The following is a 66,351-nucleotide window of genomic DNA, read 5'->3' as shown; positions in this document are numbered from 1 at the left end:
TTTAATAATCATGTATTTGGGGAAAATGTCATCTATTAGCAACACATACTCTTTGGTGAATGCGTTTGAATGAAAGTTACTTTCTAATGCTCATATTGCCTTGCATCAGTCTGTATAGCTTTTGACACTCTTGTGTGAGCAAGACGAATCATTTTAATAACAATTAATTGCACAATTGACGAACAGAAGATTTTCAAACATCTTTTTTTTCATCATTTTGACTTTTTGTCTCTTTACATCAAATGAACAATTTCAATATAAACAATAATGTCTGAAGTCATTTTTCACCCTAACAATGTAAACAACAAGACATCATAGAAATCAGCACGCACTACTCCTACTTGAATGCGTTTTACGAAAAGCCACTTTCTAAAGCTCCCAGAGGCTTGAAACTCTCTATATAGCGTTTTTAGCGTCTAAAACACACACTTGTGTTTCAGCATGGGGATTTGTAGAAAATGTAGTGTGTTACAACATATTTTATGAATCCAAGATATCACTTTGATCTTATGACTCTAATCATGTTTCATGTTTAATAATCATGTATTTGGGGAAAATGTCATCTATTAGCAACACACACTCTTTGGTGACTGCGTTTGAATGAAAGTTACTTTCTAATGCTCATATTGCCATATTGTCTGTATAGCTTTTGACACTCTTGTGTGAGCAAGACGAATCATTTTAATAACAATTAATTGCACAATTGACGAACAGAAGATTTTCAAAAATCTTTTATTTCATCATTTTGACTTTTTGTCTCTTTACATCAAATGAACAATTTCAATATAAACAATAATGTCTGAAGTCATTTTTCACCCTAACAATGTAAACAACAAGACATCAATGAAATCAGCACGCACTACTCCTACTTGAATGCGTTTTACAAAAAGCCACTTTCTAAAGCTCCCAGAGGCTTGAAACTCTCTATATAGCGTTTTTAGCGTCTAAAACACACACTTGTGTTTCAGCATGGGGATTTGTTGAAAATGTAGTGTGTTTCAACATATTTTATGAATCCAAGATATCACTTTGATCTTATGACTCTAATCATTTTCATGTCTAATAACCATTTGTTTGGGGAATATGTCATCTATTAGCAACACATACTCTTTGTTGAAAGCGTTTGAATGAAAGTTACTTTCTAATGCTCATATTGCCTTGCATCAGTCTGTATAGCTTTTGACACTCTTGTGTGAGCAAGACGAATTGGTTTAATAACAATTAATTGCACAATTGACGAACAGAAGATTTTCAAACATCTTTTTTTTCATCATTTTGACTTTTTGTCTCTTTACATCAATTGAAGGATTTCAATATAAACAATAATGTCTGAAGTCATTTTTCACCCTAACAATGTAAACAAGACATCATAGAAATCAGCACGCACTCCTACTTGAATGCGTTTTACAAAAAGCCACTTTCTAAAGCTCCCAGAGGCTTGAAACTCTCTATATAGCGTTTTTAGCGTCTAAATCACACACTTGTGTTTCAGCATGGGGATTTGTTGAAAATGTAGTGTGTTTCAACATATTTTATGAATCCAAGATATCACTTTGATCTTATGACTCTAATCATTTTCATGTCTAATAACCATTTGTTTGGGGAATATGTCATCTATTAGCAACACATACTCTTTGGTGAAAGCGTTTGAATGAAAGTTACTTTCTAATGCTCATATTGCCTTGCATCAGTCTGTATAGCGTTTCCAGCGCTTAAAGCACACACACTTGTGTGCAAGGCGATTTGTTTAAATAACAATTTGTTGCAGCCCATTTGACGAAAAGAAGATTTTCAAACATCTTTTTTTTTCATCATTTTGACATTTTGTCTCTTTTTATCAAATGAAGAATTTCAATATAAACAATAATGTCTGAAGTTATTTTTCACCCTAACAATGTAAACAACAAGGCAATCATAGAAATCAGCACGCACTCCTACTTGAATGCGTTTTACGAAAAGCCACTTTCTAAAGCTCCCAGAGGCTTGAAACTCTCTATATAGCGTTTTTAGCGTCTAAATCACACACTTGTGTTTCAGCATGGGGATTTGTTGAAAATGTTGTGTGTTTCAACATATTTTATGAATCCAAGATATCACTTTGATCTTATGACTCTAATCATGTTTCATGTCTAATAACCATTTGTTTGGGGAATATGTCATCTATTAGCAACACACACTCTTTGGTGAATGCGTTTGAATGAAAGTTACTTTCTAATGCTCATATTGCCTTGCATCAGTCTGTATAGCTTTTGACACTCTTGTGTTAGCAAGACGAATTGTTTTAATAACAATTAATTGCACAATTGACGAACAGAAGATTTTCAAACATCTTTTTTTTCATCATTTTGACTTTTTGTCTCTTTACATCAAATGAAGAATTTCAATATAAACAATAATGTCTGAAGTCATTTTTCACCCTAACAATGTAAACAACAAGACATCATAGAAATCAGCACGCACTACTCCTACTTGAATGCGTTTTACGAAAAGCCACTTTCTAAAGCTCCCAGAGGCTTGAAACTCTCTATATAGCGTTTTTAGCGTCTAAAACACACACTTGTGTTTCAGCATGGGGATTTGTTGAAAATGTAGTGTGTTACAACATATTTTATGAATCCAAGATATCACTTTGATCTTATGACTCTAATCATGTTTCATGTTTAATAATCATGTATTTGGGGAAAATGTCATCTATTAGCAACACACTCTTTGGTGAATGCGTTTGAATGAAAGTTACTTTCTAATGCTCATATTGCCTTGCATCAGTCTGTATAGCTTTTGACACTCTTGTGTGAGCAAGATGAATCATTTTAATAACAATTAATTGCACAATTGACGAACAGAAGATTTTCAAACATCTTGTTTTTCATCATTTTGACTTTTTGTCTCTTTACATCAAATGAAGGATTTCAATATAAACAATAATGTCTGAAGTCATTTTTCACCCTAACAATGTAAACAACAAGACATCATAGAAATCAGCACGCACTCCTACTTGAATGCGTTTTACAAAAAGCCACTTTCTAAAGCTCCCAGAGGCTTGAAACTCTCTATATAGCGTTTTTAGCGTCTAAATCACACACTTGTGTTTCAGCATGGGGATTTGTTGAAAATGCAGTGTGTTACAACATATTTTATGAATCCAAGATATCACTTTGATCTTATGACTCTAATCATGTTTCATGTCTAATAGCCATTTGTTTGGGGAATATGTCATCATTAGCAACACATACTCTTTGGTGAAAGCGTTTGAATGAAAGTTACTTTCTAATGCTCATATTGCCTTGCATCAGTCTGTATAGCGTTTCCAGCGCTTAAAGCACACACACTTGTGTGCAAGGCGATTTGTTTAAATTACAATTTGTTGCAGCCCATTTGACGAAAAGAAGATTTTCAAACATCTTTTTTTTTCATCATTTTGACATTTTGTCTCTTTTTATCAAATGAAGAATTTCAATATAAACAATAATGTCTGAAGTTATTTTTCACCCTAACAACAAGGCAATCATAGAAATCAGCACGCACTCCTACTTGAATGCGTTTTACGAAAAGCCACTTTCTAAAGCTCCCAGAGGCTTGAAACTCTCTATATAGCGTTTTTAGCGTCTAAATCACACACTTGTAAACAAGTTGTTGAAAATGTAGTGTGTTTCAACATATTTTATGAATCCAAGATATCACTTTGATCTTATGACTCTAATCATGTTTCATGTCTAATAACCATTTGTTTGTGGAATATGTCATCTATTAGCAACACACACTCTTTGTTGAAAGCGTTTGAATGAAAGTTACTTTCTAATGCTCATATTGCCTTGCATCAGTCTGTATAGCTTTTGACACTCTTGTGTGAGCAAGACGAATTGTTTTAATAACAATTAATTGCACAATTGACGAACAGAAGATTTTCAAACATCTTTTTTTTCATCATTTTGACTTTTGTCTCTTTACATCAAATGAACAATTTCAATATAAACAATAATGTCTGAAGTCATTTTTCACCCTAACAATGTAAACAACAAGACATCATAGAAATCAGCACGCACTACTCCTATTTGAATGCGTTTTACGAAAAGCCACTTTCTAAAGCTCCCAGAGGCTTGAAACTCTCTATATAGCGTTTTTAGCGTCTAAAACACACACTTGTGTTTCAGCATGGGGATTTGTTGAAAATGTAGTGTGTTACAAAATATTTTATGAATCCAAGATATCACTTTGATCTTATGACTCTAATCATGTTTCATGTTTAATAATCATGTATTTGGGGAAAATGTCATCTATTAGCAACACATACTCTTTGGTGAATGCGTTTGAATGAAAGTTACTTTCTAATGCTCATATTGCCTTGCATCAGTCTGTATAGCTTTTGACACTCTTGTGTGAGCAAGACGAATTGTTTTAATAACAATTTTAATAGCACAATTGACGAACAGAAGATTTTCAAACATCTTTTTTTTTTCATCATTTTGACTTTTTGTCTCTTTACATCAAATGAACAATTTCAATATAAACAATAATGTCTGAAGTCATTTTTCACCCTAACAATGTAAACAACAAGACATCATAGAAATCAGCACGCACTACTCCTATTTGAATGCGTTTTACGAAAAGCCACTTTCTAAAGCTCCCAGAGGCTTGAAACTCTCTATATAGCGTTTTTAGCGTCTAAAACACACACTTGTGTTTCAGCATGGGGATTTGTAGAAAATGTAGTGTGTTACAACATATTTTATGAATCTAAGATATCACTTTGATCTTATGACTCTAATCATGTTTCATGTTTAATAATCATGTATTTGGGGAAAATGTCATCTATTAGCAACACATACTCTTTGGTGAATGCGTTTGAATGAAAGTTACTTTCTAATGCTCATATTGCCTTGCATCAGTCTGTATAGCTTTTGACACTCTTGTGTGAGCAAGACGAATCATTTTAATAACAATTAATTGCACAATTGACGAACAGAAGATTTTCAAACATCTTTTTTTTCATCATTTTGACTTTTTGTCTCTTTACATCAAATGAACAATTTCAATATAAACAATAATGTCTGAAGTCATTTTTCACCCTAACAATGTAAACAACAAGACATCATAGAAATCAGCACGCACTACTCCTACTTGAATGCGTTTTACGAAAAGCCACTTTCTAAAGCTCCCAGAGGCTTGAAACTCTCTATATAGCGTTTTTAGCGTCTAAAACACACACTTGTGTTTCAGCATGGGGATTTGTAGAAAATGTAGTGTGTTACAACATATTTTATGAATCCAAGATATCACTTTGATCTTATGACTCTAATCATGTTTCATGTTTAATAATCATGTATTTGGGGAAAATGTCATCTATTAGCAACACACACTCTTTGGTGACTGCGTTTGAATGAAAGTTACTTTCTAATGCTCATATTGCCATATTGTCTGTATAGCTTTTGACACTCTTGTGTGAGCAAGACGAATCATTTTAATAACAATTAATTGCACAATTGACGAACAGAAGATTTTCAAAAATCTTTTATTTCATCATTTTGACTTTTTGTCTCTTTACATCAAATGAACAATTTCAATATAAACAATAATGTCTGAAGTCATTTTTCACCCTAACAATGTAAACAACAAGACATCAATGAAATCAGCACGCACTACTCCTACTTGAATGCGTTTTACAAAAAGCCACTTTCTAAAGCTCCCAGAGGCTTGAAACTCTCTATATAGCGTTTTTAGCGTCTAAATCACACACTTGTGTTTCAGCATGGGGATTTGTTGAAAATGTAGTGTGTTTCAACATATTTTATGAATCCAAGATATCACTTTGATCTTATGACTCTAATCATTTTCATGTCTAATAACCATTTGTTTGGGGAATATGTCATCTATTAGCAACACATACTCTTTGTTGAAAGCGTTTGAATGAAAGTTACTTTCTAATGCTCATATTGCCTTGCATCAGTCTGTATAGCTTTTGACACTCTTGTGTGAGCAAGACGAATTGGTTTAATAACAATTAATTGCACAATTGACGAACAGAAGATTTTCAAACATCTTTTTTTTCATCATTTTGACTTTTTGTCTCTTTACATCAATTGAAGGATTTCAATATAAACAATAATGTCTGAAGTCATTTTTCACCCTAACAATGTAAACAAGACATCATAGAAATCAGCACGCACTCCTACTTGAATGCGTTTTACAAAAAGCCACTTTCTAAAGCTCCCAGAGGCTTGAAACTCTCTATATAGCGTTTTTAGCGTCTAAATCACACACTTGTGTTTCAGCATGGGGATTTGTTGAAAATGTAGTGTGTTTCAACATATTTTATGAATCCAAGATATCACTTTGATCTTATGACTCTAATCATTTTCATGTCTAATAACCATTTGTTTGGGGAATATGTCATCTATTAGCAACACATACTCTTTGGTGAAAGCGTTTGAATGAAAGTTACTTTCTAATGCTCATATTGCCTTGCATCAGTCTGTATAGCGTTTCCAGCGCTTAAAGCACACACACTTGTGTGCAAGGCGATTTGTTTAAATAACAATTTGTTGCAGCCCATTTGACGAAAAGAAGATTTTCAAACATCTTTTTTTTTCATCATTTTGACATTTTGTCTCTTTTTATCAAATGAAGAATTTCAATATAAACAATAATGTCTGAAGTTATTTTTCACCCTAACAATGTAAACAACAAGGCAATCATAGAAATCAGCACGCACTCCTACTTGAATGCGTTTTACGAAAAGCCACTTTCTAAAGCTCCCAGAGGCTTGAAACTCTCTATATAGCGTTTTTAGCGTCTAAATCACACACTTGTGTTTCAGCATGGGGATTTGTTGAAAATGTTGTGTGTTTCAACATATTTTATGAATCCAAGATATCACTTTGATCTTATGACTCTAATCATGTTTCATGTCTAATAACCATTTGTTTGGGGAATATGTCATCTATTAGCAACACACACTCTTTGGTGAATGCGTTTGAATGAAAGTTACTTTCTAATGCTCATATTGCCTTGCATCAGTCTGTATAGCTTTTGACACTCTTGTGTTAGCAAGACGAATTGTTTTAATAACAATTAATTGCACAATTGACGAACAGAAGATTTTCAAACATCTTTTTTTTCATCATTTTGACTTTTTGTCTCTTTACATCAAATGAAGAATTTCAATATAAACAATAATGTCTGAAGTCATTTTTCACCCTAACAATGTAAACAACAAGACATCATAGAAATCAGCACGCACTACTCCTACTTGAATGCGTTTTACGAAAAGCCACTTTCTAAAGCTCCCAGAGGCTTGAAACTCTCTATATAGCGTTTTTAGCGTCTAAAACACACACTTGTGTTTCAGCATGGGGATTTGTTGAAAATGTAGTGTGTTACAACATATTTTATGAATCCAAGATATCACTTTGATCTTATGACTCTAATCATGTTTCATGTTTAATAATCATGTATTTGGGGAAAATGTCATCTATTAGCAACACACTCTTTGGTGAATGCGTTTGAATGAAAGTTACTTTCTAATGCTCATATTGCCTTGCATCAGTCTGTATAGCTTTTGACACTCTTGTGTGAGCAAGATGAATCATTTTAATAACAATTAATTGCACAATTGACGAACAGAAGATTTTCAAACATCTTGTTTTTCATCATTTTGACTTTTTGTCTCTTTACATCAAATGAAGGATTTCAATATAAACAATAATGTCTGAAGTCATTTTTCACCCTAACAATGTAAACAACAAGACATCATAGAAATCAGCACGCACTCCTACTTGAATGCGTTTTACAAAAAGCCACTTTCTAAAGCTCCCAGAGGCTTGAAACTCTCTATATAGCGTTTTTAGCGTCTAAATCACACACTTGTGTTTCAGCATGGGGATTTGTTGAAAATGCAGTGTGTTACAACATATTTTATGAATCCAAGATATCACTTTGATCTTATGACTCTAATCATGTTTCATGTCTAATAGCCATTTGTTTGGGGAATATGTCATCATTAGCAACACATACTCTTTGGTGAAAGCGTTTGAATGAAAGTTACTTTCTAATGCTCATATTGCCTTGCATCAGTCTGTATAGCGTTTCCAGCGCTTAAAGCACACACACTTGTGTGCAAGGCGATTTGTTTAAATTACAATTTGTTGCAGCCCATTTGACGAAAAGAAGATTTTCAAACATCTTTTTTTTTCATCATTTTGACATTTTGTCTCTTTTTATCAAATGAAGAATTTCAATATAAACAATAATGTCTGAAGTTATTTTTCACCCTAACAATGTAAACAACAAGGCAATCATAGAAATCAGCACGCACTCCTACTTGAATGCGTTTTACGAAAAGCCACTTTCTAAAGCTCCCAGAGGCTTGAAACTCTCTATATAGCGTTTTTAGCGTCTAAATCACACACTTGTGTTTCAGCATGGGGATTTGTTGAAAATGTAGTGTGTTTCAACATATTTTATGAATCCAAGATATCACTTTGATCTTATGACTCTAATCATGTTTCATGTCTAATAACCATTTGTTTGGGGAATATGTCATCTATTAGCAACACACACTCTTTGTTGAAAGCGTTTGAATGAAAGTTACTTTCTAATGCTCATATTGCCTTGCATCAGTCTGTATAGCTTTTGACACACTTGTGTGAGCAAGACGAATTGTTTTAATAACAATTAATTGCACAATTGACGAACAGAAGATTTTCAAACATCTTTTTTTTCATCATTTTGACTTTTGTCTCTTTACATCAAATGAACAATTTCAATATAAACAATAATGTCTGAAGTCATTTTTCACCCTAACAATGTAAACAACAAGACATCATAGAAATCAGCACGCACTACTCCTATTTGAATGCGTTTTACGAAAAGCCACTTTCTAAAGCTCCCAGAGGCTTGAAACTCTCTATATAGCGTTTTTAGCGTCTAAAACACACACTTGTGTTTCAGCATGGGGATTTGTTGAAAATGTAGTGTGTTACAAAATATTTTATGAATCCAAGATATCACTTTGATCTTATGACTCTAATCATGTTTCATGTTTAATAATCATGTATTTGGGGAAAATGTCATCTATTAGCAACACATACTCTTTGGTGAATGCGTTTGAATGAAAGTTACTTTCTAATGCTCATATTGCCTTGCATCAGTCTGTATAGCTTTTGACACTCTTGTGTGAGCAAGACGAATTGTTTTAATAACAATTTTAATAGCACAATTGACGAACAGAAGATTTTCAAACATCTTTTTTTTTTCATCATTTTGACTTTTTGTCTCTTTACATCAAATGAACAATTTCAATATAAACAATAATGTCTGAAGTCATTTTTCACCCTAACAATGTAAACAACAAGACATCATAGAAATCAGCACGCACTACTCCTATTTGAATGCGTTTTACGAAAAGCCACTTTCTAAAGCTCCCAGAGGCTTGAAACTCTCTATATAGCGTTTTTAGCGTCTAAAACACACACTTGTGTTTCAGCATGGGGATTTGTAGAAAATGTAGTGTGTTACAACATATTTTATGAATCTAAGATATCACTTTGATCTTATGACTCTAATCATGTTTCATGTTTAATAATCATGTATTTGGGGAAAATGTCATCTATTAGCAACACATACTCTTTGGTGAATGCGTTTGAATGAAAGTTACTTTCTAATGCTCATATTGCCTTGCATCAGTCTGTATAGCTTTTGACACTCTTGTGTGAGCAAGACGAATCATTTTAATAACAATTAATTGCACAATTGACGAACAGAAGATTTTCAAACATCTTTTTTTTCATCATTTTGACTTTTTGTCTCTTTACATCAAATGAACAATTTCAATATAAACAATAATGTCTGAAGTCATTTTTCACCCTAACAATGTAAACAACAAGACATCATAGAAATCAGCATGCACTCCTACTTGAATGCGTTTTACAAAAAGCCACTTTCTAAAGCTCCCAGAGGCTTGAAACTCTCTATATAGCGTTTTTAGCGTCTAAATCACACACTTGTGTTTCAGCATGGGGATTTGTTGAAAATGCAGTGTGTTACAACATATTTTATGAATCCAAGATATCACTTTGATCTTATGACTCTAATCATGTTTCATGTCTAATAACCATGTGTTTGGGGAATATGTCATCTATTAGCAAACACATACTCTTTGGTGAAAGCGTTTGAATGAAAGTTACTTTCTAATGCTCATATTGCCTTGCATCAGTCTGTATAGCGTTTCCAGCGCTTAAAGCACACACACTTGTGTGCAAGGCGATTTGTTTAAATTACAATTTGTTGCAGCCCATTTGACGAAAAGAAGATTTTCAAACATCTTTTTTTTTCATCATTTTGACATTTTGTCTCTTTTTATCAAATGAAGAATTTCAATATAAACAATAATGTCTGAAGTTATTTTTCACCCTAACAACAAGGCAATCATAGAAATCAGCACGCACTCCTACTTGAATGCGTTTTACGAAAAGCCACTTTCTAAAGCTCCCAGAGGCTTGAAACTCTCTATATAGCGTTTTTAGCGTCTAAATCACACACTTGTAAACAAGTTGTTGAAAATGTAGTGTGTTTCAACATATTTTATGAATCCAAGATATCACTTTGATCTTATGACTCTAATCATGTTTCATGTCTAATAACCATTTGTTTGTGGAATATGTCATCTATTAGCAACACACACTCTTTGTTGAAAGCGTTTGAATGAAAGTTACTTTCTAATGCTCATATTGCCTTGCATCAGTCTGTATAGCTTTTGACACACTTGTGTGAGCAAGACGAATTGTTTTAATAACAATTAATTGCACAATTGACGAACAGAAGATTTTCAAACATCTTTTTTTTCATCATTTTGACTTTTTGTCTCTTTACATCAAATGAACAATTTCAATATAAACAATAATGTCTGAAGTCATTTTTCACCCTAACAATGTAAACAACAAAACATATATAATATATAATATATATTATATAGACTCACTATATATAGTCTCACTTCACTTTCTCACTTCACTTTCTATTTGTCCTAACCAGTAAACGTTTGCCTTTGATATAGTATAGAAGTATAAAAGTTCTTATTCCTCTTCCTCAGGAGAGCACCCGATTTGAAGTTCCATTTTACATAATGCATCTCTCCCTAATAAATTGACAGAACATTTGATAGAACATTTATTTATAATATTAGCTGTGTATTGTGCCATCTTGAATGTATCTTCTTTTTCATCCTCCTCCTCATTAGCAATTTCATTAATGCTTGAATGTCCAATGTCCAAATGCCTGGCCCCTTCTAGACTTTTTATTGAATGCTTTTGAATAAAAAGTATAGCCTTGCAACTTTTTCTTCATTCTCTTCTTCTGTTTTTCCTGCAGCCTGCCCTGGTGCTCACTTACTTGCTTAGAGATTTGCTCTTTTAATTTTTTATCTATCTTGGTTGAGATATTTGAGTCGCCATCCTCCTTCTCCTCTTCACTTCCTGTCTCCTCTGGATCTTTAGACTATCCCTGTTGTGCTGTCCTGTCACTGGTGCTGTCATCTGTTTATCCTCCCTAATAGCAACCCCCTCTGCTACCTTGCCCCTTTTTTGGTCTTTTGGTCTTAAAAAAAGAAGTTTTTTTTCTTTCTTCTGGACCCTGCTTGCTCTTCCTCCCCTAACTCCACTTCTCCCTTCACTTCTCCCTTCACTACCGGGAACTGATAGTGTTCTTTGACCTCAGTCTTTGTCTGAGGTAGTCTTTCTTTTTTTTTTCTTCTGTATTTTATCTTCCTCTCTCAGTACTTTTCTTGCCTGTTTCATGCTCTTCCACATGTATACACTTTGCTTGTTAGAAGTTTTTTTTAAACAGTGTTAGCACTGTTTCTCTCCTCTTTCTCTCTTTTTATTTCTCTTTTCTTGCTTTTGTCTGTGTTTTTGATTAGCGTCCTCACAACACCAGATGGCCCTTCAGCGTGTTCATGTTTTTGGTTCTCATGTTCATGTTTTTGGAAACTCATGAATCTCTAGAAGGTTGGCGTGGGAATGCCTAGAAGGGGCCATGTCCAAATGCCTCAACATTGCCGTTCAGAATAAAAGTCACCAAGTTTTTTCTGAGTGTCAGAAAAACACTGTAGAGGGTCTGACACTCAGAAAAACTTGGTGACTTTTATTCTGAACTGGCCCAACTGGCCCACTGTCTCCCTTTTCCCTGTCGTTCTTCCCAGTCTAAGTAAAGTAAAGTAAACTTGCTCCCACCCAGTTACTTAAATGCAGTATAATTTGGTGCGAGTCTGCTAGCTCTGCGAGTGTGTCCCCTAGAACTGATGCTTTCCAGTATTCTTTCCACTATTCCTTCCTACATCTATATTTGGCCATTCCTCACTCACTTCTTCTAGATTACTGAACAGTGAATTTTTCTTCTCCCTCAGTCAAGGTGCCCTAATACAGACTTTCCTTTCAAAAATGTGTTCTTATTCCTTTTGTTTAAAAGATATGCAAACTATTCCCTTCCTGAATTTCCATTCAATATGACTTTTTATTTACTTTACATAAATTTACATATATTCTCACTATTTGTCCAAATATAATAATATTTTATTATTATTATTATTATTATTATTATTATTATTATTATTATTATTATTATTATTATTTATTAACAAATAATATTACAAATATTGGGGATTTGTTGAAAAAATAACCTGTTACCCCAGGTAATATTATATGGTAATAATATTACCTGGGGACAGATATAACACGCTATTTTTTCAACAAATCCCCAAGCGCCCACAGACCCTGAAAACGCTATCATGAGATTTCAAGCGTTTCAAGAGTTTCAAGCCGCTCTGAGCTTTACAAAGTGACTTTTCACGCAAACGTATTCACACAGGAGTTTGGTTTGGTTATACATGGTATACATAATTTGATAAAAATTGAAAAAAGTCAAAATAATGAAAAAAAGTTCGAAAATCTAGTCTGCTCATGGGGATTTGTTAAAAAAATATATATATATATATATATATATATATATTTTAAATGATGGTTTAATCAACATTAAATATTAAACTTCATAATTTGATTTTTTTTTTTAAAAAAGCGACAAAATAAACAAATCACACGAGTGACAAAAACAAGAGCTTTAGAAACTTCATAATAAACTTCATAATTTGATGACAAAAAGAGACAAAACTTTGTATTGCTGTAACGCTTTTTTTCAACAAATCCCCACAAGAGGCACTAAAAATGCTGGCCCTAATAACCATGTAAAGAACGTCATGTAAAAGCAGCACGCATGCAAAAACATCATTTAAAAGCATGAATACGTTTGAAAGAAAAGTCTAAAGTCACTTTTTTTCTTTATGCTCATTTTCTTTATGGCTTTTTAGCACATGCGGATTTGCTTGAAAAATAGTGTGCTATTTTATTAATAAATATATTATATATATATTTTATGAATAAAAGCTTTCAAAACATTTTGACTTTGAAAATTTTTACTTTTTGTCTCTTTATTATCAAATTTTTGTCTCTTTATTATCAAATATTTGAAGTAATTGTAAATGTTTGAAGTAAATGTTTGAAGTAATTTTTCATCATAACTATGGGAAAAACATTTAAAAGCAAACTCTTGGGTAGCGTTTGAAAGAAAAGTCACTTTCTAAAGTTCCTATCCCCTTGCTCTGTTTAGCATTTTCAGCACCTAAAAGCTTGTGCGCACATTGGGATTTATGTGGGATTAAATAGCACTCTTTACAGCATACGTTTACGTTAAAGCAAGTAAAGTCACTTTTTCGTACGTTACAGCACATTTTATTAATTAGTGATTTCAGAACATCTTTTGTTGAAACTTTTTTTTGAGACTTTTTTTAAAGTTTAAAATAAACAATCATGTTTATTTATTTATTTATCGTAATTTATCAAGTCATTTTTCATCATAATCATGTGACATCTTTTAAAAGCAAAGCATGCCTTTGCATGAAAATTCACTTTCTAAAGTGAACTTGCAACTCTCTGTCTAACATCTTCAGATGTTAGATCACACTAACTCACTAAATCACACTATTTTTCAACAAATCCCCATGTGTGTTTGAAATTTTGTATTCTTGTTTGTATTCATACAAGATTTCAAAACATCTTTTTTCATTATTTTGAATTTTTGTCAATTTTTTTAAATCAGATTATGAAGTTCAAGATAAACAAGTATGTCTGAAGTCATTTTTCACCATAACCATGGGAGAAAACATCATTTAAACATCCTGCGTGAATGCGTTTCCATGAAAAGTCATCTCGTAGCGCCTTGAAAATCTCTGTATATCATTTTCCGCGGATAAAGTACATACTTCTCTGCACACATGCGGATTTGTTGGAAAAAAAAAAAAAATTAGTGTTACAGCAAATTTGATGATGAATACACTTCTACCACACCCTTCACTACCGGGAACTGCCTGAGGCAGTTTAGTGAAGATTTCTTTCTTTCTTTTTTTTTTCTCCTCACATAACTCCAGATGGCCCTTCAGCGTGTTCATGTTTTTGGAAACTCATCTGTAAGTTGAGTTTATAGATAACTCAGGTCCTTGTATTCTAGGCATTCCCACTGCCAACCTTCTAGGGGAAGGTCTTCCAAATGAAATGAAATTATTTTATAATTACTTGTGAACCAGTTTCCCCTATCTTCTGCTTCCCGTGCTTTAGCTTTAATCACTACTGTTTCACACGGTTGTGTCAACTCCTCACTCACTTCTAGATTCTTCCACAGTCCCCTTTTCCAATACAAGGGTTAAGGCCCACCGTCCCTTTATTTGGTGGAGAGACAACCAATGATACACTCCACCCTAGGGCTCATGTATCATTCACACCGTCCCTTTATTTGGTGGAGAGAACCATGTGCATCACTCCAACCTAGGGCTCATGTATCATTCACACTGTCCCTTTATTTGGTGGAGAGGTGTGTCACACACTCATTCACACACTCCTTTCCAGTACAGCTGTGTCTGTCCCCAGGGGAGGTGCAAGCCGAGTATCCACCAGATACAGAGTTTATTCTCATACACACTCACTCAAAATATACAGAGTTTATTTTCTCATATACAATCACTCACTCTCTCTCTCTCTCTCACACACACACAACTGCACGGCTCTCTCCCCCTCTCTCTCACACACACACACTCTTTCTGCATGCAAGTTTAAGTCACACACACACACACAAGATTTGCTTGTTCAACCTTCATTTTTTAATTACTTTCTGCATGTCACTGTTTATCAAAAACACACACCTGTGAAAGATAGTGATGTAGGGTCTCACCCCCACCCCACACTCAAAATGGGGTGTGGGGGTGTGCATTTGTTGAAAAAATAGTGTGTATTTTATGAATAAAAAATTTGAAAACATCATTTTGACTTTTGGTCTCTTTTTTGTCATCAAATTATAAATTTTAATATAAACATGTTCAAAGTCATTTTTCACCATAATCATGTAAAAAAAATCATGTAAAAGCAGCACACACTGCTAAAGATAGCTTTATCATGAAAAGTCACTTGGGTTGAATCCTGGGGTGAATTAAACAAGTACAAATCTTATTTTGAGGTGCATAGACTTCCTGGAGATTAAACCAGGAAGCGGGTCTGTGCCGCTTCCTGGTTTAATCTCAAATGTTTTGATGATGGTTGACTTAAACTTGCATGCAGAAAGTAATTAAAAAATGAAGGTTGAAGTTTTAGTGGAATTAGTCTTGTTGCATAGGCCCTTGTGCACACAAAGAGGCTTTTTATCTTGTGTAAAATCTTGTCCTTTTTCATCCCCTCACCACTGAGCCGGACATGAGAGAGAGAGCGAGGAGATGTCCCTCGAGGGTTTTATTCCCAGAGGGTCTCAGGTGGGGTCACTCCCCTGTTATTCATTCTCACTAACTCCTGGGCCTAATAATGGCGATTATTGTGGCATATATATACATACATACATATAAGGTACTGTAAGTTATATGTGAAAATTATTACAGTTCGACTGCTTTGGAGTCAAAGGCTGCAGTACTGTCATTTTATTTAATCAAATTCGAATATTGACCTTATTTCACAAAAAGTGACCCCAAATACCCCAAATTGGTCAATATTCGAATTTGATTAAATAAAATGACAGTACTGCAGCCTTTGACTCCAAAGCAGTAAACAATAGAACAACACTTTTTGCGAAACAAGGTCAATTTTCGAATTTGAATAAATAAGTACTGCAGCCTTTGACTCCAAAGCAGTAAACAATAGAACAACACTCACAACTGAAGTGGCCATGAATTTTCTTTTCTTATTTATTTATTTTTTTTCGATGCTTCACAAATGTGCTTAAAAAGCCGGACATGAATTGGTAGACCTTTATTTTAAAAGACAGACACAACATGTGACAATGGTGACCAGTCTTGTGCAAAATGTGTAGAAAAAAAAAAAGTGTATCAATCAAAATGATTTGATTAAATTAAATGCAAAGCACAGAAACAGCATTATGCAACTGTTACAAGAATACTGTTCTTATTATGCTATAACATCAGAATCCTGATTGTTTAATGTATTAGGCACATTGTAAATTTTCTTCTATGATCAGTTTAACAAAAATTTTAAGAAATCAAAACAAAGTGCAAAAACATCAGCATATGCTACACAATTCCACATCTTTTAACTACTGCATTTCACTGTGAGGTGCACGGAAATGCAATTATAGATCATGTCAGATTATTGGCATTTAAACAGTATCTTTTAGCTCAGTGGTTAAGACGTTGGACTACTGATCATGAGTTCAATCCCCAGCACCACCAAGCTGCCACTGCTGGGCCCTTGTGCAAGGCCCTTAACCCTCAACTGCTCAGTTGTATAAAAAAATGAGATAAATGTAAGTTGCTCTGGATAAGGGCGTCTGCAGAACATTATCAGAGAGTGTGGTGGTTAAGAGAGCTCAAGATGCTGTGAATTGCACCCACAAAAAGGTAGCACAGGAGCTTGGAAACATCCCTCTTAAATACTTATGCAAAAACAAATGTCTATTTTTGGTTAATTGATCTTTGTGTCACAATAAAATAAAATGTATGTATTTTGTAACATTTCAAGGTACACAATTTATGTAAATCAAATGGTAAAAGCCAAGTTCAATTCAATTCAAGGTTGACAGTACAAAATGTGTACAAAATGTGTTTTCACAATACCTGGAATGTATTAAGGAAGAGTTTGTTGAATTTTGCAACAAGTGGTAAGGCAGTTCATTTGAAGAATCACATTTGACATTATCTTTGTAACAAAAGGCATGTTTAGAGACAGTCGGAGAGCATAAATCATTTTATGCTCTCTCGGAGTCGGTGAAATGAGAGAGAGCATAAATCATTTGTCATGTCACATGACATGATTTATGCTCTCTCTCAGTAGCAAGATCAGTGGCAAGTGAAGGCTTTCAAGTGAAGGCTTTCAAGAACTTGGCAAGTGAAGGCTTTCAAGTCAGTGAATCTCTTGACACTCTGTGTGATTGTGCACATAGCCTCACTTGGAAAGTTTGCTGATCACTCTGATTAAAGCCCCATTTTCATCCTTTAGGCGCTGGTTATCTGACTTCAGCTCTGTCAAAACCTAAGAAAAACCAGAAATAATTTAAATAGTAAAGTACCTGAAATAATATGGTCTTCACAAAATATGAATAAGATGAGGCCAAAAAGTAGGCCAACATTCAGAAACAGGTGGGAAAAAATAAGTACACCTTTCCTACACTGTAAACTCTGATTTTGTTTTAATTAAACTTTTGAGTGGTCATTAATTATTCTTTCATGTTTTGTAAAAAAGATTTTTACACCAATTCAGCTGAAATATTCAGTGCAGTGATCATGTTAAACAGAAATAACTTATTATATTATTAGTTATTAATAACACTATAACACTGAGTCCTGTGTGAAGAGTCTGCTCGTCCTGGCTGCTGCGCGCTAAAGCTGTTGGTTTTTGAAAACACAGTGCTTACAATTGATTACCCAAAAGACTGGTCTGGTGACAATTGGTGTTTCTGTTGGTTCACAGATTATAATGCTGTGCATGTGCTAGCAAATGCTAGCTTAAGTCTCTTTGATATGGTAAGGTACCGATTCAAAATGGTGTTTGTAAAGGTTGTACATGAGCATTTACAACAGTCTGGTGACAATTGGTGTTTCTGTTGGTTCACAGATTATAATGTTAGCAAGTGTTTGTGGCTAATGCTAGCTTAAGTCTCTCTGATATGGTAAGGTACCGATTCAAAACGGTGTTTGTAAAGGTTGTACATGAGCATTTACAACAGTAACAAACTTTTCAAAGGACAAGGTCATTAATCATGGTTAACTGGTTAACTTTTGCAGTTAGTTAATGCAACTGCAACTGAGTTGTTGAGCTAATTTTTCTTATGTTTTGTTTTTACAGGTTCTTGTGAAGATACTCAAACTAAAGACACTCACGACCAGCAGGTGCAAGAGGGATAACCCATTAATTAGGGTTACTGTAGCTAAACAGTATGGTGTGAACGGAGGACTGACTGGAGGACTGGAAGACAAAAAGTCTGGAGCACTTTCATGTTGTCTTTGGTTTGTAGCTAAACAGTATGGTGTGAACGGAGGACTGACTGGAGGACTGGAAGACAGAAAGTCTGGAGCACTTTCATGTTGTCTTTGGTTTGTTACCCCCCCAACAGGAGCATGACCTTTTGGAAGGCATTGTTCCTGTTATCGCTCTGCATTTCTAAGAAATTTCTTGATTTCTAAGAAATATTTCACTTTAGAAACACTGAACCATGCTATCAAAACATCTGCATATGCTTTTAATAACAATATGATCAGCCTCAGCCTATTGCCCATGACTCTCTACCAAAGGGACCATAGGTGGAAATGGCCCTGAGAACTGGGCTCTAATCAGACTGCTCCTACTTCTCATTGGCCATAATGTAACATAGCTTTGTTACACAACATGTCAAAATCAGAATTTCTGCTTAACTGACAATTTCATCATCAAATGAGTGTGACTGGCCCAGCAGGGCTGGTGAGGGCAGTATTGAGACACACGATGCACCTAGAGTGTAAAGCAAGCAAATTGAGCAAGCACCCGTCTCCAGGAACGAGGCTCAACCAGTCGCTGTAGTGGTTGGAAAAAAAAATTCTAAAATCTAAAATGGCTCATCAAGCATAGAAATCAGGATGCCTTGATGTTGCAGTAAATGCAGCTAAATGGTGACGACATTCACCAGCTAACAAGAGTATCAAGAAGGCAAAAAAAACAAACAAACTCATCTTTCCCATCTTTCAAGACAGATTTGATCAGGCAGGTCTCAAGCCTGCCCACAAAGACTTGGTTGATGAAATGCTGAAGAGAACACCAGATGTGAAACAGAAGACGGACCTGATGTTTGCATTAAGAAGAAAAGAGGTGGTGGGAACTGAACCTGGTGGGATATTGGTCAAGTGTAGTTGGTTGGGGATGGAACAAGGAGGCTAATTAATGGACTAAAGACAAAATCCAAAAAGGACATTCATGGGCGTTTTTCAGCACTACTTTGCAGATGGCTCAGCTGACATTATTTACAACAGTGCAAGATCATTATTTAGATCAGTGCAAGCTTTTTTTTATCCTGCAGTAAGTTTCTCAATACTAAGCAAAACAGCTAAATTGTTTTATTTACAAACACAATGGTATAGAAATTTCCCTTATCTGGCAATTACCATTTTTGTACAGGGAAAATCTGTTCAAGTCTGACATATTTAAATCTCTCTGGTGTCCAGTGAAAATAATCCCCTCAAAGGGATTATTTTCAGCATGCCATAAATAAATTGTATAAGCCAGATAGGCCTAAACGTATTTTTATGTTTGTTTGAGAATAGTTTTTATTCTGTTTTGTCTGAGAATATGTAGGCCTAAGAGGCAGATTACATTGAACACTATAATCAACCCTTGCTATTCAAGCTGCCGCGTTCACCACGATTTTGGATGGTCTCTTCCAACTTTAATGGTTTACAAATTTGCTAAACTTCTTGGAGTCCCTTACAGTGAAGTCCTTCAGTCATCTACATAGTTTGGACACAATATTCAGATGAAAGTGGCATCACGTTTCTAGGACATTGTGTCGCAGAGTTATTATTGTAAACATATGCCCAACGTTGCCCTACTGGTGGTGCTAGACCTTGAATGCATTCTATAGTTTTTGAGTGTATGAATCACAGATTTCAGTTTGATATTTCAGTTTGACGGTTTGATATTGTAGTCAAACCGTCAGACAGCAATGCTCCTCGCTTGAGCCGATAAAATGGGCTTGAAGTCAGGGCCTGTTTCCTTTCTCGCCCCTCAGGCGCAACTGTTGTAGTAGCTCTTCAGTCCGTAGTTACATGTGACAAGTCACCTAATTACTAAAGGAACTCACTTTGCAAGCACAATACTTTACCATAACCCAGAGTCTCATTGTTAATTTTTGTGAAGTCTTGCTCTTGCACAGGGTCTGTGAAAATTCCAGGCTTTTGATTTCTGTCTTGATTAGTGTTTTGACCATTGCCTGCTTCAGTTTTATGGTCTAGTTGTTTGTCTAGTTGCTTGTCTAGTTTGTTTTATCTGTCTGTTTTCCAATAGGGTTTTTTGCATAGAGTATTTCCTAGACATTTGTTTCCACTTTGGTTTTAATAAAACCCGTAAACCTACACTTTATGTCCACTTCATGACAATGTGCATGCTTTAGTGGTATAAATCTTACCTTAAGCTCTTCTTCCATCTCAGACACCCTCTTCTCCAATACCTGCTTTTCCTACACAAGAAAGAAAGAAAGCAAGAAAGAAATCAGCACGTCCATGTGAGGCTCCCAATTGAGAGCCACATCAACTGGCTTAAATACAAATTTTACCATATTTTCAAAATGTTATTGTCTTTATTATTTAATGAGACATCGTTTAAACATCAGTCAAGTGGCACAATAATTGTAAAGTTGGTTGCTTGACCATTTTAAATTTTTCAATTTTTTTTTGAGTGATTATCTCTATGTATTGGCATTCAAAGCCACCAGTTTGTTTTTTTTCCACTTGGTTTAACCATGGTGATCATCTTTGTGTCATGGCACATAACAAATTTTGGTTATATAGCTGTTTACGGAAACCTCAGTATTTCAGCTCAGGAAGGTCTTAGCTCCTTGGAACAAAAACTAGAACACATTACATGGTACATGTAATTACACTTCTATGACAAGAGATCTACTTTTTCATATTATAATTATGGTAAGATCCACCATGTAAAATATGCACGTACACTCTAAATTTGGAGTTTGAGAAATTATTTTGAGAGATTTGTTTTTATTCAAATAGTGTTATGCAATCAATTTTCATTCAAAGAAATTGCAAAAGTAATATACAGCAGTGGGGGGCCTGGTTGAGTGTCAGCGGTGGACGGAGAGGAGGCGGGTCAGACCAGCAGGTAACGCGTGATGATTCTCACCTGTGTCAGGCTGCCAGGCTACTTCTCACCTGTGTACTGCCAGGCTACTTATTTGTGTCTCTTTGTACATTCAGTAACTTGCGAGACACACACGAACGCATGCACACCCACACTCCGCGAAGCATGAACTTGAATTTGATGAAGTGAAAGCTGCGAGTCTGGAACGGCATGTTTCAGCTGAGCTGTTTTGGGTTTGTTGAGTATTTGAAAGTGCGCTGAAAAGCGCAGGCTGAATAAACGTGAGCCCGGAGCTCAGCAAAACAGGCAGGCAGTGGACCTCGAGGGCCAGATTTGAAGAACCCTGATGGTACAGGTGTACAGTTGGTAAGATTTTATCCAAATATGGAATTACAGTGTTCAGTTGGGTGTTTTACAAATGAAGAGTGTCAAAACAGCTATGTACTGAGTGGAATCTCAAACTCAAAATATCATTATAAATTGACCCTACTAGTGTAATCGGATTTTGTTCCAAGGAGCTAAGACCATCCTGAGCTGAGATATTGAAGTTTCCATAAACAGCTGTATAACCAAAATTTGTTGTGTGCCACAAATGATGGCCGTCATTTAACCAAGTGAAATAAAAAAAAAAACTAAAAAAAAAACTAAAAAAAAAAAAAAAACTGGTGGTTTGGCAATGCCAATACACAGAGGTTCTTCTTGTTTCAGCTGCTCTCATTAGGGGTCGCCACAGCGGATCACTGGTTTGCATATTTGATTTGGCACAGTGTTTTTTGGGACCGGCACTGGGATTGCGCTGTTGTGGTTCCCTGGCAGGGAATCGAACCCGGACTGCAGCGGTGAGAATGCCATGGCCTAACCACCAGTCCTCCACCCAATACATAGAGGTAATCACTCAAACAAAATTAGGAAAATTAAAAATGGTCAAGCAACGTGAGATGGAATGGCCCATACAGAAATATCATGTAAATTGTACAACATCAATTGCTTAGGCCAAACCACCACTTAAATACTGTTTGCTGAACATAAGTGAATAAATGATAAGTAAGCAAGACAGAATATAGCAATAGAACATATAATAAATTTATAATAAAAATATACTGACAGTTAATACTGAAATACCATTTTTTCTGAATCAAATACACTGGACCTCTCAGGTATTCTGTCTTGCTTCTGAAACACAAACAAACCAATGAAAATAAATAAATATGCAATAACTGCTGTTCCCAGAACACTACTGGAAAAAAGTGCCAAATACTAATAAAAAAACTCTGTTTTTTAGTAAAAACAGTAAAATAGTAAAAATATGTGGTTACTGGGTGATTTACAAGTAATCAGACATTGTGAAATGCAGAGAACAATGCAGGAAGGGATCATTAAGAATCATTCATTAATAGAACATTAAGGCTATCAAGAAGCTAGGGGACATCCTAACCTTTATAGCCTTTATAACCTTTATTAATCCACTGTCTTTGGATTAGTGTGGTCTTACCTTTGTGACTTTGTCCAGTTGCAAACGGAATTTAGCTAGATCCTGCTTGCTATCTTCCAGACAAGCCTTGAGCTTCTCATTTTCTGCCAGTGCCTCCTCATACAGCTAGCAAAATGAAACCACCAAGCATTGAGTCCAGTTTGTTTAGTTTATGTATCTTTAACAACAGAATGATTTGTTGTATTGTGCCTCATCAAAAATACAAACGTAATGACAGACATTTCTAAATGTCTAAATGAATTTAGAAAACAAAGTGGATGGAGGTTGTGAAGGCCAGCATGTGCTTCCTCCAAGACATATGAAGCCAGCCACTGCGTTCTTTCACTGCTGCTGAATAGTCAGAGGATAGAGCCCTTTAACTGCCCTCTGCCACAAATAGCTTTAACCATTTCACAACATCGTCCAGCTCCCCCCTTTATTTCTCATCTCCCTGTAACTATGGTAATTCTATGGTTCATCCTTCTCTCAGTGAATTAGTGGTTCACTTCAGTGATAATGGGATACATTACCATAACACCTGTGCCGAAAGCAAACTGTTCCATTGCCATCAAAGAGATTCATGACTTCTCCCCTGTACTCTCCATTGCCTCTTAGACATTGTGGTCTCATAGACCACATGACTGCAATTCATTTTTGAATCAGAGCATGATCATCATGATTGTTTGTTTAGTTGTTTGCCCTCCTTGCCCACGTATAAGCATCAACAACTCAATACCCTGGTTAAGGACATAGAACTTTTCAATGCACAGAAATGTGATAACGTTGCAGACTACACCAGGGAGATTTAACACTGCCTGTTTGACTGCCCCATGCTATGGAGCATGAAAAGGCCAAACTGATTTGGAAAACCACTTCCAGAACATGCTGTTATAGAAGCACAACCAGCTTCTGTGCATAACAATTTTAATCAGCTTTATGATGTGCTGTTGCAAGGATATTCTGCATTTTCTGATGAATCCAATTTAAGCACAATTGAAATGAACATCCATGTGACTTCTACCATCATTGAAGCATTCTTAATTCCAGGGTAGGAATGCACCAAGTCTTGAAGAAGACCAAATCACTATTTCTCTTTCATATTTCTGTTTCAACCCAATCTCCATCTATGCATAAGAACACATTATCCTGCTTACATGTCACACATCAATGCGTGACATCTGTATGGCCCAGATGGCATGGGAAACTGTTGTTCAACCTAGTGACAAAAAGGAACAGAGCACTCCAGCACCATGGTTCTCTTTCTTTAGAGTTGGATGCCTCAGCACTAACTGGCACTAACCAATCTGATGCATAGAGGGAACCGGGGGTGGAAAGACAAAAATCAGTCCTTGGGGGGTGAATGCTGGAAACTGCATGACTGTCAGTGGAACAGTAATGATCAATATTCAAAGAGTCAAAGACATTCAGGTTCACTATTTCATTATTTCATCAATAATTTTTCACCTTCCCTTTCTGCCACATTTTCTAGAGACTTCTGGAGGAATGCTTTTGCTTTTTCGTCTAAAGTCAGTAAGCGGAGACCATCCATGTCAGATCTGCCTACAATGATCACAACAAAGATCATTAAGTTATGTTCAAAATGGCAAACATTCAGCTTATTCAGTGCAGGATGTTTAGTCATTCTTTCTCTGTCTTTAGTTATAGCTTTATTTGTGATATTAATTAGCTATCTGACGGAGAAGATTGCAGCAATAGAGGAGCACATCAAGAACATTGTGTACATCGTGTACTAGAACTATACAATTCTTCAGATACTGAAGAACTACCAGAAGCAATTGAACCTATATTCCAAACAATCAATTCTTCACTGAGCACTGGCTATAAACCTAAATCCTTTAAACTAGCAGTTATCAAAACCCTGTTATCAAAACCTGACCACGACCCCATCAGACGTCCAACCATGAGCCAATATCAAACCTCCCCTTTATCTCCAAGATCCTAGAAAAGTTTGTATGCTCATGAGCAGTTATGGAATAACTAGGAATAACATCCATGAAATATATCAGTCAGGATTTAGGCCTCATCATAGCACTGAGACCAGACTGGTTAAAGTGGTAAATGACCTACTACTAGCATCTAATCAGAGTTGTGTCTCTTTGCTTGTGCTGCTTGGCCTTAGTTATGATGACACAGTTATATGTTTCAGCAAAGCCAGATGAGAGACACCAGCTTAATGTGTAAAGGACATTAGACACTGGATGCTCAGTACTTAATTCTCCTTTAAGTACTTTAATGCTCCTTGTACTTAATTCTGACAAGACAGAAGTACTTAGTTGTTCTAGGACCACAAGCAGCTAGATGCTTGTTTACATACTAAGCTGATTACATACTAACTCTGGAAGGCCTTTCAATTACATCATGTGGAGCAGTAAAATACCTTGGTGTGATTCTTGACTCCAGTCTCTCATTTGAAGCTCATATAGGTAATATTACAAGGATAGACTTCTTTTATCTCAGAAATATTATTAAGATAAGAAACATAATGTCACCACATGATGCAGAAAAACTACTTCATGCTTTTTTTTATCTTCTTGGGTTTAGAGAAGGTTTCCTGGTCCATGGATGACATCCTGACATCAGTCCATGGATGAGAAAAGTGAAGAGAGGAAAGTGTTGGTGACTAACTCCAGTGGGTGAGAGGAAAATGATTCAGGGTCTGGAAGGGATGATAGGGTGCAGGAAGCCATGGGGGAAGGAGCAATAGAGTGGAGGTTTTGGCAAGTGGGAGAGATATTTGCTTCCTACCAGGAAGGTCAGTCATATCAGGTGACAGGGAGGGGATCCACATCTGCTCCACGCAGACACTCCACTGTTGTCCCCACAAGGCTCAGTACTTGGTCCTCTTCTGGTCCTCTATACTCGAACTCTTGGTGAGGTCATATCCTCACATGGATTTTCATACCACTGCTATGCGGTGACAGTCAACTCTTCTCCTTCCCTCCCTCAGACCTCAGCATGTCTGGCAGACAGCTCATCAGCTGAAACTTTATACCAGCAAAACTGAACTGCTGTTCATCCCAAGTGATTCATCCCCATGTCAGGATCTTGCGATCTCTCTGGACAACTCTTTCATCTCACCTTTGGTCACTGCATGCAACCTTGGGGTAACCATGGACAATCAAATGTCCTTTTCCTCTCATATTGCTAATCTGATAGGCTCATGTCAATTTCTCCTTTACAACATCAGAAGGACTCATCCATTTCTATCCACACAGGCCACTCAGATAACTTGTTTAGTCCCTTGTCATTTCAAGACTGGACTACTGCAACTCGCTTCTGGCACGTGTGCCTCTTAGCGCCAATCGACCTCTGCAACTGTTCCAGAATGCAGCTGCACAACCTTTTTCAAGTTTTCCCACACCACCCCATTGCTATGCTCCCTCCACTGGCTTCCTGTAGCTACCCGCAACAGAAGGCACTGATGCTTGCATACAAAGCCAAAAATGGACCAGCACCCACTTACCTCAAAGCTTTTGTCTATCCCACACTGCACCACACTCCCCCTGATCCTCTACCACTGCTTGACTGTTCCCAACATATCTCAGGTTACAAGAAAGGCATGCCAAGACGTCAAGACTCTTCTCTGTTCTGGCATGTAGATGGTAGAATGAACTTCCCCTAGTCCGAAAAGCTCACTGGAAGTTTTCAAATGACGTCTAAAGACCTACCTCTTCCTGAAGTACTTAAATTAGCATTTTAAAAATGTTTTGTCTGTATGCTTCTCATATTACCTCCCTAACCTAGTATCAGGATGTATTTATTGATACAGAAGTACGTTGAAGTCTCTAAGTCACTCTGGATAAGGGCATCTGCCAAATGCCATATGTAAATGTATTAATAGTTGATGTTAGGCAGGACAGGGAGGGTGATGGTGAAGGAAATGAAGTGATGATTGGAGATGTTGAGTGGGGTAGCATTGAGGTCCAGGACAATTCCTCCCTTGTATGTGGGAAGGCAACTGTTGAACGTCAGGGAGAAGGAATGCAGAAGAGCAAGGACTGGAGCTTGTCGGAGGGGAGGTTGAAGTCTGAACTTTTCCTTAGTGAGTTGTTAACTGCAGCCACTGCTCAGTTCTCTGTGGACCTGTGTGCAGCAAATTCTATAAGCCATACATCACCTAAGAAAACATCACCTAAAAGTTGTACACCTAAGAAACAGGTACAACATATTTATGAGCTAGCTAAAATCAACAGACATTGCTTCAACAGCAAAAGTTACATGGTGTTGGCAAAACCATGTGGGGCATCATTCACATGTTTAACATTCATTTAGCATTGCACAATAACTTGACACACAAAATTAGTAAATTCTCCAAAGCAGTAGAGTTTGACCTCATAGAACTTAACAATAATTTCTCTGAAACTTCAGATAATTTTAAGCCATTAATAACAATTTTATATATTTATATAGTAATAATTAATAATAATTTTAATTATTGTTATTTATTTTACCCTTTATTTTATTTTACTAATAAAGCCCTAAATATAAAATGTGCATGTAATTTTATGGGACTTAATACTTGAAGACTTGAAGGATTTAAAGAAATATTATGTACCTACAGAAGCTGCCAAGAGGCCAAGGGAAACTCTCAACATCCTACCATCACTATGAGATGGTGTACTCAGTGAGGAACATTGTTGGGTTTCCACCACATGTCAATTCAATTTTGGTCTCAACAGACTGTAGCACCCAGTCTGTAGACTGTAGACTGCAGACTGTAGGTGTGTGAAGAAAGACCTGGAAGGCAGGCAGGTTTTTAAGAGAGCTTCAGCTTCCTTTTATTTTACACACGCTAAATGCATGGGTAAAAGTTGGCTCTGCCAACTCTGGCACTCTCTCTCTGGCTCATGGCAGTTACTGAAAGCACAAAAAGCACCCATAAGAAGGCTGGTGGTAATAAGACACAGTTGAGATTCATCACACGCTACCTCCCAGTTCAACTCGCCTCCTGTCTGTCCGCAGCCGATGCTCAACCACGCCCATGATTTTATCTGGCAAAAAGCCCGCCCGCCCCCATCCACTCGACCAGATCTGGTACTCTGTTTTTAGTGAGATCAGTCAATAGGCTGGTAAAGCCCAAAAATTTTTGGGGATGCACCTGCCCATGGCCAACCAAAAACAGACCAAGACCATGGGGCTGCTTCAGTTGCTATGGTACTCCATTATATCAGGCATAGCCTTGAGTTCCTCCCAAACTACATATTCCTTGTGTTCGGGTAGATGGTAGAGGCGGTTGCATACCACCACCCCTGGGGGAGTCTCTGGTCTCAGCTCCTCTCTCAGGAGCCATCATTGCCAGAGCCACAGGAACCACCAGTTTGAATTGGTGTTGACCCATTTTAAGTTCACTGTCTAGTGTTCAAGCTCCATGCATGCGTGTGTGTGTGTGTTTTAGGCTCAGCCAGCTCTGCCACTCTCGCTCTGGCTAACGGCAGTTACTGAAATCAACAATAAGTATCCATCAGTTCTTTCAGAGTTAACCGTGCCTTCTTGGTTGCTTATCCAGACACTGACTTTCCCTTGTCCAAAAAATTTTGGTAGCTCCTTGGTCTTCATGGTGTTGTTAGTTTAGATATATTCTCTAACAAGCTCTGGGGACTTCCAGGAACTGTTTTAATTTATATTGAGCTCACATGCTGTGTGGGCTCATCCATAGGGGCAGATGCGCCCGAGGCCAACCATTTTTACCTCTTTTGAGTGACAAACAATATAAAAATTTAGCTGTTTGGCAGATACATATAATCTGATGTTCCACTAATTTGCTTGCCTTTCTAGATGTTGTGCACTTGTGTACAGAGTTATTATTGCACCTAAAACAGTTGTCAAATATTAAACCTTAGCTACTTAGCTTACGTTTTACCTAGCACTCTTTTACCATTAAAACTGAAGTGTCGTGTGGCTTCTGTGAACAGTAAAGCCTGGCTTCTTTGATTTGAGTGGCCATCTCAAACATTTTGACATTGACGAGCACTGCTAGACCACCAAGGCAGACCACCCTAAAAATGTAACTTTTTTTGAAACCTCCATCCAGTAACACTAGTACTTACTACTGTAGAAATAATAATTATGGATCAATCGAATACATGCGTGGGATTTAAAAAAATATGCAAAAATGGTTGACCAGAGGCCCCCTATCACTGCGGGCCCCTAGGCTACAGCCTAGTTTAGCCTGTGGATTAATCTACCCCTGCCTGTATAGAACCCTAAACCCAATGCCACTGAACACCTTTGGGATGAATTGGAACACTGACTACACCCCTGGCTTTCAGGCCTGGCATCTGTACCTGACCTCATTAAAGCTCTTGTGGCTGTGTCCCCATAGCCATCCTCCAAAATCTAGTGGAAAGCTTTCCCAGAAGAGTGGTGGTTATTATAACAGCAAAGGGAGGACTAAATCTGGAAGGGGACGTTCAAAAAGCATGTATGAATGTTATGGTCAGGTCCACAAACTTTTGGACATATAGAACATATTGTAAAGCTTGGGTGAGAGAAAGGGATTATGGAGTGGATAATATCTGTACATCAGAAATGTGTGTGCACCATGTTTCCCAGGCAAAGGCTGAGAAAAAGAAAATGTGTTTTCCTTTTCCACTGCATGAATTTTTAGGCTAGTTTTAGGTCTTGTGTATGTTATTTGAGAGGCTGGAAATTTTGCTGAAACCTGGTAGCCCTTTTTAATAACAGCCCTTTTTAATATTAGTTTTTCTGTGTATGCCTCACTATTGATGAGAAACACACCTGCTGTATCAAACACATATGAAAAAAGGTATGTCTAAATCTTCTCAGACCTGTTAGATTGCTAAACTGTATGCTGGATTACTGCAAGTTGTTGACTCTCAACTGCCTACTAAAAAGTCTAGTTTCTAGAAGTAAGCTTTTTGATTATATAGTAACTCTGGATGGCCTTTCTGTTTCATCATGTGCAGCAGTAAAGGACCTTGCTGTGATTATTGACTCCAGTCTTTCATTTGAAGCTCACGTAGATAATATTACTAGAATAGCCTTCTTTCATTTCAGAAATATTGCTAAGAAAAGAAATACAATGCAGAAAAATTAGCTCATGCTTTTGTTACCTCTAGGACGGATTATTGTAATGCCTTACTGTCTGGATGTTCCAGTAGGTGCATAAACAAGCTCCAGTTAGTCCAGAATGGGATGTTTGGACGCTGACGCCCCTTTTCTTGACCGTGGAGTGGCTGGCCGCTTTATGTCCCAGGGCGCCTTCATGTCTGTGTTACCTTCTAGCTCTCCCTTTTAGTTATGCTGTCATCGCTAGTCTTGCCAGAGTCCCTACTTGCACTCTGCACTTAACCCGGCATTTAAGCATTTAACCCTGTTGCTGTGATCCTGACCCCTTCTGCTCTCTGGACCTGCCTGATCCATCCTGATGCCCTACTTCTGGTTGGAGTTCTCATCAGTTAGAGATCGCTCGCTGCTGCTGGGGGTGGACCACATGGATGGCCTGAAGCTCATTGGGATTGCGGGGGATGGTGCCGCTTGGGGACCATGGCTTTGGACTGCTGTTTATATGGGCAGTTTTACTGTGACGGCTTGGGACTGCGACTGCTGTGGTGGCTTTGGGGCTGTGATTGCTGCGAGCAGTTTTGCACATCAGTGGACATGGGATAGTGGATTCAACAAAACAGACTTCATGTGTATTCAACAAAACAGAATTCAGACAAACTGTAATTAATTTCCTGGTTACACAATTGCACTATTTGTCCATGTAGTACACAGTTATAGAAGGGATTTCTTTATAATTGCACTATCCGCACAGGTGGAATACATTCAACTAATTATATGACTTCTGACGGCACCAGAACTAATTTAGAGGTTTCACAGCAAGAGAGTTGCAAAACTATAAGAAGCAGGGTTGCTTATGTGATCACACCTTTTACATTTTTTTTATTTGTAAATAGTTTTGCAAACTAATTTTTTCCCCCATTTCAATACCAGGGGCTATTTTAGATTGATTTATGACATACACTATATGGCACAAAGAAAAGTTTGTGGACCCCTGACCATCACACCCATGCCATTCAAGATTTAGTTTATAAAAACTCTCACTCTTCTGGGAAGGCTTTCCTCTAGATTTTGGAGCGTGGCTGTGGGAATTTGCCCAATCAGCCACAAGATCATTAGTGAGTTCAGTCACTGATGTCAGCGAGGAAGCCTGGGGCAAAGTCAGCGTTCCAAATCATCCCAAAGGTGTTCAGTGGGGTTGAGTTCTTCCACTCCATCCATGGCAAACCATGTCTTCGTGGGCCTTGCTTTTCACACAGAGGCATTGTCATACTTGAACATTTTCGGGTCTCTTGTTCCGGTGAAGGGAAGTTGTAATGCTACAGCATACAAACACATCCTATACAATTGTGCGCGTCCAACTTTGTGGCAACAGTTTGGGTAAGGCCCAAATATGGCTGTGATGGTCAAATGTCCCCAAACTTTTGGCCACAATTAATCTTAATTAATCCCGTTTCAGGTCAAGGTTGTAACACTACAAATTGTGAAAAAAGTCCAAGGGAGGTGAATATTTTGCTGGATGTAAACAATATAAATGATAGGCTTATGAGCTTTTTCTATAATAGAGGCCTCATAAACTGAAGTATACAAACAAGTAATTACTACTTATTACTGTACTCAGTGACCTTCTTGAAGTCCTTGCTGGGAGAGTCAGTTGTCTTGTTTAGAGAATCCAGTTCTCTACGTGTGTAGTAGCTGGTATGACCTTGCGTTTCCGAAGCGCTTTCCACTTCACTGGCATCACCCCTGTCATAGTTAAGGGCAAATTTATTTTTAATAATGGTGTGTTTTTTTTGAGTAACAGCAAATTCATACAAAATAACTGCAAATATATACTTTAGTACATACCTAGATAATCTGTCATGCTGCAAAAGAAAGAAAGGTACATACACAAGTTAGTAAGACAGTTATAAGTTAGTTATTTCAACATGGTTTTACTTAAAACATAAATATGTAAATTTTAATTGAAAATAAGATTGCAAACTAAAATGAAATCATTATATTATTGTGAGAAAGAAACCAGCATTTTTTTAATCCAACACACATGCACAAAAATCACAAAAACTCTGTCATTGTCATTGTTACTTCCAGACCTGACTGTGTGTGTGTGTGTGTGTGTGTGTGTGTGTATGTGCGCGCATATATATACACACACACACAGTCAGGTCTGGAAGTATTTGGACAATGACAGAGTTTCGGTGATTTTGCCTTTATACACCACCACAATGGATTTGAAATAAAACAATCAAGATGTGATCGAAGTGTAGACTTTCAGCTTTATTTTAAGCTGTTCCACAAAAATATGGCATTTACCATTTAGGAATTACAGCCATTTTTAACAAAGTACCTCCATTTTCAGGGGCTCAACGGTATTTGGACAAAGTGACATAATTGTAAATATAACCACAATTTTAATACTTGTGGTTCATTAGTAGTGGTAGTCATTATCCTTTGCAGTTAATGACTGCCTGAAGTCTGGAGCCCTTGTTCTCAAAACTCAAATTCTGAGTTTCCTCCCTGGAGATGCTTTGCCAGGCCTTCACTGCAGCCACTTTTAGTTGCTGCTTGTTTGTGGGTCTTTCTGCCTTCAGTCTTGTCTTCAGTAAGTGAAAAGCATGCTCCATTGGGTTGAGATCAGACGACTGACTTGGCCATTGAAGAATATTCCATTTCTTTGCCTTCAAAAGGTCTTGAGTTGTTTTTGCAGTATGTTTAGGGTCATTATCCACCTTGTGAAGCCCCTGACCAATGACCATTTGGCTGAATGTGAGCAGAGAGTATAGCCAGAATTCATCTTGCTACTTCTCTCAGTCATACGTGCCCATGCCATAACACTTCCTCCACCATGTTTGACACTTGATGTGGTATACTTTGGATCATGAGCTGTTCCTTTCTTTCACCATACTTTTCTTTTCCCATCATTCTTGTTACAAGTTAATTTTGGTTTCATCAGTCCAAAGAATCTTATTCCAGAACATCTGGCTTTCCTGTTCTTGAATGTTACCAGTGGTTTGCACAGTGGTTTACATTCACGAAGGCGTCTCTTGATTGTAGATTTTGACAATGATACGTCTCCCTTCTCCAGAGTATTCTTGACTTCTGTTGATGTTGTGAAGGGGTTTTTCTTCACCAAGGAAAGGATTCTGCAATCATCCACTTTAGTTGTCTTTCATGGTCTTCCAGGCCTTTCGATGCTGTTGAGCTCACCAGTGCTTTCTTTCTTTTTTAAGAATGTACCCAACTGTTGATTTGGTCACACCTAAGGTTTTTGCTATCTCTCTCATAAATTTATGTTGTTTTTTCAGCCTAATGATGGCTTTGCGTTGAGATCTCTTTGGACTTTATATTGGTAGCTCCAGTCAAACAGCTGCCAAATGCCAAGTCAATACCTGATATCAACTCCAGACCTTTTATCTGCTTCATCTGTCTTGAAGTAACGAGGGAATGGACCGCACCTGGTCAATTAACTTCTTGTCAGTCAATTGTTCAAATACCTTTGAACCCCTGAAAATGGAAGAACTTAAAAATGACTGTAATTCCTAAATGGTAAATGCCATATTTATGGAACCTCTGTGGAACCTCCTAAAATAAAGCTGAAAGTCTACACTTTAATCACATCTTGATTGTTTTATTTCAAATCCATTGTGGTGGTATATAAAGGCAAAATCACAAAAACTCTGTCATTGTCCAAATACTTCCAGACCTGACACACACACACACACACACACACATATATACATACATGTGTGTGTGTGTGTGTGTGTGTGTGTGTGTGTATATTTATATATTCAGATAGACTTTAAGAATGCCTTTGACAAAAGAAGAATGAATTGAAATCATTCTCATGGCTAGATCAGGAAGCTGTCGCAAGGGTGCGATGGACTTTAACAGGAAACATGGAAAGCATATCGCACGCGACACTGTTGCCAAACTTATTAACAAATTCAAAAAGACTGGAAGTGTTGTGGACCAACCGAGAATTTGATGTCCACAAACATCCACTGATAATGGCACACTGACGTGGTGCTGGCATACATAGTCCCCTATATGTATGGAGACTTTTGCGACACCCTGTAGATTAAATCCGTACAATGTAACGGATCATTTTGGACCAAAGCGTGCACGTGTTTTCCTCTTCTATTCCCACAAGTACGGTGTTATTTTAGCTAGAAAGAATGCATACAAACTTTATGAATTACTGTCTAGAAAGCAATAAAACTATGAAACAGCAGTGAATTACTGAAGTTCTAGGCTACTCGAACATGTACATTCAAGAGATCCTAACTGACAGTAAGTGGTGCAAGAACAACGCTAGAATGAACAGACTATTCATTCTCTGTTAGGCTAAGTAAACTTTTCAGACTTCAGCCATTTTAGATTTGCCTTATACGCAGGATTTGCATTTCCAAAGAGAAAAATTGGCAGCAAAAAATATATCAGAATAGTAAAGGCCAATCAAAACTTCTTATTTTCTGCCAATCGATCCTGCAGTTATCGATTGTTTGCACGTGCATGCTCTATTTTCTGACAAACTATAAAGCTGTTAGACTATTCAATATGAATGGTTGAATGTAAGAAATATGTCACACGGCCATTCACTACTCTGACATGCTCTGTAATCCTGTGGTTATCAATGAAAACACATTTGCTTCAGCTCTCCAATGCAAAAAGTAAATGGATTTTCTGGCTTTGCGGATGAAACGTTTTTCAAAGATGAATGAATGAACAAAGCACAGTCCATACTAAAGCATAGCACTTTCATGATTTTCTGTTTGTGGTGTTCTTTAGTACTAGATCTGCATAGGGTCATAATATTTTAATTATGACATTTATCAGTAGGCAACAGCTGATTACTTGTTTGTGGAAATCTCTTCATTAGCATTGTTCTTGGTGTGGAGTCATGTTGGCCGATCAAAGCAGTCATTTCAGTTTTTCCATGTGTTATTTACCTGTAGCCTTAAAATGGTTAAAGTTTTATGTGATAGTTCCACTGTAATATCATACTCTCAAAGCCTGGTTTAATATCTGTAAATGAGAGGTCAAAGTATCCACCCTCTTGACCCCAATTCACAATAATCCAGAATTTTTACCAGGTATTATGGTTTTAAAACCTGGCATGCCCTAGGCATATACAGATTACGTGATTTGTTTGATGAAAGGACTTTGTTGTGTTTTGAGGAATTAGTTACATTAAAATTGACTAGTAAAATTTTTGGTCTACAACTTGAGTTGGACACCCTGCCGTTAACACTAGGCCTTCTCTGTAAGTGAAAGAAGAAAAATGACTAGGCAAGATTTCTTTCAATTTCTTTAAGTTAGGGACTATATTTATATATAAGTTTGACACTCCCCTCTAACATCTCGCTAACAGAAGTAGAAAAAGTGCTCTTGAACCAACCCCCAGAAAAGCAAATCACTTTCTTCCACAAAGTCCTATCTTCTTACAGTATAGGTAGTACACAGGATCTTAGACTGGTATGGGAGAGAGCTTTGGTTGGACATTACAGAAGATGAATGGGAAATGGTGTGGATTCAGGCCAAGATGCTCTCAGTATGCAACAGAGTAAGAGCTATCCAGCTTAAGATTTTGCACAGGCTGCATATCACAGCATATATTCGACACAAAATTAATCCAATAAACTCCTTGTATTGCCTTAAATGTAAGATAGAGGTGTGGGATTATATTCACTGTATATGGGACTGTCATATAGTTAAAGCTTACTGGTCAAAAGTAATGCATTTTATTGGTAAAATTTTTGGTCTACAACTTGAGTTGGACACCCTGCCGTTAATACTAGGCCTTCTCTGTAAGTGAATAATATATCTAATAAATATGCAACGGGATTGTTTGATATTTTGGCTTTTGCTGCCAGAAAAAAGCATTGTACTATCATGAATCAGTGACAAGGCACCATCTTAAAAATCTTGGCATAGAATTATAAAAGAAACTATCACTATTTGGCATGCATGGTACATTCATCAACAGATACTTTTTATCGTGTCTGGACACCATATCTTGAACATGTTAATGGTCTTTCAAACCACATACTATGGTTTGGTATGTAATGATATAATCAAATTGTACACACCTTCCCCTTTTTATTTTTTAATATTTTTCAAAATTATTTATTTACTTATTTTCCAATTATACTTCTGGTGCCCTGTTATTATTAGTATTATTTTAAATTTTTAGTTTTATCGCTGTTGTTGTTGTTGTTCCTCTTTCGGCTGCTCCCGTTAGGGGTCGCCATAGCGGATCATTGGTCCGCTTATCTGATTTGGCACAGTTTTACCCCGGATGCCCTTCCTGATGCAACCCTCCCCAGTTTTATCCGGGCTTGGGCCCGGCACTGAGAGTGCACTGTTGCACGCAACCCCAGTGGCTGGGGTTGGTTCCCTGGCTGAGAATCGAACCCTGTGGGCTAACCACTAATTCTCCAGGGACCTAAGCTTTATCTCTATATATCTGTATATTTATAGGTATTTTTCTTCTTTCAGTTGGTGCTGCATCTATACCCCCTTGTTGCTAAAAAGAAGAGTTGTTAGCTTGGTTTTGAGCATTGTTAGATTGTTTGAATTCTCATTGTTAACAACATGTTAATAAAAACATTCCTACAAAAAAAGTCACAGAGATCACATTTTTTCTTCATAATGATGTTTGATGTGAACATTAACTGAAGCTCTTGACCTGTATCTGCAGGATTGCATGCATTGTACTGCTGCCACATGATTGGATAACAGCATAAATGAACAGGTATACAGGTGTTCCTATTAAAGTGGATGGTTAGTGTAACTGAGCTCCATCATTCCTCTGACATGTAATATGGCTCAATCTATTGTGTCTTCTTGATATGACAATAGATTGAGCCAAATTTGTAAGCCTTTGCTATAGATTTACGGAGGCACTGCAGCAGCCACTATTTATATTTGAAAATTACAGATCAAAATTGAAAATTAGGAACAATTATTTTCCCAATTATTGATATGTGAAAAAGGCATCCCAAGCCTATAAATTACATTATCTTTTATGATAAAATGTGGAATATATGAACAAATAAATTTAAAAACATAAAAAAGTAGCATATCAGCCATTTCCACTAGCTGACTGAGCTTCAGTTCGTATCAATCATTAATATGTTCACTGAGAAATTGTCCAATACAAAAACAAGTTCAGCTATTTACAATTTCTGACAAGACATTATGATTTAAAGCCAATAAATTATCATGAAAAGCACTAAAATAGATTAAATGTCCATTTTAAGCTCATGTTAGCTGAAATTTGGACTGTGCTAAGATGAACTAATTTGTTCAGTAGCATAGAAAGCTATATTTTAGTGGGAAATGAGTATAAAATAAAGAAAAAATGGCAAAAGGATGAAGTAAATTTTGAGCTGTATGCTAAATGCAATGTGTTAACTTTTAGTCAAAGGGGGATACCTTTTATCTACATCTTTGCTCAATTCGTTATTGGTAGATTTAATTTTAAGGCTAAGTGCTAATTAGCTGTCTTCACCTAAACTGTATAACTTAACTGCATCTCTTTTTAAACATTTATTTTTTTTATTAAACTACACAACAGAAATAACTGTACATAAAGATAAAACATTACTTACCTTATTAATGCAGAGCAGCGTTCCAGTTGGGCTCCAGCCATGAACTGCTGCTGCTCCTCCACTCAAATGGAGTGGAATTCCCACTGTTAGTCTATGTCGCTATGTGGTTAAATACAGTCTACAATAACCATATTTACTATAAACCACAACAATTATTAGATGGCAGTATAACACTAAACAGTTATTATAAAGCACCATAGTAGTAGTTAATGCTAGAATCATGGTTAACTGTACAATAGCCATAGTCACTATAAACCACCATAGTAAAACCATGGCAGTATCATAGTATAAACACAGTTACCTTGTGGCACCATAGTAGCTCATGGTAGAATCAGGGTTAACAATACAGTAACTATAGTTACTACACTGAAAGAAAATTGCATATAGAATTTACCCCAAAAAAAAAAAAAAAAAAAAAAAAAAACCCAATGCAGTAATTTGTAGCCATTTTTTGGCTGCAAATTTTTTTCCCCAGGACTCACCATGGGAAAGTGAGTAGAGGAAATAACTTGCTCGGTTGACTGCTGTGGAGACCTGGACAAGGAACATAAAGGGGCATTGTGCCACTTGGTGATGAGAATCCCCACAGTAGAAACAAAGTCTCTCCTTTTTGCAAATTTGGTGTACCAGTGTTGAGCTTGGCTTGGCCGATTTGCATTGGTTCTGTTGCGCTTGATTCAGTGACAGGTCCCCACTCAGTTTTGGGACCAGTCAAATGGAGAGATCAGTGAGGGAATCTAGAAACACCCGATCGTCGCAACATGCAAGCTTTTTGAGAATGTCACCCTGCTGGTAGGCCACTTTGAGAGCTGGCTTGTTTCACTACAACAGCACTGCTTGACACCCAGTAGTAGTCTTTGCCTTCAGGAGTGTGATCAAAAACATGACAGAAAAGCTCAATGAAATGGTCATATGACATGGTGTATTGCCTCATTGTGACCAGACCACTGTTGCCCAGGTTAGTGCACTGTCTGTAAGCAGGTTGATAAACTGTGCTTCTTGTGGCATTCGGATACTTGGCCAGAAAAATACAGGGAGCATTGGAGCAAGAAACCCTTACATGGGGCAGGATCCCCAGAGTATTTGTCTGGGCATGCAATGAGCAGAAGAGCAGGATATGAGCTTGCTGCCGATGCAGCTAGCAGTAGTGTCAGTGCGTTGTTTAGCTGCACGAGTTTAGCGATGAACATGGCTACCTGCTGTTGCGGCTCCTCTACTGCCTGGCCTTGAGCTGCAATCGCTTGTTGCCAGTCTAGCACTTCTGCTGCAATCATGCTGATGACAAAGTGTACTGTCAGGTTGCAGAGATAGTTGCATTCGCAAAAGTGCTTTTATTATAAAAACAGGACAGACAAACTCCAAAACGTGAGGCAAAAATTGTGGTCAAAACAGCCAAGAGATCAGGCGATTAGCAGACAGGATAACCAGGGTAAAAAACAGAATTAGAAAACCAGAGGCAGAACTAGATTAAAACTAGATAAGCATACACACAGAAGCCAAAGGCTTAATATATCAGGTGAATACACAACAGTGAGCAATGTATGAAAGGCCAGAGTCTGGTATTTATAGAGTTGTAGGAGAACCAGGTGTGAAAAATCAGTAATCGGGTGAGTGGGAACGTGACAATGAGCATGTGTGTTGGGATTCATAGTCCATGGTGGCCATATTTGTGTGTCTGGTGTGCTCTGGGAAATGGAGTTCGACGGTGATGATGAAAAGTATTTTAATTTTTTTAAAACTCAATTCAGAATCAATTTCTGTATCCAGTGATATTTTCAATTTCCGTATTCAACTATATATTTAGTTAGCCTATTATTTACTTTTGTTGTTTTGGATTTCCATACTAATAGAAATGTGTAAATCAGATAAATCTGAGGTAAAACCTGCAGCAAGGTGTTTAATACTAAAAAATATTAAAAGGGTTTTCATAATTTGTGCTTATTCTAAACTGCTTCAGCTGCAATTCCAAATTTTACTCCCAATGAGGTCTGAGGTATGAGGTCTATGAGTATATGTATATACAGTGTATGAGGTGGCAAATGTAAACAGTTGAATGCCCTTTTCTCTCTCTTTTTTTTTTTTTTTTTTTTAACATTTGAGGCCATTCTGATACATTTAGGTGGTGACCTAGGTTAAATAATAGTTTCAAGTTTCAGTATAAATATTAAAAGTAAATGGTAAATATAAATGGCAAATATAAAGATAAATAAGATAAAATAAAGATATAGCTACTTGACCAGCTAGTGCTATGGGTGCTACCTACTTTTACATTTACCTTCTTCTGTATTTTTGTATGACTGTACACTGCAAAAAGGTGGTCAATCAGATGTAAGTATTCAATCTACTAGTTTGAATTATATGGCGTGACTGTGGTCAATTAACATAGTATTACCATGATCTAATTATATTATTATTAATTGTGTGCTCTGGTGACTGGTTGTAGTGATGACATTGTGGTCTTAAACGAGCATCCTGGTTCATCTTTGCAATATATATCGGAGAACAGAAATGATCACTACAGGATTCACAACAGTATTGTTGCAAATTTCTGAGTTGCCTTCTCTAGTGATGGAGATAGATAGATAGATAGATAGATAGATAGATAGATAGATGTAGTTTACTGATCCACAAGAGTAAATTTGTGGGAAAAAAAAAGAAAAGAAAAAAAAGAAAAGAAATTCTACTCTGTCAACTAAGCCTAAGCAAACAGGCTCGAACCCATGATCTTGGTATTGAAAAAGGAAAACAGGAGCTCTACCACTGCATCATCTATTACCACCTGTAGTACTCACTGATTAAAGTAAAAATGGACACACTCATCCATGCTGTACAGCATACAGTATACGCCTAATGCATTTTGGTTTCATGAGAAAAATAAGTTGTGATCTCAAAATAACAACTTTTGTTATCTTAGGATCACAAGGGGAAAAAAAAAATAACAGCCTTTCTGGACTTCCGTAGAAAAATGGTTTTGTACATTATAGATAGGTCTACACTGTCTTCATTTAAATTTTCCCTTTGCTATAGCATATGTTTTTAGAAATTGTTTTTATTTAATTCTTTTTATTTGCTTTATAACAAGATCATGGCGGGCATGGACTTGTTTTTAAATCAGCCCAAAAATGCCACCAGCTTTTTAGAGCCTCCACTTTGTTCCAAAACTAGCACAGTATGGTCTAAACCTAACAACCCTACAGGCACTCCCATGACACACTCTCCAAGAGGGCAGGGTGCATTAGCATATGAATGAAACATTTAAGCTCTACATTTATATTTACATTTATTTTTAACATTTACCATCCACTTTAATAGGAACACCTGTAAACCAGCTTATTTATGCAGATATCCAATCAGCCAATTATGTGGCATCAGCACAATGCATAAAATCATGCAGATACAGGTCAAGGGCTTCAGTTAATGTTCACATCAAACATCAAAATGAGGAAAAGCCATGGCATGGTTGTTGGTGCCAGATGAGCTGGCTTGGGAATTTCTGAAACTGCTGATTTCCTGGGTTTTTCACACACATCAGTCTCTAGAGTTTACACAGAATGGTGTGAAAAACAAAGAACATCCTGTGAGCGGAGGGTCTGCAGTCTGAAACACCATGCTGATGAGTGAGATCAGAGGAGAATGGCCAGACTGGTTTGAGATGACAGGAAGTCTATAGTAATTCAAATTAGCACTCTTCAAAACCATGGTGAGCAGAAATCATCTCAGAACACACAACACATCAAACCTTGAGGTGGATGGGCTACAACAGCAGAAGACCACATCAGGTTCCATGCCTATCAGCCAAGAATAAGAACCTGAGGCTATCATGGGCACAGACCCACCAAAACTGGACAGATGAAGATTGGAAAAAGGCCAGGTGATTTTTATTTCTAATCTTCAACTATCCAGTTTGGGTAGATATCTGTTCTTGGCTGATAGGAGTGGAACCTAATGTGGTCTTCTGCTGTTGTAGCTCATCCACCTCAAGGTTTGATGTTCTGTGCATGCTGCGATGCCACGTTTGTAAAGAGTGATTATATAGAGACTGTTGTGTGTGAAAATTAGTTTGTCTAACTATAGACCAATATCAAACCTCCCCTTTATTTCCAAGGTCCTAGAAAAGGTTGTAGCACAGCAGCTATGCTCATACTTACATAGGAATAACATTCATGAAATGTATCAGTCAGGATTTAGGCCTCATTATAGCACAGAGACAGCACTGGTAAAAGTTGTAAATGACTTACTACTGGCCTCTGATCAGGGTTGTGTCTCCTTGCTGGTGCTGCTTGACCTTAGTGCAGCTTTTGATAACATTGACCATGCTATTCTCCTCAATAGACTAGAAAATGTAGTAGGCATTAAGGGAACAGCCCTTTCCTGGCTCAGATCTTATTTGACTGATCGTTATTAGTTTGTAAACGTAAATGGTGACTTTCTCTTCTCATGCTAAGGTAATGTTTGGTGTCCAGCAAGGCTCTGTTTTAGGCCCACTGCTCTTTTCTCTATATATGCTACCTCTGGGCAAAATTATCCGTAAGCATGGTATTAGCTTCCACTGTTACGCTGATGACACACAGTTGTATGTTTCAGCAAAGCCAGATGACAGACACCAGCTTAATAAAGTCGAGGAATGTGTAAAAGACATTAGAAACTGGATGCTTATTAACTTTCTCTTACTTAATTCTGACAAGACAGAAGTACTTGTACTAGGACCACATGCAGCTAGAAGTAAGCTTTCTGATTACATAATAACTCTGGATGACCTTTCTGTTTCATCATGTGCAGCAGTAAAAGACCTTGGTATGATTATTGACTCTAGTCTTTCTTTTGAAGCTCATGTAGATAATATAACTAGGATTGCTTTCTTTCATCTCAGAAATATTGCTAAAATAAGAAATATATTGTCACTACACGATGCAGAAAAATTAGTTCATGCTTTTGTTACCTCTAGATTGGATTATTGTAATGCCTTACTGTCTGGATGTTCCAGTAGATGCATAAACAAGCTCCAGTTAGTCCAGAATGCAGCAGCAAGAGTCCTTACTAGAACCAGAAGATATGACCACATCACCCATATCTTATCCACACTGCATTGGCTCCCAATCAAATTTCGTATTGATTATAAAATACTACTATTGACATATAAAGCACGAAATGGTCTCGCGCCACAGTACCTGAGCGAACTTTTGGTCTTTTATGATCCGTCATGCCTACTCAGATCAAAATGTGCAGGCTATTTGTTGGTACCTCGAATAATGCGGGCTACAGCTGGGGGTAGAGCTTTCTCTTACAAAGCCCCACAGTTATGGAACAGCCTTCCACTTAGTGTTCGGGGCTCAGACACAGTCTCAGTGTCTAAGTCTAGGCTGAAAACATATTTGTTTAGTCAAGCCTTTAGTGAATAGTTTTCTTAGGTACAGGGGCAGGTCTGGAGGGTTTCACAGGCATAGAGTGTTGTGGTGAATTGGGATGTTTGGATGCTGTCGCCCCCCCACTCTCACACGTTCATTCAGGTTTGCTGACGGTGGAGTGGCTGGCTGCCTTATGTCCCAGGGTGCCCTCATGTCTGTGTTAGCTTCTGGCTCTCCCTTTTAGTTATGCTGTCATAGCTAGTCTTGCCTGAGTCCCTGCTTGCACTCTGCATGCAAAGTACATCGTGCTTAACCATTAGAGGACAAAAGCTCACCTAAAAATCTCTTCCTTTCTCTCCATCTCTCTCTCTCCCTCACTCTCTGTCGAGCTACACATGCTACTTCTGGGATGCCAGTGATCCTGACCCCTTCTGCTCCTCCTCACTGCCTGACCCATCCTGATGCCCTACTTCTGGTTTGAGTTCTCATTGGTTGAGTTCGCTCGCTGCTGCTGGGGGTGGCCCCAAATGGACTGCCTGAAGAACTGTTTGGATTGCTGGGGATGGTGCCACCTGGGGGCTGTGGAGATGGCATGGGGATCACATATTGGGAGCTGTATTGTAATGGCTTGGGACTGCGATTGCTGTAGTGGCTTTGGGGCTGCAGTTGCCACGAGCACCTTCGTACTCAGGACTCCATCAGTGGACAGTGGATAGATTTTAACCAGCCGGACTTCTTGCAAAAACTGTGATGAATTTATTGGTTGCACAATTGCACTATTTGCCCATATAGTACACAATAATAGAAGGGATTTATTTATAATCGCACTATCCGTTGCACCCAGATGAGGATGGGTTCCCTTTTGAGCCTGGTTCCTCTCAAGGTTTCTTCATCATATCATCTCGGGGAGTTTTTCCTTGCCACCGTCGCCACTGGCTTGCTCATTAGGGATAAATTCACAGGTATAAATTCAAATATTTACAATATATTTTTGTGAATCCATTTATTTCTGTAAAGCTGCTTTGTGACAATGTCCATTGTTAAAAGCGCTATACAAATAAAATTGAATTGAATTGATTAGTTCATCTCTCGAGTCTTTCGAGTCGTTCATTCTTTTGTCACGTGACATGACAGCATTGGATAGAGAAATTAGTTAATTTACAACCTTCCTTACAAATGGGTGCATAGTAATAATAATAATTATTATTATTTTAATTTACTCTTACAGTTACGTGATGCGTTTCTGGTCTCAAATTGTTGCTTTTAATTTCTGTCATGATGGTTCTTTTTCATAACACTGAAGAGTCTTTATTACTTTTACCACATTCAGTGTTATGGAAAAGAACCATTTCTGTCATAGAAATTAAAAGCAACAATTTGACAACGATGCTGTCATGTCACGTGACAAAAGAACGAACGACTCGAAAGATGAACTAATCAATTCTCTTTCCGGCTCAGACTGCATTGGTTAAGCTTATGGGGCTGTCACGTGATGAACGAACGCCTCAGACCCGAAGACTCGAAACAGGTGAACTAATTCCAGTACAGAACCTATAGGATGTTGCGCATGCGCGACTGAACGAATCACTCCCCGAGATGACTCGTTCTTCCCGAGTCACATTAAAGATTCGTTCAAAATGAACGAATCGTTCAAGAACGACCCATCACTAGTGTGTGTGTGTGTGTGTCTGTAGCAACCATGAAATTGATGAGATGACTTGCGACGACTTATGATGAAATGAACAGCTGGGGCTAGGCAGTGAGGAGATGTCGTCAGGATGGCAGGTTAATAATAAAAACACATGAGCAAAAACTCAGCGTGGCCCGTGAAAAACTCGGGAACCTTCTGAAACCAAATGGCGCAGCTCAGCCACAGCACGCACTGACTCGGTCTCAAAAGGAAAGTGTTTCCCAAAAGCAAAACTGATCGTAGGCGATGGACAGTCTCGACAAAAATGCAAAAATTCTCAGAGAGAGCAGAAAAGAATTAAACACTCCGTGAAAAACTCACTTCCAGTTCACATTCTCGCGCACTAACAAGTGCACTTAAATGATGCGCAGGAAGAAATCAATGTCTCCCAATCTAAAGCACGGTTCATAAATGACTCTGGAAACAACAGTGTTCAGAACGAAACTCACGGCTCCAACCTCACACGATGGCGTTAGTGTTCACTTAATTCGCAAAAACTCAAATTAAATGCGTATTACTATCATCTTTCACGTTTTCCGCTGCAAAACTATCGATCTCTCACACAGCAATCATTCCGCGTCTCTCTCGTAAAAACTGCTCTCTCTTCTCTTTTTTTCCCAGACGTCTTTGCATCTCCCGCGAACATACTGAAAACGGGGCAACCCGTCAAAATAAAAGTCCCTTTAAAAAAAAAATACCTCCGTTACATAAGTACATTATAGATGGCGCCATAGCCCATGTTAGCGCTATTGAGAGAACGGATGCACTGACCTCCAGACAGTCCAAAAAGAATTATTTTGGTGCTTATTTATCATCCCACAAATAGAACAGTGCCTCAGATTATACTTTTTGGACTTACAACTTAAAAAAGGTAGTAATCTCATGATCATCCTAAAAAATCTTCCGCCTACAGACAGGACAACAACACTAAAAACCTGCTTCTCAAGAGTGAATTAAATGATCTTTCTAATGGAATAACTATAAACTTTTAATGCCCTGTAATCAGTGAATTGACTCTTTGGGATCAGCTTCAATGCTAACCAAAGGCTTGATGACTTGACACCCAATATTTATTAAAAAATATTCTACATGGTTTATGTGCTATGCTCTTGCCCAAGAAGGCATAATGGAAACCTGGGAAACGGTGGGGGGAAAAAAGAGCTGCGGGATGGATAAATAAATAAATAAATAAATAAATAAATTTATTTGTTTGTTTGTTTGTTATATAACTTTATTGAACTCTTGAATTTAAAGTTTTAGAGCATTAAAGTGTTAAAATATTAAAACATTGGTAGATGATAGCTAGGGTGCTTGATAGCTAGTAGCGTGGTTGCTAGGGTGTTGCGACCTGTTTGCTATGATAACCCACTTGGTTGCTAGGATATTGCTAGGTGGATGCTATGCTATGCCATCTGGTTGCGAGGGTGTTGCTAGGTGGTTGATATCATATTCCAGATGGTTGGTAAGGTTGCTAAGTGCTTGCTAGGCTAACCTAGGGAATTGCTAGGGTGTTGCTAGGTGGTTGGTAAGGTTGCTAAGTGCTTGCTAGGCTAACCTAGGGGATTGCTATGGTGTTGCTAGATGGTTGCTATGCTAACCCAGTTGGTAGATATGGTGTTGTCAGGTGGTTGCTAGCATATTCAAATTGGTTGCTGGGGTGTTGCTAGGTCACTGCGATACTAACAGATGGCTGTTATGGGGTCCCATGTGTTTGCTATGGTGTTTCTAGGAGGTTTCAGTATGATCTCCGTTGGTTGCAAGGTTGTAGCTACTTGGTTGCTATAGAAACTCAGCTGGTTGCTAGAGTGTTGCTAGGTGGCTGTTATGGGGTCGCAGGTGGTTGTTCGGGTGTTGCTAGTTTTAGAATAGAATAATTGTAACTTCATGTTTGCTTGACAAAGCCAGTTAAAAATGCTAACAGTTTAAGAACAAAAAGTTTGAAAATCTAAAAAGGCTAATAAGTAAAATAGTTTGTTATTGTTGAAGAAAATTTAATTTAAAAAAAATCGAAAAATGTAAAGCAAACAAAAAATTCATATACACTGCAGTTCTTCATAGTGATTAAGAGGATGTTTGGGAATAAATTTTTATGGGTAGATAATAAAGTTTAATTGCATTAAAATGATATATGATATATAATAATACATCTGTAGTTCTGTAAAGGACTACTGATGTAATGATACATCTGTAGTTCTGTAAAGTTCTGTATGATGAATGTGTAGTAGTAATTTGCAGGCATAGTGGTATTTGTACATGTGAGTGATTAAACAGAGGATTACCTTTGAGGATAAATGCTTGTCTGTGTCAAAGCGCAGGCCTGCACACCTGCGCTGTGTGTGTATCTGTCTGGGTGTGTGTGTTATTGGCTGCATATGCTCTTGATTTGCCCTAGTGTCAAACAAATGCTCAGAACTCAGGAGTATCTCAACTGTTTAAACCTGGAATAGTTTCTAGGTGAAATTATAAGAATTTTGGATGAAAATGATATGTTGAAAAAGTGAATTCAGACAATTTATACTCAAAGCTGGAGTGGTGATGACATCACCCACTCTATCTTTCCCACATTGAACTGAATGGGGGGAAGAAAGAAGGATGAATAGAAAGAAAAGGATGAGTGTCTGCAATGGTGGGTCCTGGTGCACCCAGGTTTCACTTTGGTGGTTGTAGCTTGAGATTTGAATGAATTGGAGCAGTTTTAAATAATCCCATTCAAATGAAAGGGAAAACGGGATGATAAAAAGAATGCAGCAGGAAAATGGGATAAATACTTCCAAAAGCTGTCTACTAGCACACCATTAAGACAAGACCAGTATGGAATTGGTTCAGTGTCGATATCTCGAAACTCTGTGGGTCTAGTTGGCAGAAACATAAACTAGAATAACTAGAATTTACATTTTCTGAAGAAAATGAGAGTGGTGCTTGCCTGTGCAAAATGGCCAATTGGAGTGAGATTGCATCAGTTACCTGAAACTACCAGTCAAGTTTCATGACAATAGCTCAATTGTAACAATATCAAATGCCTGCTGAAAGCTGATTGGCTGATGGCAGGAATTTTTTTATTTATTTATTAAGTCATTATCAAAAATCCACTTACAGATTAGCACATAGGTGCATCATACCAAATTTCAGCTCGATCAGACTTAGGGTTCCTGAGATACAGTTATCTGACCTTAGCTCTGTCCCCTATGTATGACCATGCCCCAAAATTTGTATATGACCTCAGAATCCCCTCCTGTATATGGTTTTCATTGGGCCAGTCGGACCTGTATTGCTTGTACGAATAATAAAACATAATAGAAATCAGATAACTATCATCATTATTCTTCTTCTTCTTATTATTATTATTATTATTGAAATCAAATAACAAAAACTAGAAAAGTGCATTTCCTGAAGAATATGCAGAGGGATCATGCAACCAAACAACTCCCTGGTGTTGCTAAGGGAACATTGACAGAAGGTCCTTATGGTATCACAGTTAGTTTGTTCAGATGTGGTTGTAAGAGCATTTCAGCGCAATCAGACATATGGTATGTAAGAAACATGCACTTGAAATTAACCACGCCCCCTAAGGGTGACCACAACATTTATTATTAGCCTATTTTCTTTCTTTCTTTTTTTTTTTTTTGCTTTATTTGTTTATTTTTCTGCATTAAAAAGTATTTCTGCATTTGTATTACATTACTTATGTACAAAACAAACAAGTCCCAAACTCTAATGTCTCAAGGTGCAATAGTTGGTAGAGGATACTCTATCTAAATCATATAATCATATTTTTAAGTATATTACAACACTTTTATTAACACAGCAAACATAACTCATTTTTTCCACATTTCTGGTAAAGGCTGAAAAAACTGTAAACATGCACAACTCGTTCTTACTCTGAAGCTTTTGTTGCCAGAGGATGGGGAGGAGGGTGGCGACTCCAAAACAGGTTTCCTGGTGCGAGATGACAGGTCCTTGTTGCGCAAGTAGGACGACATCTCTCTAAAATGATGACAAAGATAATCAGTGGCTCACATAGAGAGAACAGTTGCCAAAATGGCCATAACAACTAAAGAAGGGTGTTCAGTCAACATTGTCAGAGAGAAACATAAGAGAGAAACCTAGATAGCAGTACACTGGAATTGTTGCCTCTGTCTTGCCTTTGCCTGAACTGTCCAGCATTTAGTGCTCCTTCCTCGTCACTGTGCAATGGGTATTATCTTCACTCCCATTATTTTCTTCTGTTTATTGCTCTCTCTCTCTCTCTCTCTCTCTCTCTCTCTCACACACACACACACACACACACATCTCTAAAAAAGGACAGGAATCTGTTAGCTTCACAAATCAGAAGGCTCCATCCTTTACTCTGGCAGCATACAGTAATATCAAGACCAAAAACTAAACAAACTACCAAACTGTCCTCTTTTGGTATCTCTCTACACATGCTATGCAGTCAGCTCTCTTGTCGATCTGGAGTTCTGCCAAGTCTGCTTTATTTTTATGCAAACATTTTCGGCTAGGAATTTTTTACTGCACCATTATACACAGTAGACAGAACAGAAGATTATAGATAAAGAAAACTGTATATTTTGCTACAGCCTCAGAGAAATATTTTTAGCACACCCAAATTAAAATTAAGGAAGCTATTTTACAATATTCTATGTTGACTGACGACTCTATAATTTGTAGTGTATTAAAGGGGAAAAAAATACAAGTAATCAGTGACATTTACACATTACTGGCTAATAATTGAAATTGATTGTTAGCCATGCATTATACTTCATTTTATAGACCACCGCTGCCTTCTTTTTGTACTGACCTGCATAAGCCAGAGTGGTATAGATAGGTCTTGGGACATTTGAACTTTGTGGATTTTGGGCTTAAGTTCAGGATGGACACTGTCCTCCATATTATTACATTCCATATAGAACAATCCCATCAGCAAACACTCAAATTGCCAGTCTGTGATATCTTCTCCTCACATTGGGGAAAGCTGCTACAGTTGTAACATTTTTGGTTCAGGTTAAATTACTCAACCATCATTTAAAGGTGTTTTTTAAAATTATTTTTTAAAAATTTCTTACTAGTACATATAACCTGGAAAATATGTAGTTTAAGCAATGGCCTTGGCACAAGTGTATTATATGTCTGAGAAAACCAGTTTGGAAAACTGTGTTACAGTGCAGAGTGCGTGTTTGTGTTTATACAGGCTTTGTCACTCCACGAGGCCATTTCACTCTGCTCCCATCTTAGTCTTTTTGGAAACAACATGAAAAAACATGCTGTGCTTCCAAAAAGCTCAATGAAAAGAAATGTGCTTGTCAAAGATGGATAAATTTTCTACTGGAGAGGAGGATAAAGCTGGATGCAGAATTAGCAGTGTTGCTTCAGATGCCCTGTGGACCTTTCTGGAAAACTTTTGTAGCGCTCCACTATCAGTATGTAATGGGTGGGGCCCTGAGGCTCCCTAATTGTAGTAATGGTAGGCTGGATTTAGCTTATTATTTTCCTCTACTGGTAGCAAATAAAATGAAATGTATCAAGTTTCATTTTTTTTGTCTAATATACCCTAAAAATGTTTCCACATAGGTGTATTCCTGGTTTAATCATGCCAAACCCTTATGAGTGAAAATCAGGATTAGCTGATGTCTAAAGAACAGCAGTGAATTCACTAGGTTTCTTCCCTCCATATGTTGTTGTACAGTAAAGGTACATAATCAATTTACTTTCTATAATAAGGCTGAAATGGTACAATTGCCTACCTAATAATCTGCTAATTATTATTTACAGACCCCCAGGTCCATATTCTGAATTCCTCTGTGAATTAACGGATTTCATCTCTAACCTGGTTGTTTCATTGGACAAATCATTAACTATTGGAGACTTTAATGTTCATTTTGATAATCCAGAATATCCTCTGAGAACAGCAGTTGTGTCCATTCTTGATTCAGTAGGGGTTAATCAGAATGTAATAGGACCCACTCATAGTGGTGGCTACACTCTTGATTTAATACTAACATTTGGATTAAATATATAAAATATAGTCACACTTCTGCAGTTTGAAGCTATCTCAGATCATTATCTCACCTCATATTAAATGTATCTTAATCATAATATATGCACCTTGCTGTCCTACTGCATCAAACGTACATTCACGTCAGCAACTGCACAGAGTTTTATCAGTAATCTCCCAGAGTTACCAATCATGATTGGATCACCGTCTGATCCCAAAGAAATTGACCAGGCAACTGAATGCTTAGAATCAATGTTCTGCTAGATAAGGTAGCTCCATTTAAAAGAAAAAGCTAGCACCCTTGAATAACAATCAAACATGCTCCTTAAAACAGACTCGAAAATTAGAATGTAAATGACATCAAACTAAATTGGTAATATTTCAGATAGCAGGGAAGGAGAGCCTTTTGAGCTATAGAAAAGATCTCATCACTGCTAGATCATTGCTAAGATTGTAGCAAGATGGGGGCAGTCGTGGCCTAATGGATAGAGAGTCGGACTTGCAACCCCGAAGGTGAACCTGAAGCTCATGGGTTCGAGTCTCAGGTCCGGCAGGGATTGTAGGTGGGGGGGGAGTGAATGACCAGCACCCTCAATGCCATGACTGAGGTGAGACCCTCGAGCAAGGCACCGAACCCCCAAACTGCTCCCCGGGCGCAGCAAAAAAGGCTGCCCGCTGCTGTGTGTGTGCACGTGTCTGTGTGCACTTGGATGGGTTAAATACAGAGCACAAATTCCTAGTATGGGTCACCATACTTGGCCACAAGTCACTTCACTTCACTTAAATAAATTGACTAGGAATAAGACCACATGAATTTTTTCAATGGTAAAATATAAAATATCAGGCAAAGAATTCAGATTGTTAATTTAAAACCAGACATTTTTATAACTACCACTTTAGATAATAATATAATGATATCAGATCAACAATTAGAATGTTTTACTCCCCTTCAAGAAACCGAACTAATTTCACTAATTTCATCATCAAAATCATCAACCTGTATAATATGTCCCTTATACTATGTTTCTTCAAACAGATAATTCCAAAAATAAGATAAGATAATATTCCTAAAGATAATCAGTTCTTCCCTCCCCTTTATCTCTAAGTTCCTAGAAAAGTTTGTATGCTCATGAGCAGTTATGCTTATACCTACACAGAAATAACATTCATGAAATAAATGAGTCAGTATATATGAGTTTAGGCCTCATCATAGCACTGAGACAGACGGGCCTCTGATCAGGGTTGTGTACCTGAGCGAACTTTTGGTCTTTTATGATCCGTCACGCCTACTCAGATCAAAAGGTACAGGCTATTTGTTGGTACCTCGAATAGTGAAGGCTGCAGCAGGGGATAGAGAATTCTCTTATAAAGCCCCACAGTTATGGAACAGCCTTCCAGTTAGTGTTCAGTGCTCAGACACAGTCTCAGTGTTTAAGTCTAGGCTGAAAACATATTTGTTTAGTCAAGCCTTTTGTGAATAGTTTTTTCTTAGGTAAAGGAGCAGGTCTGGTGGGTTCAAAGGCATAGAGTGTTGTGGTGAACTGGGATGTTTGGATGCTGTCGCCCCCCCCACTTCTCACGTGTTCACTCAGGTTTGTCAACAGTGGATTGGCTGGCCGCTTTATGTCCCAGGGTGCCCTCATGTCTGTGTTACCTTCTAGCGCCCCTTTTTAGTTATGTTTTACTATTACTGGGGTCACACTCAGACAAGCAACATGAAATTAATAAAGTAATGTTCTGCATTGTATTTTAAACCTGAAAATACAAGTGGAATAAGGAAAAAAAGAAAGTTCATTAACACAAAGGTGGGGTTTCTTCAGGCCTTCTATCCCTAGCTTTAATATGAAGTGCTCATTAAAATAATTTCCCCTGTTATTTCAAAACAATAATTTAAATGCATCACATTTCATAATGGCTAATCATGACTAATTACAATGAAGGTAAGCAAGCTGCTGAACAGAAATGCTATACTGTTGAATTTTACAAATGCTAGCTAGCACTATTAATAGATACACAGCTCTCCTCACACGACTGCCGCCATGGTGCTGAATGGACAGCGCCTCTTCAGCACCACCTTGCTGGTTCAACACTGAGCACGCCCCATGCTCGCCGCGACGACCGCGACCTCACCTTTCTACCCCAGCCACCCTCACCTTCTCACCAGCCTTTAAAGAGCACTCTTCTCCCACTTCTGCTTCCTGTTGTGTTCTGCCTCTTGCAACCTCTCAGTGCTACAATGATGGAGAATGCGGGCATGAATACAGACACAGGCCATGACCCCACAATGGACACCATGTTTGTCTCCTTCAAACCAGCCTTCAACAGCAGTGGTGACCCAGGAGCTGGCCCAAAGCCTCCGGATCGCAACCCAAGAGCTCCTGGAGCTGAAGAAAGGGCTGTCCGCCGCTGCTGTCCCTCTCCCTGACCCCTGCCGAGAGGCTCTTTACCAAACTTACCAGTTACAATGACGTCGAAGCATAACTCCTTACCTTTGAGAGGATCGCCCAGCATGAAGGCTGGCCTGAGGAGGACTGGGCCCACGCTCTCACCCCCTTCCTCTTGGGGGAGGCCCAGTTGGCCTATCATGATGTCTCTCCTGTCGAAGCCATCCAGTATGAACTCCTGAAAAGTGAGATCCTCGTACGCGGCTTTTTTCCAACCAGTGTGGTGGCAGTGTTCCCCTGCTGGAGCTACAACCCTAAAACCACCCTTCGTTGCCAAATGGACTCCCTGCTGCGTACCGCCAAGAGGTGGCTGCAGCCCGAGACTCCCACTCGCTTTGAGGTCGTCGAGAGGGTGGCTATGGACCTCTTCCTAAAAGCTCAGCTGGAATGTTGTCGGCATGTGGGGTGTGCACACAACCCACGGGAGATGCTCGAGGCACTGGAGCGCGCAGTGGCCAAATCGGCAGGGGTGATCATCGAGAGTTTACCCGGCCTCCACTGCCATGGCACGGTGGCCACCACCAACCGCTCTGCCTATGGAACTGCCAGGGACGAGCCCATGCCTACCGAGCTGGACCCCGCTGCCAACCAATGAGTCGACAAGCCCTGGCTCGCAGGCTGCACTCTCCACACCGCGACCCCTCCCAGTTCCCTGTGGAGATAAATGGCAGGCCATCCTTGGCCCACCTGGACTCTGGAAGCACCATAATCCTGGCCCGTCCCTCCCTTTTATTACCCCCACCTAAGGCCGATGGATCTCTAACTGTCTCCTGTGTGCATGGGGACGTCCAGGAGGTGCCGTGATAGAGTGCTAGAATGAGTGCTAGAGTGTAAGAGTGAGAGTCAAACATCAGGCAGAGGAATGGCCGCTAATCGCGGGCCTCATCCTGGAGCTCCCCGTGCCTCTACTCCTGGGTCAAGGCTGGCAGGGCTTCTCCACCACCAGGGCATCGAGGCCACCTCGGAGACAGAGGCCCAGAGCGATGCAGCCACGGGTCCACCGGGCCTGCCTGGCTCAGGGTGAAGGTGACGCCGGGGCGACCTCAGCAGGTGAGACCCCCACCCCTACTAACCATGTCTTCTCTGTGTTTTTGCAGGTCGTCTGGGAGGGGAACTTCGGGTGGGAGCAAAAGGATGAAGACAGGTTGAAGCACTGTTGGGGCCAGGTGCAGGTCATGGAGGGAGTTCAGCAGGACCCAGAGAGGAGACTCCCAGCTGCATACTTCCTGGCATGCAGGGGCCTCTTATACTTTCAGATGGAGTGCTGAGGCCAGCCCTGTGAACTGCTGGTGGTGCCCCACAGCAAGACCCATACCCTCATGCGCCTGGCCCACCCAACAGGAACAACAAATGGTCTACAACTGGCCTGCTCAGCCCAGGGAGTTCCAGCCTGGGGCCCAGGTCCTCCTCCTCCTACTTACCAGTGCCTCCTGCAAGTTCCTGGCCTGCTGACAGGGCCCATATATGGTCTTTGAGAAGGTGGGTCCCGTGAACTGTTGCCTGCAACAACCAGGTAAGCGCACAGACACCCAAATTTACCACATAAATCTACTGAAAAAATGGGCTTGCCTGTGTGTGCCTTTGCTAGTCTCCCCACAGGTCCACCTGAGTGTATCTTGGTCCACCGAGGAAAGGAGCTCAGGCCTAATGCACCTGGTCCACCACTACATCAAAACCCCACTGGGAGTTGTGATTAGACAGCGGCCCTACCGCATCCCAGGGTGATTGAAGAGTCCGCCAGCCCTGGTCCAGCCCCATTGTGGTGGTCCCCAAGCCCGACAGAAGCATCCGCCTTTGTAATGACTTCCAGCGGCTCAACCAGGTCTCCAGGTGAAACATTTGACAGCTACCCCCTCCCCAGGGTCGAAGACCTGGTGGAGCAACTGGGGTGAGCCCGGTTTATCTCCACCCTCGACCTCACCAAGCGGTATTGACAAGTAGTCCTCAGTCCAGAGGCCAAGCCAAAGATGGCCCTCACCACTGCCAGTGGCCACTAACAGTTCCCGGATTCTCCCGATTGGCCTGCACGGAGCTCCAGCCACTTTCCAACACCTAATGGACATCGTCCTGTGGTCACATCACCAGTTCGCGGTTGCCTACCTGGACAATGTTGTCATTCACTCCTCCACCTGGTCCAACCACCTCTACCACCTCGGGGAGATCCTGGGAGAGCTCCGGAAGGCTGGGTTGACCACCAATCCCTAGAAGTGTCATCTGGGGCTGACTGAGGCACAGTACCTGGGCTACTGGATCACCTAGGGGCTTCTAAAACCACAGTAGAAGAAGGTGGATGTGGTTAAGGAATATCCCCAGCCTCAACGAAAAAACAGGTACATGCGTTTTTGGGGTTGGCAGGGTACTAAAGGCGGTTTGTGTCTAACTTCTCTAGTCTCTCCCCTCTCAGACCTCACCAAGAAGGGACATCAGGACCGGGTGCGCTGGAGTAACGAAGCTGAGCTCGCCATCCAGATGGTCAAGCAAGCCCTCACCAGCTCCCCCATCCTATGTAATCCCGGCTTCAGCCTCCCGTTCACCGTACATACGGATGCCTCAGAGACTGGCCTGGGAGCAGTTCTCTCCCAGATGTATGTTTGATGGGGAGGAGCACCTGGACTTCTACATAAGTTAAAAGCTGAACCCCGCAGAGAGAAAGTATGAGGCTATGGATAGAGAGACCCTGGCCATCAAATGGGCTGTAGAGGAGCTGTGCTACTACCTGGTGAGCCGACACTTCACCCTGGTGACTGACCACGCTCCTCTGCAGTTGATGGCCAGGGCAGAGAGAAAGGACACCAACACCCGTTTGACCGGGTGGGTCATCTCCCTCCAGGATTTTTCTTTTCAGGTGAAACACTGAGCGGGGGCTCAGCACGGTTAACGCGGATGGGCTCTCACAACGGTTCTCCCTCTGGGCCCATCGCATACCAGCAGTAGGCTCGGAGCTGGGCAGGGGTACGGTGATGGCGTGCCGTCAGCCCGCGCACAAAAGACACACAGCGTTCCTCACACGACTGCTGCCATGGTGCTGAACAGACAGTGCTGGTTCAGCGCCACCATTGTTTTGGACAGCATTAGAGCGCTTGGCTGCAAGGTGGGGTGGAGAAGCTCGACTCAGCTGATGGCCAATTATTGCAGTGGTGGCTCCCTATCCTCCTGCAGAAACCAGGAAAGTACAAAAGGGGCCAGCAGCCGCTTTCATTGGAAAAGAAGGTATGGTAAAGCAGCGTACTAACATCTCTCTCCCTCTCTCTGCTAGAAGCCAAAGTCAGTGAGGACAAAGAGCCTGGACCCCTTCACGCTGACCCTCGCATACCCTGAGAGTGACCACCGTGCCTCCTGGGTCCTGCCGTAAAGCTGCTGCCCCGCATTCACTGCGATGACCGCGACCTGACCTTTCTGCACCAGCCACCCTTGCCTTCACACCAGCCTTTCCCATACACCAGCACTTAAAATAAGGAGCACTCTTCCCCCACTTCTGCCTACTGTTGTCTGTGTTCTGCTCCTTGAAACCTTGCAGTGCTAAACATTACATTTGTAGAGGAAAGATTCTGTTTATACAGGAAGCACTGCAAATGCATACCAGCAATTATAGGTGCTTCACTGTAAATTTCAGTCTCATTAGTTAATCAGTCTCATATAATAACACATTCTTAAGTTTAGAAATTTAATTAGAAATTAAAATGGCCAACCTTTAAATAAATCAAAATTATTAAAACCTCAATTGTAGTTGAGAACAATAATAGTGACTTGGTTTCTGAAGGCTTAGTTCTGAATAGTTTGGCTTCTTGCAGTTTCAAAGTAATAACCACAACAAGGCAATAATATGTTCAATAATATAGCATTTACTGAAATTGAAAGAGTAAACACCAATTATCTATTAGCTATGAATCTATTAGCTAATTCTAAATAGGGACAGACAAAGAAGAGTTGTGCACGTGAAAGAGAGAGAGAGAGACTTTTTGATTTTAAGATGCCTTTAATGCATTAGCTCAGCAATTTACATATTTTAAGAACAAAACCCCTTTGACCTCCCACCCATCTCCTGCTGCTGCTTTACTGGGTTAGTGACTGTTTCAGTGCATTGATGTTAGATCCAGTGTCGTCAGTGGTATTGACATTAGCATCGGTTACAGCGTTAGACTGGTTAACGTTGTTGCTGTGTTTAACAATGACCTCTTCCAGCTCCAGCTCCATGAAGTCACTGCTCTGTGATTTGTTCACTCCAGGCTGAACGGTTTTGGCTCCCCGGTGCTCTCCCACTGACTGTCCCCACACTGCTGCTGCTATAACCTGGCAATGGGCTTCTCTGCTCTCTCCAACTGCACAACTCTGTGCGGACCAAATTGAAAAGCCCAACTTTTTGTGTGACATCCCTGCACTTGAAGCACCTCAGGCTATCAGTGGTTGCAAACACAATATAGCTGCTCTCCCCGTCTTTGCACTTGAAACCCACATCCAGGGTCTCATGTCTATTGTTTAGAAACATAAAAACCTCTCTATGAAATGACAGGACGTGTTTCACTGCCAAGTTTTTGCAGCTGAGCGGGATCATTCTCATGGGGCTGGCGAACTCTCTGAAGCGGGCCAACTCACTTCGTTTTTAATGAACAGGGCCATGTTTGAAATGGTGACTCATGACGCAGAGGCAGATAGAGGGGAAACTTGTATCATGATTCCTTTTAGCCATATTCCACTTTCAATCAGTGCACTGACAAATCTTTCCTTTTTCAGGAACACCACCACAGCTTTATTCATTTGAGAGGCAGAGTAGATGTTCTCACACCCGACCTGCTCTCCCATCGCTAACTCCTCCACCTGTGTTCCACTATCTGGTACACATCTGACACCATGCTGGAGAGACAGCGTCCATGGCGTCCTGCTCACTCACTCCCGCTTTCAACTATTTACAGTTCATGCGGTGGCTAAGTGTTTAGCATGCTTGCCTCGCACCTCCAGGGTTGGGGGTTGGATTCCTCCACCCTTTGCATGTGGAGTTTCCTCCGGGTAATCCAGTTTCCTCCCCCAGTCCAAAGACACGCGTTGTAGTCAGATTGGCATCTCAAAATTGTCTGTAGTGTGTGCGAGTGTGCGATTGTGCCCTCTGATGGGTCGGCACCCCATCCAGGGTTTCCCCCGCGATAGGCTCCCTGTGAACCTGTGTAAGATAAGTGGTATAGAAAATGGATGGATGGATAAACCTGTGTAAGATAAGTGGTATAGAAAATGGATGGATGGATAACCTATTTAATGAAAAAGAAAGAAAAGGATAGAATGTAGAAGTTCAGAAAAATTGGCAAGACGCCAAAGAGCACTCCATGTATTCCCTCATGTGCAGAGAGAGAGGAAAGGAATGTGCTTGTGTGTGCGCGAGGGAAAGAGAGAGTGCATGCTCTGCTTAGAACGCAAGTCTCCTTGTGCGTGTTCACACTGAGCTTATAAAAAATGTATTACCACGAACCATATGAGATATGTTTCCACACCTCCTGGTACGTGAAACAAGGAGAACAAAAGGGAATAGAAATATGCTGGGGACTTTAAAAGACTTGCTATAGAAACTCTAAAAATATTTTCAATAACAAAAGTTCCAAAATGCAGTAACTTTAATGGGAATGATGACACAGAGTGCGACTCGGGCCTTTGTGTGAATGAGCGCTGATGTGGCCTTTGAAAGAGTTGTCCTTATGTAGGGTTTGGTGCTGATGAGTGGTGAAAGAGCAAGTTTATTTTGTCTTCGAGTGCATTTTGCTGGTTGATCCATCTGTGGATTCACTTTCTGACAGAGTTCAATCAACTTCATAACTTGTGGAGGTCCATCTGTCCAATGAATTTCAAATCATCTGTTTTGCATATCTGTGCCCCTTGGACACAGAGAGAGCAAACAAAGCCTGGTGAAGTCCTACTGATGGCTCTGTCCTGGTGGATGCAGAAGGTTCTACCTGTGTGGAGAGAGAGGGAGCTAGGGGAAACATCAGCCGAGAAGAAGGGGAAGGAAAAGGGTAGGAAAAGCAGGGAGAAAACTGGGTTCAGGGGGCCAGTTTTGGGGCCCCAGCCCCTCGGTTCTTGAGGAGGAGTAGAGAAAAGAAAGAGACTTTCACTTTTGAGAGTACTTTATTTTAAACATTCATGATGTGTCCACCATTTACATCAAATAAATAGCATTTTTAAATACATAGTAACTTGAATAAAAAAATAAATAGTTAAATGCATAAATAAAAAGGTAGATAAATACACAAACATGTAATGATTAAAACGCAGTAATACTTTGGTTTAAAAAGTCAATTAAAACCTTATTTAAAACTTTTCATCCAAACTCCAGTGCAAAGTTCATCATTTGAAACAGAAAACACTGCTTCCCTATAGCACCAATTCTGCCTGAACTTTTCTCAGTCCCTCATGCATTTGTAAAAGTTAAAAGCAATGACAGTTCTTGCTTTCACTAGTCTATGGAAGGTCCTTGTTACATTGCGTTGTGCATTTTGTGTCATAGAATCCAGGGAGTTAGATGCAATTGCAGAATTTCTTTAATAATAAAACAATTAAAAACAAGACTGGAAAAGGACACAAAAACTGGAACAGCTAAAACAAGGAGCTAGACAGAGGTGAGGGGAAGCGAAAGGCAAGGCAAGGCAAAGCAAAGAAAAGCAAAGCAAAGAAAATGCAACATGAAACAAAAAGCCACTCGCAGTGCAAATATAACAGAATACTGGCAACCATACCAACTATGCGCAAACGCACACAATGCTCCACAACTAAGGAGCAAAAACACAGAACTTACATAGGGAACTAATTGGGGAAAGACAAAACAATTGAGCACAATCAAGGAAGGAACTGGAGCCTACAACAAAAGAAGAAATTTCTTTTCTCAGGTATTTCAAACCAAGGATATTCAATTCAATTTTATTTGTATAGCGCTTTTAACAATGGACATTTACAGAAATAAATGGATTCACAAAAATATATTGTAAATATGTGAATTTATACCTGTGAATTTATCTCTAATGAGCAAGCCAGAGGTGATGTTGGCAAGAAAAAATTCCCTGAGACAATATGAGGAAGAAACCTTGAGAGGAGCCAGGCTCAAAAGGGAACCCATCCTCATCTGGGTGCAAGGGATAATGCAATTATAAATAAATCCCTTCTATTATTGTGTACTATATGGACAAATAGTGCAATTGTGCAACCAATAAATTCATCACAGTTTTTGCAATAAGTCCGGTTGGTTAAAATCTATCCACTGTCCACTGATGGGTCCTGAGTACGAAGGTGCTCGTGGCAACTGCAGCCCCAAAGCCACTACAGCAATCGCAGTCCCAAGCCATTACAGTACAGCTCCCCATATGTGATCCCCAAGTCATCTCCACAGCCCGCAGGTGGCACTATCCCCAGCAATCCAAGTGGTTCTTCAGGCCGCCCGTATGGGACCACCCCCAGCAGCAGTGAGCGAACTCAACCAATGAGAACTCAAACCAGAAGTAGGGCATCAAGATGGGTCAGGCAGGTCCGGGGAGCAGAAGGGGTCAGGATCACTGGCATCCCAGAAGTAGCATGTGTAGCTCGACAGAGAGTGAGGGAGAGAAGGGGAGAGATTGTTAGGTAAGCTTTTGTCCTCTAATGGTTAAGGACAATGTACTTTGCGTGCAGAGTGCAAGCAGGGACTCAGGCAAGACTAGCTATGACAGCATAACTAAAAGGAAGAGCCAGAAGCTAACACAGACATGAGGGCACCCTGGGACATAAGGCAGCCAGCCACTCCACTGTGGACAAGTTGTCCCTTGCACAAGCCTCAATTCCCACCTACTTGATGAGGACCACCATCATACCGCTGCCAAAAAATAATAAGCAACCTGTCTCAACGACTACCAGACACTCAACTGTCCAGCATCATACTGGACACTCTGGACACTCTCCAGTTTGTGTACAGACCAATAGGTCCACAGAGGATGCCGTCAGCACAACAGTGCCCTCACACACCTAGGGAACAAGGACAGCTATGTTCAAATGCTGTTTAATGACTATAGCTCAGCATTCAACACGGTGACACCATCTAAGCTCATCAACAAAGTTTCCACCCTTGGTGTGCCCCCCACCCTCTGCAACTGGATTCTGGACTTTCTAAGTGGCAGACCCCAGTCTGTTAGAATAGGGAACCACACATCCAGGACAATAACTATTAACACAGGAACTCCACAGGGCTGCGTGCTGAGCCCCATGCTCTACATGCTCATGGCGTCCCAGAACACATTGATTATAAAATACTACGTTTGACCTATAGTGAAGGAGCAGATATGGAGGGTTCACGGGCATAAAGTGTTGTGGTGAACTGGTATGTTTGGATCCTGTTGCCCCCCTACTCGATTTCACTCAGGTTTGTTGACTGTGGAGTGGCTGACCGCTTTATGTCACAGGTCGCCCTCATGTCCATGTTACCTTCTGGCTCTCCCTTTTTTATGCTGTCATAGCTAGTCTTGCTGGAGTCCCTGCTTGCTCTCTGCATGCAAAGTACGTTGTCCTTAAGCATTACGGGACAACAAGCATACCTAATAATCTCTCTCTCTCTCTCTCTGTCGTGCTACACATGCTACTCCTGAGATACCATTGATCCTGACCCCTTCTGCTGTCCAGACATGCCTGATCCATCCTGATGTCCTACTTTTGGTTGGAGTTCTCATCAACCGGTAATCACTCGCTGCTGGCCCCACATGGACAGACTGAAGATGATTGAGATTACTAAGGATGGTACCACTTAAAAACCATGAAGATGGTTTTGGACCACAATTCATATGAACGGTTATGCTATGATAGCTTAGGACTTAAATTGCTTTGATAGCTTTAGGACTGCAATTGCCACAAACAGTTTTGCGCTCAAGGCTCCATCAGTGATTTCATGTGAAAACTGTAATGAATTTCCTGGTTACACAATTGCACTCTTTGACCATGTAGTACAGTTATAGAAGAGATTTATTTATAGTTGCAGTTGTCACCCAGATGAGGATGCGTTCCTTTTTAACTCTGGTTCCTCTCAAGGGTTCTTCCTCATATCGTCTCAGTGAGTTTTTCCTTGCCACTGTCACCTCTGGCTTGCTCATTAGGGATAAATTCATACATTTAAAATGTATATCCTCAATGTATTTATTTCTGTGAAGCTGCTTTCTAACAATGTCAGTTGTTAAAAGTGCTATACAAATAAAACTGAATTCAATTGAATCATTTCGCTATGACAGTCATTGGACTGATAATCTGGGGAGATGAGTCAGCATACAAGAGGTAAGTGGCTGACCTAGTGAAGTGGTGGCAGGACAACAATCTTCAAAAATTTGGGGAAAAAAAAAAAAAAGTGTTTGTTTCTTTTACTGCATGCAGATTGGTGACCAAAATGTCAATGTAAGACTTCCCCTGGTTGGGAATGAGGAAGTGGGAGGCAGGCTTGGGAAACTCAAAATGCTTTAATCGCAACTTAACTTTCGCTTTTCAGCGTTTAAATCACAGACATGCACACACGGCTCTGTGCTGATCAGCTCTCTCGAGGCGCTCGTCTCTCTCTTTTTTTATCTTTGCTGCCGTTCACTGAAACAGAACACTCGCCAGTACAATTCCCTGCAGGTGTGCATTCCTTACCACTCACTTTCTTCGGCTCCGCCCACCATTCACAAACCAGCGCTCGAGCGTGCCCCCACTTCCACTGTCAATTTAATCCATTTTAAATTGAATCTATAACACAATAGTGTGCAACTACTGAAACCACTCTTCAGTACTTTCTGAACCCACTGTATATAGTATATATTCTTACTTCATATATTATGTTATAATTATAAATAAAAAAACAGCAACATTTATTTAATGTTCATGCAACATTTATTTAATGTTCATTCTCTATACTACCTTGTTTGTCACATTAACATGTAAAATAATAATAATAAAAAAATACATTGTAACCAGTAATACTTACCAAATTTATGGTACACAGACAGAAAGACCATGAGAAATTAACCATGATGAACGGCATTACATAACTATTTCAATATTCATACATAAAAGATAAAAGTATTAATGTGATATAGCCCCAATTGTAATTATAACAAAGCAAGTTGGTTTCTATGTTAATAAAGTCCTATTTTCTTAACAAAAAACATTCATACTAATATGGTACACTCCAAATGTGTAACATACCAGTGGTTGCCTGGTGAGTGGACCTGCTTGCTCAATTTTAATAAACAGTGAGCTGCATTATTCAGTGTTTCTTTCAAAATGTTGACATTCCATATTTCTATAAGAACTCCTACTGATTTCTTGTTATGCAATGGTACAATATTGCCTGAAGGCAACAACTGAATACACAATGTATTTTCTGATTAAAGTTAATATTTGTAATGCATTAAATATAGATAAATGTGTTTAAGTTGCAGGCTATGAAGATTGAAGTTTAATTTTTTTTTTCAATGTTGCCTTGAGGCAGCAAAGTCCAAAATTCCTCAAAATTAAAAATATTTAGAAAATATATATTGATTATGGCAAAGTGTTCTATTTTAAATAGAAAAAAAACAATACAAACCTTTTTTTAACCCAAGTGTGTCATAATGCATACCACAGAGGGTTAAAGGGGTGTGTATTTAGGAATGCTTTAGAAGTTCATTTCAATTTTATTCATACAGCACTTGGACACTGGACAATGTCAGAAAGCTTTACATAAATCTGGCTTTAAATTTAGATCCCTAATGAGTATCATTTTTATTTAATTAGCATTTTTAGCTTTAAGTCTATAGTATCCAAGTAAAGTTATCCGCTGAATAATGAATGAGACTTGAGTATAGACTGTTTTCAGTAAGTGCAACCTTTAGCTGACACTTTATCCAACTGAGACCGAAACTGAGCAATTTTACTGTATCCAAATTTTAGTCTATCCATGTGGGGCCATGCTCAGCAGCAGTGAGTGATTCTCAGGTGAAGAAAGCTCCAAGCAGCAGAGAGCATTAGGGATGCATCAGGCAGATTTGGAGGGCAGAAGTAGTCAGGTTCACCAGAATCTCATCAGGCTGCAGGAGTAACACATGTACATTGAGGGAGAGAGAGAGTGAGAGTGAGAGAGAGAGAGAGGCAGAGAAAGAGAGAAAGACAGAGAGAGTGGGGAAAAGAGTGAGAACAGATTATTAGGTATGCTCTTGTCCTACAGTGTTTTAAGAAGATGTACCATTGAGGCCAAAAGCTTACATACACCTAGGCTAAAGACATTCAAACTCAATTTTTCACAACTCCACACATTTCATGTTACCATACATTTCCTGTGTTAAGTCGATTATGGTATCTACTTCATTTCCATAAGAGGTAATTTCAAAATAATAGATGAGACATATTTATTTCAGCTTTTATTTACTATGTCAGATTTTCAGTGGGAGGAAATTTTATATACACTTTATTAGGTCATAGCTTGAACTTGAATCAAACGCTTTGTGTAGCCTTCCACAAGTTTTTCAAAATACTTTGTCAGATTTTTTGCCCACTCCTCCTGGTGGTATAACTCAGTCAGGTTTGTGGACCTCCTTGCTCAGACAGGCTTTGTCAGGTCAATCCACAAATTTTCTATGAGATTCAGTTTTCTGTCTTTAAGCCATTTTGTTACAGCTTCAGAGGTATGCTTAGGGTCATTGTCCTACTAGAAGACCCAGTTGCAACAAAGTTTTAACTTTCTGGCTGATGTCTTGAGGTTTTAAGTATTTCTAGATAATCCACCTTCCTCATGATGCCATCTATTTTCTGAAGTACACCAGTATCTTTTCCAGTAAAACACCCAGACAATGTGATGCTGCCACACCATATTTCATAGTTGGGATGATATTCTTCGAATTTAAAGCCTCATACCTTTTCCTCCATTTAATGTGCTGATCACTGTGGCTAAACAGGTCAGTATTTGTTTCATCTGACCAGAAAACACTCATCCAAATGGCTCATGATCACCTGCAAAGTTATGTTTTAGATATATTAGCGTAGGGGTTTCCTCCTTTCCCTGACAGCTTTTCAGGCCATGAAATCCACCATTCCTCTTAATGGTACAAGTGCATACTTTGGTATCTGATGCCTCCATCTCCTTCATCAGTTCCTTTGTTGTTGTCTTGGGATTCAGTTGAACCTTACAGTCAAAAGTTTGTTTATCCCTGGGAGTTAATTTGTGCCTCCTTCTTGAATGATGCAATGTCTGTATGATCCCAGGATTTTTAATATTTGAATACGGCTGTTTGTTCAGATGCATGTAGTGCCTTCAGTTGTTTGGAAATTGCTCCTAAGGAGGAATCAAACTTGCTGAGATCCACAATTTTTTTCTGAGGTCTTGGATTTTCCATTGGTATCAAGGGCATTGTCTCTAAAGGTAGGCCATTTTACAGCCACAGGTGCACTCCAAAGTCATAATTATGATAATTACCCAATTAGAACCGTCTAATGTCATTACATTAATTTCTGAAATCTTCCAGACTGTTTAATGAGACAGTCAACACGGTGAATGTAAACTTGCGACCCACTGGAATTGTATGAATTAAAGCTGAAACAACTCTGTATCTAATCAATTGTTTTACCATTACCTCTGATGTGAACAAAGTAGAAGCCTTGAATTATTTGCCAAAATGAATGTGTGGTAAAGGTGTAGAAATCTGTGGAGCTGTGAAAAATGAGATTATCTTTTAGCCTAGCTGTATGTAAACTTTTGGCCTTGACTGTACATTGTGCAGGAAGTGCAAGCAGGGACTCTGTCATGACTAGCTATGACAGCATAACTAAAAGGGAGAGCCAGAAGGTAACATAGGCGTCAGAGTTTGGCAAAAAGCATGACTAAACAAATAGATTTTCAGCCTAGACTTAAAGATTGAGATTGTGTCTGAGCCACAAACACTAATTGGAAGGCTATTCCGTAACTGGGGACTTTGTAACAAAAGGCTCTGCTCCCTGCTGTAGTTTTCATTATTCTAAGTTCGAACAAGGCTCCTGTACCTTTTGATTGAACCAGGCATGGCGGATTATGTGCAAGACCATTCAGTGCGTTATAGGTTTTTAGTAGTATTTTATAATCAATGCTGGTAGCCAATGCAGTATGGATAAGATAGGGGTGATGTGATCAAATCTTCTGATTCTAGTAAGGACTCTAGTTGCAGAAATCTAGCCATGGGGGTCACAGTCCAGTGACGTCTGTGCCGGTCCCAAGCCCCGGATAAATAGAGAGGGTTGCATCAGGAAGGGTATCCGGCGTAAAACATTTTTTAAACATGCGAATCTTCAGTACTCTGAATTCCATGCCAGATCGGTCGAGGCCCGGGTTAACAACGACCGCCATCGGCGCCGGTTACCAACAGGGTGCCGGTGGAAATTGGGCTTCTGTTGGTCGAAGAAGTAG

General features: G+C 39.1%; 1 protein-coding gene across 7 annotated transcripts; it reads right to left on the bottom strand.

The window, feature by feature from the left end:
* Nucleotides 1-16,313: 16,313 nt before the first annotated feature.
* On the bottom strand, nt 16,314-48,998 carry LOC113530371 (protein phosphatase 1 regulatory subunit 12A). Of its 7 annotated transcripts, none has more exons than XM_026920273.3 (9): nt 48,655-48,829; nt 48,416-48,521; nt 37,503-37,601; nt 31,738-31,754; nt 31,515-31,635; nt 22,867-22,971; nt 22,497-22,547; nt 20,686-20,736; nt 16,314-17,564 (listed from the first exon to the last, which is right to left on the bottom strand). In XM_026920273.3, exons 1-9 carry the CDS (start codon nt 48,699-48,701, stop codon nt 17,478-17,480), a joined length of 684 nt encoding a protein of 227 aa, XP_026776074.1. In that variant the 5' UTR covers nt 48,702-48,829; the 3' UTR covers nt 16,314-17,477. The 7 variants fall into 7 exon arrangements, 6 of the variants coding, with proteins under 6 accessions (XP_026776074.1, XP_026776076.1, XP_053096707.1 ...); XM_026920275.3 differs by having other exon boundaries at nt 48,680-48,796; XM_053240732.1 differs by having other exon boundaries at nt 48,641-48,773.
* Nucleotides 48,999-66,351: the final 17,353 nt, after the last annotated feature.

The sequence above is a fragment of the Pangasianodon hypophthalmus genome, chromosome 16 (genome assembly GCF_027358585.1).
Source record: "Pangasianodon hypophthalmus isolate fPanHyp1 chromosome 16, fPanHyp1.pri, whole genome shotgun sequence".
Taxonomy (NCBI): domain Eukaryota; kingdom Metazoa; phylum Chordata; class Actinopteri; order Siluriformes; family Pangasiidae; genus Pangasianodon; species Pangasianodon hypophthalmus.
Note: the sequence above shows the minus strand (reverse complement) of the source record. Positions and strands in the feature narration are given on the sequence as shown.

What these genes read in the sequence shown, in the direction of transcription:
- LOC113530371 (XM_026920273.3), bottom strand. Translation starts at nt 48,701, where the DNA reads ATGCTGGACAGTTCAGGCAAAGGCAAGACAGAGGCAACAATTCCAGT. An exon ending in CTGGCAACAAAAGCTTCAGA is followed by an intron (nt 37,602 to 48,415) that starts GTAAGAACGAGT and finishes TTAACCACATAG; the next exon opens with CGACATAGACTAACAGTGGG. An exon ending in AACTGGACAAAGTCACAAAG is followed by an intron (nt 22,548 to 22,866) that starts GTAAGACCACAC and finishes TTTGTGTTTCAG; the next exon opens with AAGCAAGACAGAATACCTGA.